This window comes from Spinacia oleracea, chromosome 1 (genome assembly GCF_020520425.1).
Source record: "Spinacia oleracea cultivar Varoflay chromosome 1, BTI_SOV_V1, whole genome shotgun sequence".
Classification (NCBI taxonomy): domain Eukaryota; kingdom Viridiplantae; phylum Streptophyta; class Magnoliopsida; order Caryophyllales; family Amaranthaceae; genus Spinacia; species Spinacia oleracea.
Genome location: NC_079487.1, coordinates 26,379,060 through 26,450,253, shown reverse-complemented (window position 1 = coordinate 26,450,253; position 71,194 = coordinate 26,379,060). Strand labels below are relative to the sequence as shown.

Genomic DNA, 71,194 nt, shown 5'->3' with positions numbered 1-71,194 from the left:
CTTAAGCTAAATATTAACTTTATGATAATATTCCTCCTATCAAAACTCCGATAAACTTGTGGCCCAATAAAGCCACTCATCGAATGAAGAACTCGAAATCATATAACAAACACAAGAAAGTGACTCAATCAAAGAAGTCACTCCACATTGACGACCTCCAACTTGGCGGCGTCACAAGTGACTAATTGAACGACGACATTAGAAGTGGCCTAAATTAATTAGCAATGTTAAAGACATGAAAACGCAAAAAAGACTCAACAAAGCAGTCATTCAATATGGACGCCCTCTCCTTTGATGGCGTCACAAAAGACTAATCGATTGACGACCTGAGGAGTGGCCTAGATTAGCTCCCCAAATTAGCTAGGCTGATCACCTAAAACACTGGGGTAACCGTCTACAATTGGGCAAGAAAGCATGTTCCTGAAAAAGTCAGTATGAAACTGAAATGGAATAAAAACATAAGTGCACAGAAGGCACAAAACATTCATACATGCGCACAAGGCGCAACAAACCCAAATAAAATAATGCCCAAAGGCATCAATGTTATTACAAGCGCCTACGGCGCCACAGAAATCAGCAGTAAAATACAGCAGCCTACGGATGAGGGGTCGTCGCGCTTCTGTCCTGGACGTCTTGATCTTCGGGAGAGTTTACCTCCTCTTCCTCCGCGTCCTCATCCCCCCCTTCACTAAAAAACTCAGGGGGGATCAAGCCCAAGGCGCTGGGCGGCCGAGACGGCCATCTGGTAAGAAATTTGACGTCTAAACTAGGAAAAGTCTTTCCCATCCATCGACTGATCCCAAGCCCGCCGAGCACTCTCCAAAATGGCCTCCTCCCCAAGCTTGAAGGAACTGGCGGCTTCCCCCCGAATAGTTTCAATCTCATATTGGGTGGCCTTGAGCTTCTTCTCCAGGGCGTCCACTTTGGAAGAGAAGTTGGTAACCTGCTTTGAGACGACAACATACCCGGTCCTAAGAGCAGTCAGCTTCTCCTCATGCTCCAACAGCTTCTCCTCATGCTCCAACAGCTTCTCCTCATGCTCCAACAGCTTCTTCTCATAATCCTGAGAATCTTCCTCAGCCTTTTTCAGAGCAGCCGTCTCCGACCTGACCGGGACATTCACGTCCTCATTGATCATTCTTGCCATTTTCTCAGCGTACTGCTCATGATTCTCAATCTGGTCCTTGTGGTTCAACATCTCTTGGTGCATGTAAAAGCGGTACTGTCTACCCTCGGCACAACGGATGAAGAGCTGCCAAGAACCAAAACAGGTTTAATTCACTCCAAAACATTAGGAGAGGAACTAAAGAGAGTGTGAAGACAAAATTAAGAAAATTCTCACGTCAAGTACGAGGGACTGCATGGCTTCAAAGTACCCCTGGTCAATTCCAGGCAGAGAGTTCATATACTCCTTGGGAATAACATCATAGACGGTAGAAAGGATCCTGTCCTTTTCCTCCGAGCTAAACCCGCCAGGTGGGGAAATATGCGCCACCTCGGCCCGCCTCATCCGCTCGAAGATATCACCCGAGCCAACATCCATACATCAATAAAAAAAACCAAACCACTGAGTTGTCAAGTCGTCCTAAGTATTAAGGAACTTACCAGTTGACGAAGCAGGCGGAGGCATCGACGCGTCCCCAGCCGCAGAAGGGTCCCTGGAATCCCTGCTCTTCCTCTCTCTAGACGAGGAAGCAGCAGCACGGCCAACATCTGCAGCTGCGCCAGATGCACCAGCCTCACCTGTAGCAGTCCCAGTAGCGGTCACCTTGGCTGCTGAACCACCCTCATCTACCACCTGGGGAGATGCCTCCTTTGGTACAGGAGGAAGATCTGCCACTTGTGGAACAGAAGCTCCCTCTCCCCCAGCCAGAGCGGCTGATGGCTTCAATGGTGACGGCTTCACCGCAACATCAGTACTGCTCAGCTTCTTGAAGAAGGGCCTCTTGGGCTTAGGGGCTACTAACGAAGGGGCAGGACGCTTCCTCGTAACTGATGAAGTAGGCCCCTGAAAATGAAAAGGTGAAAAGCCGGCATAGACTTTAAAGACTCTAGAAACGCGTCCAACTGAATAAAACGTACCTTGGGAGGGTCACCAGAAGCTGCCTCATCCGACTTCTTCGAGGATTCTTTCTTCTTGGCCTCCACGTCTTTGAAGACGTCGTCGGTGTACACTTGGGACAACCAAGTAGGCATCTCCACTAATCCCTTGTCTTCTGGGGACAGACGACTCATAGCAGAATCTACACAAGCCAAGGAGATCAGTGAAGAACAAGAAAAACAAGGTTATTAACGAAAAACAAACGCAATACTACCTCTATGTAAATAAGGGCAGAGACCAACGGCCGCAAAAGACCATGTTGGTGAACTGTCCCACATGGGGAGGCCAACTATTGGGCACCCACGTGTGACTCTTTGTTGACAGCCGATACATTTCGGCCTGAAATAAAGGCTTTATGAGCCTCTATTCCTTTGAGAGAAGGCGAGGATAGGCGTCAGTTTTAGACAAGAAGCGAGGCCGGTAATTCCAGCGAGAAAGACGCTCTGAGAGGGGAAGGTCCTCCATTCGGATAATTGACCACTTGGTCCTCCAACATACCCAGCTAGAAGACTTACCCACCATCGTCTTATAACCCCACCGACTATACAGGGTAAACCACCCCTGGGGAGAACGAGAAGAAGGAGAGATATCTACAAGTCTAATAAAAGAAGAAAAGGAAGGGGTGATGTCACTCAACGCACATTTGGAAATATAGCCAAAAACATTCACCCAAGAATTAGGGGCCAGGCCAATGTCAAAACCATCCAGAACGTCCATTACAAAAGGGTGCAAGGGAAACCTAAGGCCCAATCGGAAGGCGGCCGTATAGACAACAACCTCTCCCAAAGAAAGACGATCTACATTACAATGAGGACGAGGACACCTAAAACTAAAACCACGAGGCAAGAGCAAGAAACGCTCAAAGTCACAACCTTGTTCCTTTAGGTACCTCAACCATTTCCTGCTTGGGAGGATGTCATAAGGAAATAAGTCCACGTCCTCTTTCCCGCGAACCATGGGAGGAATATTTTTGGCAAACTCCTCGTCCGAAGAACTGGAAGAGTCATCTTCGAAATCCTCACGTGGGATACGAGGACGGCAAGCCACACTCTTTCTTCTCCTTGAAGAACGAGCCGCCCTAGAGCCCCCGTCTCCTGAATGATGTGAGGAACTAACTCCTCCCCTTTTCCATGGGACGGGTTCGAAAAAGGAACCCTGCTATCCCTCTCTCGTGGTGCTGCCCATGCACCCACATTGGCCGTTTGTTTAATACGTGCCATGCCGCCCTGCATAAGGAACATGACGCCCTACTTATGAAAAGAGGAAAAAGCAAAGAGCGGGTACGCCATCCAGATACAAGTGAAGCGGCGACTGACAGGACGTCTCCCCAAGTAATAGAAGCATCGAAAGAAAAATTTCAAATACATGCATAACTGAAGAAACAGGAAATTAACAAGAACTGCTGAAACTATCAGGCAAAATCGTCCAAACTCCAAGAACAACGAACGAAGAATCCAAGAACACCCAATGCAAAATCAAGAAGATCTTCGAAGGGAAATCGCTTTCTCTCTCTAAATATCTCTTTGAAATAACAAAAGGAAAATGAGAGAAAATAAACAATTTCTGGAGGTTTTAAAGGAGAAACCAGGCTCTGAAAAGCAACCACACGTGGCACTCCACCATGTCAAGAGGACTACCCTACATGGGCGAGGGGCACCCTCCTTGAGGGGCAAATGATGTGGCCTAAAGAGAGCCACATGGCTTTACTATGATAGCCCACACTAGTGGAAAAACAGTCATTTGCGTCGGTCATTTAAGCTCATTTGCGTCGCACATTGGTGCGACGCAACTGGCTGCGACGCAAATGAAAAAGTCATTTGCGTCGCACATTTGGGCGACGCAAATAAGAGTCATTTGCGTCGCACTTTAGCTAATCTGCGACGCAAATGACGTTTTTTTTAACATATTGAAAAGTCATTTGTGTCGCAGATTAGCTAAAGTGCGACACAAATGACTTTTTAATATGTTAAAAAAAACGTCATTTGTGTCGCAGATTAGCTAAAGTGCGATACAAATGAATTTTCATCATGTTAAAAAAAAGTCATTTGCGTCGTAGTTTTAGCTAATCTGCGACGCAAATGACTTTTGGATATTCTAAAAAAAATGAGCTGTTGATTTTATTTAATCCATAGATTAAATAAAATAAGCAGCTTTCGGTACTAGTATATTCAGAGCATAAAAATAAAAGTAAACTAGGTGAAAATTTCGACAATCTTTCCTTTGTAATTTGACCCTCCCCAATACCGGGAATGTTATAATTCATTAATATATACCTGTCAAAAAGTTTACAACCTAATAAAAGGCAAATTCACCATAGATCAACCAACAAGTTGATAACCTAACTACACTTTAAACATAAGTGTAAATATTACAATAAACTAGCTAAATATCGACATTGCTCATAAAGTAATCAGCCCAAATATCTTTAAAGAGCAATTGTTAACAAACTCGGTAACAATTACTAATTTGGAACAACAATCTTGCTCTTGATAAGAAACTGAGAATTGTCACCTTTGATCTTCAAACCATAGCAGAAAACGCCACAGCAGACGAACTCTCTTTTGTCAAAATGGTTTATGCAACCTGCTTTACCATATCAGAATAACCTAATGTTAGAAACACGTCTACAATTACACACTAACACTCAAGCATCTATACTTCTTCAATATCAGATGAGACAAAACTTTGCTTTATGGGGCTATCTTTTAGGGATGGAGGGAGTACAAAGTATAATTTTTCTCTAAACTTCAAGCTACTATTCTAAAAGTTCTCCATTGAGTGAAAAGAATACTATAGAACAAAGAAGGAAATAAATACCGCTGATTGTATTCACTAATCAGTATCAGAGTATCTTCATGATAATTTAGGCTCCATGGACACTAACATCCCGATTTTTAGGCTCCATGGACACTAATATCAACGATTATGATTGAGTGAGCCCAGCCAAGGGCGGAGCTACTGGGGCGGATAGGGGTAAACGCCCCCACAAGAGCATGAAAACCCTCTATATAATATTCAGTGCATAAAGAGTCATTAAACAAACTTTGTCCCCAACTCCCCATTGGTCCAGCGGTTTGTGGAAGTTTTGTGCTTGAGATGTTCACATCACTTTATTTCATCTAGTTTTCCTTTTTTATGCATTTTTTTTTTGTTACTCCACATCTTTAGAACACTTTTAAATTTTGTTGTTCTATCTTTAATCTTAAAACTTTTTTAAAAAATTGCCTAAAATCCATGTGTAACACATTCTTTTTGTAAAAAGTGTGTAATTACTATAACAAATATCAGATTTAGACTTTGTGTATTTATATACCGTACAAAATTAATATAATACTCCCCCCACCCCACCCCCACCCCCCCCCCCCCCCCCAAAATAACTAATTTCTGGTTCAGCCATTGAGCACAGCTCGGAAAATCAAAAAGGGCCTCATGTATCATAGATGTAGAATGCCTACTGCCTAGTAAGGTTTACTTAATAACATTGAAAGAAAGTTAACCTAGCCATCTTGATAAAATAATAACTTCGTACTTACTTTACCTTGCTGTTATCAGAAGAATGTTCCTCAGCAGAAAATTCTGAGGATGATACTTATACCAGAAATTTCCAATCAAGCGGTTGACCCCAGAGGCAATAAGGCCAATTCAACATCGTCATCTTCATGATCTGATAATCTTCTGGGTTTGAGAGGTTGGCGAATAAACCTTAAGAAGCGACTTAGTGGATCCTGCAGTCCTTCCATCTCATAGTGTCCAAATCGCCAATCTCGGTCAGCGTAAGGGCGCCATACAGGTTCATCAAGACCCCCTTTTAGAAATAAAAATAAGGAAATTAATGGCCAATATATAATGGGATATAAGGGAGGGGGGGGGGACTATCTCAATAGGAACACAATGCAGAGAGAAAATATATTTACTTGTGCATGATAAACCCATCCTATCAAGCACCAGCACAGTATGTCAACATACAAAAGACATGAGGCTCATTAAATGTTACCCAGTAGTCTACCACATCTGAAACACTGTCAACAACAACCCTGCAACAATAAACCACAGACCAAGTATTACTAAAAGGAATTCATATCAAGGGAATAAGTGATAGATGTATAGTATGATCCAAATGAAAGCCCGGCATGACAGCTCCCACAGGTAGAGTATCAGTACAAAAAAAAGCTGAAAGCAGTTTACCTTGATGCACATTGTATTAAACACAAACCTACTTTGTTACTTATTTGCCTTCACATAAATAATGAAAGCTGATAAATGACTTTCGATCAAGATCAACAAAATAGACACTCTCCAAAGCAAATTGAGTCACTTATTTTAGGCGAACTGAATCAAGCTTCCAGGATTTTATAAGGCAATTGCCCCCAATTTCCATAATTGTACAATGAAGTCTAGCAATCTAGAATTCTAGATGGCTACTACTAGAAACTAGAAAGTCCCCCCCCCCCCTCCAAAAAAAAGCATGCAAAATAAATCATGTTCATTGGGCCATATGTGAGGAAGGACTGGAAATATGAGGGAAGTGAGAACTTAATAAGATTTCAACAATACGATCCCCATGGTCAAAAAACTTTCCGAATGAAACAAATTCTAATTCTAACTGAGTCTCCGAACTTAATTGAGGTGAAGCTAATTTAACTTGGTCATAAGTTAGAGCTAACAGAAGCAACACAAATATTTGGTACAATTATGCTTTGGAAAATGGAGTGGGTAAGAGCATTGAGTTCTAGCAGGAAAATGGGCCAATGTCTATATCAGAAACCACTATTCTAAACATCTTTTTGGTGGAAGCAAAAATAAATAGATACACTAAAATCTAATAGAGAATCAAATGTTTAGATAATGATCATTTGATCTAGTCTGCCAGACTAATGTGACCGATGGCATGTATGAGCATAACAGCAATTTTATTTATGAACATCAAGCAGAGACTACAAAACAGAGGACAAGTTGTCCCATAATAGAAAAAACAGATTACAAATTGGAACAAGTGATAAGGAATGCAGGTACTGGTTAGAATTTGCTTAAGCATTATAGAACCGACTTGACTATTTTACTTCTACCACCTGATCAACAATATAGAAAACCTCTCCGCACTAATAGACCTGACATGTAAATAGTAGGACATGGTAAAACTAGCATAATCAGAGTACTGAACATGCCGAAACTTGGATGGATACAAGTCGAATATTTGATTAAACAAAGTTGATCAAGCAACTTAACAAAGTTGATCAGCAGCAGAAATGAAGTGTCTGTCCAAAATTAATAAATTCAAATTCAAATTCAAAAGTAGCAACTTACCACACAGACAAACTTCAATACGAGATTTTTGGTAATGTCATTGCATCATAAGCCATTATATTGGGCAAACCAAAGAGTGTTTCTAATAATATCCACCACATCCATTTCTATCCTAGGAGGCTAGGACAATGGCCTTAAACACCATCACAGTAAGACAAAAGCATTGTTATCAGGCTATACACTGTATATATTTAACCTACCAGTTTATCATAAACTTATCATGAACCTAGACCAAAAGATTTGGGTATAACGAACCTTGTTCTCTTTGCCACAGAAACAAAAAATCTTAAGACTACAAGTGGGATCCGTACAGGGGATTTAAAGTTATAATCCTTATAGGAACACTCATATAACCAAGAGACCAATATAAAGTGAAGCATCAAATCAAAACCCAAAAACACCGAACTATCAACCTAATGTCTCTAAAATGAGATAAGTAAACATAATCTCACCGTTTGAGAAAAGGGTTCCCAAAACAGAAGTTGTCACCAGTAAACAAAGCTTGTACAACTCCATCGTAACACCTCTATAAATGGATGGCAGACGATTATTAAAGAAATAACATAAATTGGATGTCTGGTATCTCATATCTCATAAGGTTGGACCTAAGCTCAAAATAACCCCTAGAAAAATCAATTTTTCCACAGAAACAGGAACACCAATCAAACTTCCACCATGTTTACATAAATCAAGCTATTTAGTCTTAAGAACGAAAATGGAGACACAATCGTCAACCATTCATCATTAATCCAGTTCAATTTCCATTCAAAGTCAAGTTCAATCACAATAAAACAGAATCAAGAACATTAATTTCAAAGCTGAAGAGAAAATGAGCAAACTCAATAGAATTCAATCGAAAATCCAAAATTACATAAACTGAAGTTCAAAACCCTAACTAAATGAAGAATGAAGGAGACAGATGGAAGCATTACAAAATTCTCACCTCCGACTAACCGTCCCGCCTCCTTCCTCCACCTCGCCGCCGTCAATCTAGTTTCTCCAGAAACCTCCGCCGTCAAGCTTCCCTTTCCAAGGATTTCGAAATAGATGCTTCGATTGCGACAGTAGCAAGGGTGCGACGCCGGCGGTTTCAATGACGCTTCCACCTCCGACACCCTCCTCCACCTCTTCTACGGCCCCGATTCTCCCTCTTTCGTTGTCGAAACCTATGATTTATCATAAAGAATTGAAGAATAAAAAACTTAAACAAAAGTGAAAGTTCTAAAACCTAAAAGAATTGAAGAAAGGAGGAAAGAGATGGAAGACTTACCTCATTTACAAACCGAATTTTTGTGCAAGAACCTTGCCGGAGGAAAATTTGAGCGGCGAGGTTGAGGAGAGAGAGGCAGAAACTGGATGGGGTTTGAGGAGAGAGGAAGAAGCAGGGAGTTTAGGAGAGAGAGAGAGTGTTTGAGGAGAGAGGTAGAATTAGGAGAGAGTGTGTTTGAGGAGAGAGGTAGAAACCCATTGACACGTCCGAATTTTTTTTACCTCATTTGCGTCGCAGAATTACTAATCTGCGACGCAAATGAGGTAATATTTTGCGTCGCATTATTACTAATCTGCGACGCAAATGACTCTGAGATCATCTTAGAGTCATCTGCGTCGCAGATTAGTAATTCTGCGACGCAAATGACTAATTTTAATGCTTAAATCTGTCAATTGCGTCACATGTTTAAATGTGCGAGGCAAATGTGGTGATGCAAATGATTGTTTTTCCACTAGTGCCAAAGAGGAGTCCCAGAGGCCCTCCAAGATGCATACCTCGAATCCATACAGAGCCAATACTCGCATCCAGGTCCAAGACCCATCACTTAGGCCCATGAGGCCTATTTTCTTGGTAGGATCCCTAATCAATCATGTCTAAAAGCCCAACGCTTGCAGGCAAGCCCAAAATTCAAAATGTCCAACAGGTCTAATCAGACCTCCTATCGGACACATGTCCCAATCCCAGGAAGCATCCAATCATGCAGCCAAGGCTTAGGGATCAATTCCCAAGAAACCCTAACACTATAAATAGTGTAGATCTCTAGGTAAAAGGGGGCATTCAATTCATTCCCACCTACCTAAAACTATCTTTGCTCTGCCTTCTTTCTACAAATTACTTCTCTCTCTAGCCTATACTTACTTAGGCATTGGAGGGAACATTCGTACGGGAATATTCTTGTTTTGCAGGTTGCTAGAAGATCGTGCCAGCGCATACTTGATACCTCCGAGGAACGTGTGACACGTCATCACCGTAAAAGATCCCACAACAATTGTCATTATTATTGTCATTATTATTGTCATTATTATTGTTATTATTATTATTATTATTATTATTATTATTATTATTATTATTATTATTATTATTATTATAATAATTATTATTATTATTATTATTATTATTATTGTTAGTAATAAGTATATTTACATTAAAAATTATTATTGTTATTAGTGTGCTTGCATATTTTTAAAAAATAAAAAGGACCCTAATTACTATTCTCAAAATTTTAGAAAACATTGATGATTATGATCTTAACCTTCACAACAATCAGCATCCTGGCTATAATTCTTATTCACGGGGTAATTCTTCCTCTAAAATTTTTTAACAATCTTTTTATACTAACACTATTGTTGACCATGAAGCTGTAGAGGAAAGTGTTATGGAGACACAAGAACCGATCATGACACATCCATTGCCCGTTAAACCAAATCAACCACTTAAGGTTGCATCTCAGTCTCGAAGTTGGTCGATTCCGGAGGATGAAGCTTTGGTTGATTCCTACATTAAAGTTTGCTCTAATAAGTTTGTAGGCACCGACATGAAAAAAAGTGAGATTTGGAGGCTAGCTGTTGTGCACTATAACAAAATTCAAGTGGGTAGACCATATGAACTTGCTGTAAGAGGCGCAAAATGTTCAGAGAGTCGTTGGGGATGGATGTCCCTAGACATCATTTTGTGGGCTGCTAGTTATGCAGAAGCTAGTAAGTTATTCGCAAGTTGGAATAGTGATGCAGACCAAATTTCTAACGCTCAAAGTTATTTCTCAATAAGATAACAAAAACAACTTCACATTGATGCATGCTTGGAAGATGCTTATTTATGATAACCCAAAGTGGAGGGTGATGATGAGGTGGGGTATGTCAAAGAAAGAGAGACAAGCATACGATGTCATTTTACCAGCTTCTACTGAAAATAGTGAAGAAAGTGGCAAGAGAACTAGACTTGATGATGATGGTGACACCGTCTTACCAAGTGGTGGGAGCTTCGTATCTGGAGATATATCTCGACCACATGGTGTAAAGAAATCTAAGGCCATAAGAAAAGGCAAAGGGGCAAGATCATCTGAGGCAGTTTCATCTTTTGGAAATCAGTTGCAAGCTAGCACTGAAATTATGACTCAAGAGCACCAACTAAATTTAAAGAAATTCGAGCGAGATGAAGCAAGGGAAATGAGGAGGATTCGACAGATTGAGATAGAGGAAAAGAGAATCCAGTTGGATGAGAAAAATATGAAACATGATTTCTTACATACATTGATGTCGAAGGAATATCTAACTCCTAATGAGGAAAAATCAAAGGATAGATTGATTATGGAGCTTTATTGTGGTGCTAATTATTTTAAAAGTGTTTAATGTTTAGATTATTTCACGTGTTTAAATTTTATGTCACAAACTAGTTTTAATTAGTTTTCAATAAGCTTGCATTAATTCGTGATGTACCTTTAAACTTGTATTAGTTCGTGTTATGTCTTTAACTTTTTATTACTTTGTGTTATATAATATGTTATTTTTCCTTGCCAAGTTGTATTTTACACATTGTTGTTATTATAATATAAGAAACTTTTTGTCTAAAAAATAATTGTACTATCTACAAAAATCCAATAACATCTTATCAATAAATTCATAAAATCTTATCAACCAATAGAAAATATAAGAAAATCTAATAACATCCAATAACATCTTATCAAGAAATCTTAATACTCTTATCAACAAATCGGAAATCTTAGAAATTCTAAGAATAAATAAATAAAATCTTATAATGTAATCCATAAAATCTTATCAACAAATCGGAAATCTAAGAAAATCTCAGAAAATCCAAAAAAATCTTATCACGTATTCCATATAATCTTATCAACAAATCAAGAATCTTGGAAAATCTTAGAAGATATAAGAAAATCCAGTAAAATCTTATCACGTAATCCATGTAATCTTATCCACATTACTATTTAAATACACACACATTATCAAACTCATTTCTCACACTCACTTCTCTTTATCACATTCTATTCTATCTCACAAAAAATGTTATTTGAAAAAGGTTCAAGCTCATAATCTTCTCATGAAAATACATACGGAGAAATTGATCGAATGGTTGACGATTTTATCATTGATCATTTACCAAACACATTCTTTTCACAAGGTCCTAGACTTCGAAATGTGAATGATGCCATTCCGATTCCAGCAGACAAAAACCGTGAAGAAGGGCATAACTGCTTGTTTAATGATTACTTTGCGAAAAATCCAGTATATTTAGACAAGCATTTTCGCCGAAGGTTTCGAATGAGAAGACCTTTGTTGTCTTATCATGAACAAAATGGTTGAAAATGATGTTTTCCTACAACAACGAAGAAATGTTTCCGGAAAACTAGGGTTATCAAGATTTGCAAAAAAATGCACTACAACTCTCAGAATGTTAGTGTATGGTTTGGCTATGGATGCAATTGATGAATATCTAAAAATGGGTGAAACAACTTCAAAAAACTCATTATTACATTTCACTCAAGGGGTAATCAAGCATTTTGAAGTGGATTACCTAAGAAGTCTACAAATGAAGACTTAAGGAGGATCCTTTATCAAAATGAAATGCGCGGATTTCCAGGCATGATCGGTAGTATTGATTGTATGCACTGGGAATGGAAGAACTGCCCTACCGCATGGAAAGGTCAATACCAAGGACGCGGCGGGAAAGCGACCCTAATTCTTTAAGTTGTTGCAGATCAAGATCTATGGATTTGACATTCATTTTTTGGTATTCGTGGTTCATGTAATGACCTTAATTTTTTGCAAGGTAAGACACCTCCTATAAATTTCCAGGTGAATGGGCATGAATACAACATGGGGTACTACCTCACAGATGGTATTTATCCAAATTGGGCTACGTTCATTCAAGGATTTTCTCGTCCCCAACTTGAAACGGTAATGTTGTTTGCTGATAGACAAGCGCATGTTCGTAAGGATGTTGAACGTGCGTTCGGAGTTTTGCAAGCAAGATTCACCATTGTACAACAACCATCTCTTGCTTACGATGAAGATGTATTAGGCGACATAATGAAGGCTTGTATCATTTTACACAACATGATAGTTGATGATGAATGAGATACGTATGTCCGAGTTGATGTGTTACGGAGGTACTACGAAGACCTTTCGAGCTTAACCGTAACAATGAATAATAGTGAACCTTTTGAGTTTCAGACTGTATAAGCCTTACTTGGGGAGAAGAACAACTTTGCGTAGCAGTCAAACTCATCACTCTTTGAAAGAGGATTAATTGAGCACAACTGGCAAAAATATGGAGGCAATAATCATTAAACTCATGCCTCGAATAAGAGTTGTCATTTTAGTGGTTGCGTTTGATTTATCGTATTTTAATTATTTTTTTATCATGTGTTGAACGTACTTTACTTTGGCTTTATGATGTTTTAGTACATAACATAGTGTTTTTAGTTGTTGTAATGTTCTAGTTATCCGAAACTTTTCTTATTTTTGTCAATATATTATGTATTTTATTTAATTACGTCCCTTTATGTTATTTACATTTATAAAATATTTTCAATTAAAGTTATAGTATTAAAAATATATAAATATCGAACTATATATAAAAATAACGTAAATTAAATAATTTATCTTAATTAATTGTTAGAATTCATTTAAGTTATTAATATAATTGAATAAATACAAAATAGATGGAGTATGCGATAGATAGAAAGTGTGGTGTGGTTTAGTGAATAGTCACTAGTAGAGAAAAGGCCAAGTGCTTGGGGGAAAATGCCCTCATGTGCTGGTGATTATGCCCCCATCACTTGGAGGTGAAGCACTTGATAAGATTTCAAGTGCTTGGGTGCTTGGGGTTTATGCAAAACCCCAAGCACTTGATATGTAAAATGCTTAGATTTTAAGGAAAACCCGAAGCACTTAATTTGTAAAGTGCTTGGGTTTTAAGGAAAACCCCAAGCACTTGTATCCGGGAAAAAAAAGAAAAAAAAATTATATTATTTTTGTAATAATAAAGCTTTAATGATAAAATAAACAATAAAATATAGATAAATGTACTCTTTCTTATTAAAATTATATTCATAATACAAATAAGACGAAATTTTTTTTCCTCAGTAACTGTCGCTGATGTTAAACAGAAGGGGGGAAATACTCAACCCCTTCGAAGCCTGGGGTTCTGGCTTTAATTGAGAAGGTATGAACGACCTATCATTTAAAACTTGGAGTGCAACAAAAATAATGACCATAACTAAACGCAAGTTGCAATAATTTCAGGCAACACCCACATTAGCAGCAGCATACTAAATCTCCACAGCGGTTACAATCCCAGTCATGTGCTCGTCGAGTTTAAGCGCCGTTACAAATCCTATGGCCATTACTGCAGGGGCTGCTGGTGTGGTATGTACTCTTCAGACTCTGGACTGTATCTTTAAAAATTACTTCACTTCTTAATAGATGACGTGTAGATGTAAGATTTTTCACATGATTAATCCATTTTCCACTTGAAAAATAGGGTGTTGGGTCTACAGTTAACAAGCTTAATGATGTAGTGGCGATGATTGTTGAGGTTCGAAGTCTTGCTGATGCGCTGGCCTCAACTCAGAAGCAAACAAATCTGGATCAAGAGATAACTCTAAGGTGTCTGTGATTTATAACACCACCTAGAATTCCATCAGCGACAGATAGAGAGAGAACAAAACCAATAATAAGCTTAGTAACTGCAGGCACAATCTGAGTACAGAGAGAAACAATTAGAAGCAAAGACTGAAGTATTATCGAAAATTGTCAACTTCAATATAAAAATTATTACTCCCTCCGTCCCGGAATACTCGACCCGGTTTGACCGGCACAGAGTTTAAGGGACTTGAATTGACTTATTTAATTTAATAGGTAGTAGTTGATAGTGGGGTATTATTTTAATGTAGTTAGTGGGAGGTGGGTTAAGAGGTGGGGTTGGGAGAGAGTAGGGGTTGAATTTTTAATTATTTTTTGTATAGAGTAGGGGGTAGGTGGGTTAATAGGGGTGGAGTGAGAAATAATATAATATTGTTAGAATATTTCCATTTTTAGAAACAGGTCAAGTATTAAGGGACGGCCCGATAAGGAAAACAGGTCAAGTATTCCGGGACGGAGGGAGTAATAACAAGGTCTTACTGGCATGACAAGATAAACAATCCTTGTATCGAAAATCAAGGAAGGGAGATCAGGTGGAGCAGTTCTTGGTCTTCCATATCCTTTAGCTCCACTACGATACATGGTAATGCTCATACTGTATTTTGATGCACCCCTATCATCCATACCTCTAGCACTCCACATCCCACCATTATCTAAATAATTTCTCGCAGATGAGATACTTTGCTGCAAAATGTTCATTCAAAACGTCAGACCTAGCTGATAAACTGAATCACAGAGTTAAACTGTCAAACAACAATTATAGATAAATGTATACAGTGTACCTCCGTCACTTTCTCTAACTGTCTGCGGACTGGATTATCCTCTGTCATTAACATGGTTATAAGACAATAAAACAAAAGCGAGACAACAAGAATAGAAACTTACATTTCCCATGGCAAGACACCCCTTGTCAAACAAGAAAACAACCCCCAAGATGGTAAAGAAATGCCAAATCCAGTCAATCCAAGTCCAATCTCTGTTACCTTTCACGTAGCAAGAATATACAATACTTAGCTTCTCCGGCAATATCTCATCAATCCTAAGAAGTAGATATGCAATACAGAAGGAGGAGAAATACAATTGCGAAATACAATTGCTCAATTATACATCAATTAAAATATAAGGCTGTGTATAAAAGACCACTAACCAAAACTAAGGGCAAGGCGAATCCTTATACCCAAGTGGACCCTTAAAAAAAATCAACATTCGACTTGCAGACACATAAATATGATTCACATTCTCCAAAATAGAGCCGAAAGTAGGCCAGACTCCCGCGAATGCACAACACATCACCAACTACTAGGATCTCCATTACACCCTTCCCATGAATCTGCCATTCTAAGATCTTAATTTAATCAAACAATCTGCATATTCATCACTAGGATAAGATAGTATTCCCCACATCCTGGATGTCGTCTTGAACTTAAACCTATACACTAGATTAAGACGGTTAACCATAATCGGGCAATAAATTAACAGGTTTGACTCTGACATCCGCAGTCTGTATCAAAATCAAATTATATCCCCCCCTAACATTACAAACAGCCAGTCACACATCATCCCTCTCTATATCCCTCAAAAACTCTCAATTATCTCTGATAAAAGGGATACTCAATTAAACACGCGAACCACAAGAAAATGACAACAACGTTATCCAATTCACAATCTCCGCGGCAACCCAAACAACATGATCATGAAATTGATCAACAACAACTGAAAATTAACTCAATTAACAGCAATTAGAGTGATCTCTTTGAAAACCGGAAAACCACCAATCTCAATTATGAACGATAAAGGAACTTAAGAAAGTGCAATAATCTTAACAAAAATCAACTAATAATGAAACATAAGTCAGCATACACTTACTTTTTCTATCATCCATCTCAAATGACGCCATTTTGTTGATTCCAAATGTCAAATAAGTGAATTTCGCGGATAATTCTACAAGAATTAGGTTTCCCAACAAAAACGAAGACCAAAACTGAACCTGACAACAATCTGGGTATCACCAATTTCACCAGTTCTTGTGAAATTTCTACTTTTCTCAGTGTTTAGTTGGAGAAGATAGAAATGGGTAATCAAGAAAATGATAATATGTACCAAAAATAAACCTCCAGCAATTGAGGGTTCTCAACATTTGTACAAACAAAAGCTATCAACCCATTAACATACCTACAAATCGAAAACTTATAACCAGACTAACGAATCATTAAAATCAATTTCTAGGTGCTTTTTTTTTCATTGAATTTGAACTTGTGAATTTTGCAGAATGAGAGAGAGGAACAATAATCATTACCAAATTATTGTCGTTTTTTGACAAGAACAATTCCGGTATAACCAGGTCCGATTAACAAGAGAAGTTGAGATACGCCTAATCTAGCTTGCATCGCCATTGAAGCTGACGAGTTTCGAGATTCACGAAGAACCCTAATTCGTATATATAAGAAACGAACATTATCAGTTTATAAGAAACAAAAGTTGCAAAATTATTAACAAAATTAATGGTGGTTAATACAATTAACTGGTGGTTAATCCACTAATGGATATTTTTGAGGGATAAAAATCAAATTTGCAGAACAAAATTAACAAAACTGGCGAGAAATAACAAAATTGCAGAACATAGACCTTGAGGTGGCCAGTGGAAGGAGAGCCAGAGACGGCGGAAGTGCGCACAGGAGAGGGGAGGAGATGAGGCGGTTGCTTTTGCTTATGGAAAGGAGGAGGAAACGCAGGTGGCGGTGTTGGGGCAGCAAAGCAGCGAGAACCGAGAAAGAAAGGGTGTGTGAACAAAAGGCGGGATATGAAATTGGAATGGGTTGGAAATTTTTGCAAATTAACCTATGTGATGTTGTGAAAAGGGAGGTCTAAGTGCTTGGGGTGAATGGTAAACCCCAAGCACTTGTAAAATTTTCAATTTTGTGCTTGGTGAATAAATAACCCCAAGCACTTACTCGATTATTTTTTAGCTTCAATCAAGTGCTTGGGGTTTCTCTAAAATCCAAGCACTTGGCTCAAAGCACTTGAGGTTTTTTCTACTAGTGAGTAAAAGTAAAAGTGGTGAGAAATTTTTTTAGTTCATTGGTGGGATGAATTTGTTGTAGAATTTTTTTTTGTGAGGAAGGTGATGTGGAGTAGTAAGAAAGTGGTAAAGAGATAGTGGTGATAATTTTTCCCCCCATTGGTGAGAGTGGTCTAAAAGCGCAAATAACATCTTTCCCACCTCGCTCCTATAATACCCCTTTATTATAATGACTAGATTTTAGCCCATGCGATGCACGATTTTATTAAATTGTTAATTTATATATATATATATATATATATATATATATATATATATAATTATATTAGTTTTTGATTTTAAATTGAATTTCATTTTAGATTTTTTTTAATTATTAGAGTATTTGATTTTGGCTGAAATTATATATGCACAATATTAATAATTAATTAATAAAAATATCTACATGGCACCTAATTATTTATCTACGTGGCACTCGACTTTTTTCATTCAAAATTAATTTTGAAATCTTATGATTAGAATTTTTAATTTATCTAATTTATCTAATAGGAGTAGTACGTAACAAAAAGTAACAAAGTAATTTTCAATTTATCTTATAGGATTAGTAATCTGATTATTGTGTTATAATTATATTTGTATGTATTTGTATCTAATAGGAGTATATATAGGAAAGCAATAGTAATTAATTTGCTAATGAGTCTAGTTTCCTAGCTACGTACCGCCTAATTCATTATATGATAAAATTTAGGTTAGATCTAAATCAAAACTTGTGTTGTGATTTCAACGCGTGAGTCTATAACTTTTTTGTTTGCATTTAAATATATCCACGTGTCATCTAATTAATTATCTATGTGGCACTCAGTTTTTTTAATTCAAAAATAAAATAGAAATCTTAGTTTTCATTGGCGGAAATCATAGTAATCCTACGTGGCGCTCTAATATTTCAGCAAAAATGCCTCTAATATATATATATATATATATATATATATATATATATATATATATATATATATATATATATATATATATATATAAGAACCTCCTTATAATGAGAACCTCTAATAACCATTGGATTAAAAGAAAATGAATGGATGAGATTAGATCACGTGAGTTCCTTCCTCCCTTTCGATTGAACTGGCATTTTATCTCTCTTCGACACTCACGTCGATCTCTCTCTCCTCGCCCAATTTCAATCAAACGCACTCACCTCTCTCTCCTCAACCAATTTACTTCAAAATACACTTGAAAAATCGAAAGTAATGTTGTAAATCCACGAAGAACGCAGAGATTTTGAGGTAATTTACATTCTTTCGATTTTGTTCCTTTTATTGTTTTTTTAGGTTGAATTCCTGCGAATTTTGCTCAACTATCTGCGATTTTTGCTCATTTTTTTGAAAATTACACCACATCATTTTAATCCTACTTCTTTGAAGCATTTGCAGCTTGAAATTGCATTTTATGGTGCCGGAGCTTCGTTTTCCCGGCGACTGAACTTCTAAGGTAATTTAAACTAATTTTGTTTACTTTTGAAGATAGTTTGTTTACTACTTCTCATTATATTAAGTGTAATTTGAAGCAATTAATGTTTTTTTTACTTTTGAATTTGATTGTGAGTTGATAGTCAGATTTGGTTATGGAATTAGCTGATTTAGAAACTGTTTTAAAGAAAAAATTTGTGAAAAACTGGAATTAGCTACTTTATAAGCTGTTGTAAAGAATATTTGTTGGTGTTGTTCAGTTAAGGTCAGTTGGTGGGAGTTATTCTGCTATAATTTTGCTGCACTTAGTGATTATCTAGCTCAAAAGTAAAGCAAAAACTGAAAAAATTAAATAGAAATGATCTAAAAGTAAACAAAATATGGCCAGGTTCTGGTTCGTATGCATTGTAGGTCATGTAAGTGTGGTGCTGGAGTTCCTGAGAATGCATCAAGAAATGGATGTGTGACTACTCCTTACCAAGGACTAGGGTAGGGTTAATCGAAATCCGGTACACACATCGTTGGGCATATCGTTAAATGTATTACGGAGTACTTATTCCTTCTTTGTGTTTCTGAGATTGAACTAGATGATAAGAAAGATTGGTGATGTTTTATCAATATAATCTGTAAACAGATGAGAATGTTTATGGTATAGATATACAGATTGCCAGCAAATGGATGTCAACTGCAAGGGACTCAGCTGAATATTGGATCTTCTGTAGGGTTGTAGGCTTGTAGCCAAAGCTTATTTATCAGTCATACAAAAGTAATCCACCTGGTTTGATTTAGTTTGTTAGATAGCAGTGGCAACTGATCTTTCCCAATCTTATTCCATGCTCCTTCCTTTTTGGTATATTGTCCATCATTTCCTGTCTCTGTAGTTTGATTTAGTTTGTTAATAACCTCAGAGTAAGGTTTTTCAGCTTGATTTATTTCAAACTTGTGTTGTTCTTCATCACCCAATCTCCTGTTTCGTAAGGTCTCTTTCCTCTTCCTCTTGGAATGTCTCCTTCTAACTCTCGATCCAATTCCAAACCCAGTCATAGATGCTGATTCTTCATCTGGCTTTCTCAACTTCATGTCTGCTTCATTCTCTTGCAATTTCTGTTTCTCCTCTTCTTCGGGACTAGTAGTGATGTTGTCCTTTGTATCTTGTTCAACTTGAAAATCTGTTGTTTCATTTTTAGAATACTGTCTCTTCAAATCAACTCCACCATCTTTCACATCATTAAACTCGCTAAAAGTATAATCATCACTGTTAAGTTCTGAATAATCCCAGCCGTCATATTCACTATCCTCTTGTTGTTCTAGCTGGAGTTTCAGATCTTCAATCTCTGCACCTTTCATCTTTATAATGTCTTTCAAAGCAGTAACTTGAGGGGCATCTGAATCCATTCCTGCTGTTAGAAGTTGAATGTTGTTCTCTCCTCAACTGTCAACTCTATCACCTTCCTTCCGTCCTTGAGAGATGAAATTGTCGATTTCACCTTTCTATCCAACTCCAACTTCTGGGTTCCCAGGGAATTGTTAGGTTATGATACATATGACAATTCATAAATCATGCGGAAAAACCATAAAGCCAGGAAAGCATATTATTTACACATAATCATTTAGCATAGTTTAGATGCATACACTTTGTTGCGTGCCTTCCCTAGCTGCGCCCGAACCGAACAAGTCTTTAGGACTCCAAGTGTCGTCCCTCCGTAGATAGTCCACAGCACGTCCGGATCCGCCTTAAGCTTGACCAACTAGGATCGCCCTTAAGGTACTTAGAATTTTCGGCACATATAGGCAATTGTATGACTGAATTTTTGCTCTCAAAAATCACTTTGAATACTTAAAATCTCTATACAAAATAATGACCCTAGGCCTTTATTTATAGAGGCATGGAAAGGGAATCGTAATCCTATTAGGATACGAATTAATTAAATTAGAATCCTAATAGAATTCTTATTTAATTAATTCATCCTTTTAGGTTTAGGAATTTAATCATTAGTCGAAACCTGATAGCTTTAGGATTCGTATAGCACACCAACACACACGCACGCACAGCAGCCCACGAGGGGCGCCATGCGCGCGCGCCCAGCCCGCGAGCTCGCAGCCCATTGCTGCGAGGCCCACACGCTGCCGCAGCGTTGGCGCGCGCTGGGCCTGCCTTGCGGTGGGCCTGGCGCAGCCTTGGCTGGTGCGTTGTGGCGCGCTGGCTTGCTGGGCGATGGCCCGGCTTCGTGTTGGGCCTTCGTCTGGCAGGCCTCGTCCGATGCTAATTCGTACGATACGCTTCCGATTAATTTCCCGATTCCGGAATTCATTTCCGATACGAACAATATTTAATATTTCCGATTCCGGAATTAATTTCCGTTTCGAACAAATATTTAATATTTCCGTTTCCGGAATTATTTTCCGATTCCGGCAATATTTCCGATTCTGACAATATTTCCGTTTCCGGCAATATTTCCGATTCCGGCAATATTTCCATTTCCGATAATATTTTCCGATACGTACCATGTTTCCGTTTTCGGCAACATCTACGACTTGGATAATATTTATATTTCCGATACGATCCATATTTCCGTTTCCGGCAATATCATCGTTTCCGGAGCATTCATTTCTTGCATGTGACGATCTCAGCTCCCACTGAAACCAAGATCCGTCGATTCCGAATATCCATAGATGGAGTATTTAATGCCATTAAATACTTGATCCGTTTACGTACTATTTGTGTGACCCTACGGGTTCAGTCAAGAGTAAGCTGTGGATTAATATCATTAATTCCACTTGAACTGAAGCGGCCTCTAGCTAGGCATTCAGCTCACTTGATCTCACTGAATTATTAACTTGTTAATTAATACTGAACCGCACTTATTAGACTTAACATAGAATGCATACTTGGACCAAGGGCATTATTTCCTTCAGGAATAGTCTTTGTTCTTCATCTCTTCTACTTTCTTTCGAGCTTCTTCATTGAACTCTTTCTCTCTCTACAATAAAAGCATATGTATGTCATATATATATATATATATATATATATATATGAATGTTGTCATGGGGAAGTTTACTTGTGTTTTACTATCAGCTTATTGTTCGAGTTAACCCTGGCAACTGTTAATCATCAGTACACTTTTCATCATGACTGTCTTTTTGTTCCAACTGTTGGAACTTTCCACTTGTTGATCTTGTTAATCTTGTTGAGAAGTTATCACTCTCCTGATCTATTATGCCATTATTGAATTACTTATCAGCAATAAAGACATCGAACTCTCCATCCTCTGATTTCTTCACAAGAGTCTACGAAACATATCAAGACTTCCCCACAAGAGTCTTGTCTTGCCAGTAGTTTATGTCATCTATGATTTAAATTTACTTTTAAATTAGTTCCATTTACTTTTCTGAGTTATTTATCTACTTTTGAAAATGTGATGCAACTTGAGATTCCGTTTATGAGGTTTACTTTTAATTAGTTTTATTTACTTTTGTTAGTTATTTATCTACTTTTGAAAAGTGATGCAACTTGAGATTTTGTTCTTTATCTTGCTGCAGATTTGCTTCTATTAGGCCTTTTTTTCCTGTTGGTCTTTTATGTCTGTTTTGTGCTTGGACCGTAGAGCTGAATGTTGAGGTTGTTTGCACTGAGTGTTCATTGTTGTTTTGTTGTTCAATTGCATTTGTTTTCTGAAACGCTTGTTAACGCCTATTAGCTGAAATGGTAGAGCAATGTGCATTGCACATAAGTGTAGGTTCAAATCCTACATAGGCTAGAATAAATACAAGGACTTTTATATTTTACTTGCAAAATAGAGAGTTAAAGATAAAGTAAATAAAATTTTTGTAAAAGTAAATTAAAACAAATCAAAATTAAATATTTATTTGAATTATATTAGTATATTTACTAGCTTGAAGACTGCACTTTAGGCTTTGATTTTTATTGCTTTTTTGGTTGGGTTGAATACAATTTATAATGTTAGATGTTGGACCAGTTTGGTGTGTTGGTCTGGTATGAGCCTGCAAACAGTCATCTATTAATGGCTGGTTGTTTAAGTCGCATTCAGTCATTTGGGAGGTCTTTTGGAGGCCTGACTCGTTGGTTGCAAGTGATGCTCGTTTACTAAGTGAGGGGGCGGGTTTGCAGTTGGTTTTTGCAAGTGCTCTAATGCACCCTGCTTCTTCTATTTGCTGGCTATTGGTTTTAGTATGCTAGTTATCAATCAAAAAATAAGGATAAAGTATTATTTTCTCTTATTTTAAAAGTAGATCAAAACTTTGTAAAAGTAAATTAATTAGGCTCAAAAGTAAATTCATTTGTGGAGCTTGATATGAACTCTTACGAGCCTTTGCCATAAATAAGGTGCCTCAATAACATTCCTTTACATACCTCGTCTGTGATGCTGTCTACCTCAAAAAAAAAGTAGAAGTAAAAAATAAGAAAGAATTATACGAGGTCAAACGGTCAAAGTAAAGGTCTTTAAACTAAAAGTAGGCTAGTGTTATTTAAAGATAGAGTAAAAGTTACAAGAATACATTATGTTTTACCTTTTGTACAATTTAGAGTAGATACGAAACCCATAATAGTAAATAGAATCAATTCAAAAGTAAAGATCATCATATAGGCAATAACACAGAGATAGGACCTTTGTCATTTCACTGAACAACACCTATGCCAACTCCAAAAGAACCAAACATCCATTTAACTAGCTTCGAGGAGAATGAAATATTCTAAGTAATTCGGAAAATCTAAGAAACAAACAATATAAACTCAAAAGTAAACAATATAGACTCAAAATTAAATAAAGGAAACTCAAAAGTAAACGAACCTACGTGGGATTCGAACCCACATCTTTTGTGTATTTGTACAATGCTCTACCAATTAAGCTAGTATATAGGCTAGTGTTTTTAAATAGAATGAATAAAAGTAAAGCAAAGCAAAAACCAAAACACTGCCTCGACTTCTTCCAATGCCTATTTATAAGTAGACTAAATCTTTATAAAAGTACACTAAATTTCTATAAAAGTAAACTAAATTCTTTAAGGTGCGTTGGCTTTTGAGAACAGAAAAGCAGAAGCTAACTTCCCACAATGGAAACAAAAATTCTTACAGAAAATTTCTCTAAAAAAAAATATAGTTACACTTGGGTAAACTAATATTTCTTTTTGTACAATCAAAGAATAAGATATGGTCAGTATTTGTTAAAATCGCTCACAATCTAGCAACTCGATGGTCTCTCCGATAAGCAACACCCTAAACGTATGTAGCATTTCTTCGAAAATGATAAAATGGGAATAATTGAGAAATATCTTCAACATCACATCATGTTACTTCATTGAATCATCCCATGCAGTTGATTTACTATAAGGAATCAGCTCGAGGAGTGTCAAACAACGCGTTTCTCAAAGCGTTTCCTATCTCTCTTCACTTCTTCAGTATCCAACTCTCGAACAGTCTGACTTTCCCCTTCTCTACTTGAATCAAATGCGTACAATCCATACTCACTAGTCGTTCCATCATACTCACTGCTAACATGTTCTCTGGTTGTGTAATGTTATGATCGAGTTCCTCCTTCCCCAACTTCGGACACCACCCTGTCAAAACTACTTACGTTTCACTATGAATTGATCAACATATCGTCATATTCCCATAAATAACAAATTATCAAACTATCAATGTAATTCAGGCTTATGTCAATGCAAAACACTTTGACATAAGAATTATGATATCCGCAATTGTGTTTCAGCTTAAAATTTGTAACAAGATCGATATAGGCGCATCACATGACATTTTCTGGATATAATCAATAGTGTTATATGTACTTATGGTCGTGTTACTCCTGAGCATTAGAGTGTTGATCAGCAATATCCTACTTGAGACGCCCAGCAGAATTGCAGGACCAACAACGCAACAACAAAATAAATTACAGTAGAAAACAGGTTGCAGACTTACCTTATTACTAGACTAATCTACTGAACAATAACCCTGAAGCCTATCAAACCTTTAACAGCGGCAAAAGATGAAATCTGAACAATACTGTAATCCCCAACATAACTAAGCAGGCCAGCAGCACCAAACGAAAACAAATCAGACCATATAATTGAGAAGTCAAGCGAAAATAACAGCATCACACTAGAAATATACTGCAAGCCTAACAGGAACAAAAAACACCTAGTTTAATGAAGTCAACGCAAGTCAACTCTTGTCATCATGGCTGCCAATCTTCCATTCCCTCATGTGATAACCTGAAAGGGCGGTGGTTATTTTGCAGTAGAGACATCAGATGGTGGTTATTCTACAAGCTCGGATATTGTATGAAAATATGGATCATTGTAGTCATCTAGGGGCATATAAGGCAGGCTTTCATCTCCATTCACAATATCCTTTCCTCAAAAACTGACATTGTTAATACTAAAATGGTCATGAGCCTCTTGATCCCAAATTTCAGACATACATTGTTAGTACTCAAAATACAATCTGCATAGCATCAAACCAGGAAAATAAAGAACTAGGAGCAAAACTACTGGAGTTTATATTATTTCGAGAATTTAAATCTAGAAATAGCAAGAGTCACCGTTGTAACCAAACGTAGCACCTGTATACCGCATATTTCATGAAAGGAAAAACACACAAATTCAATGAGATCAACTCAGCTCGAGTAAATTTGTCCAATTCGAGGATATCTATTGCAAAACCCTCATTCAAGAAAATAAGAATGAAAATCAAGTAAAACGCACATAAAATCCAATTAAAGTAAATAAAACATTAGCATCAGAATAGACTCACCTACGAGAACGCAATTGCAAGAACCACGAACATTGAATCCCCAAAATTGCAAATTCCTAATTCTAGTAAAATTAGAACGAAAAATCAAATGGTAAAAAGTTCAATTTAAAACCTAACTAAAGAAAATGACAAATAAGTAGAATCAAATTCACTTACACGAACAAAATTTGCGAGAACAAGAACCGAAAATCAACGAGCAAGAGCGATGAACTTCAGGAAGGAAATGAGAGAGAAAGTCCAGAAAGAGAAACGCAGGAGGAGAGAGAAACTCTCAAGAAGGGTCATAGGTCATTCAGTAGGCAAAGTTACGAAAAATACCCTTAATAATTGATTTGAGCGGGTGAAACGTGAGCGGTACGATTGAATGGATCGACGGCTAGGATTAGTTCTCAGTTCTCATCTTAAGGGGTGGTTCTCACCAGATCCCGATTATATATATATATATATATATATATATATATAGAGAGAGAGAGAGATATTATTTTAACAAATTAATAACCTCGCTCCTATAATGGTCAAGCTTACCAAAAAAGATGGTTAGATTAATCAATTTTTTATAGAAATACTCCCCCCGTCCTGAAACTAACTCCCTTTTTTATTTCGGGCTTCTTAAATTTATAATCATGTTTTCTTATTTGGACATTAATTTTTCCACTTTCATTCTCATACAATATATACCATTTTCCCATATACTTTTTTTACTTTCCCATACATTATATTCCACTATTCTTAAAACCAAGACTGTAAAAGTAGGACGGAGAAAGTACGTAGATATATAAAGTGGGTTAGCCACTTAGCCGTGAGTGTACTTTCTCATTTCATTTCTCAAAAAGTCAAAAGATGCTTCATACTTGTACAGTTGTACTGATACAACTACAACCTTCAGCCTTGTACTCATTGGAATAACAATTATGCATGCAAAGAGTATTGACACAATGACACGTTAATGCTCCAACCCTTCATCCACCGAAATTATCAACAATGAAGGCAGACTTTGTCTTTGATCTTTATGTCTTTCAACTCCTAACAGCTCAAAAACAACGGTGCAAAATTGATCAAGTCGATTTTATGTCTTTCAAACTCTAACGCCTTAAAAACAACACTACTACAAAAATGGGCAAAGAGACCCGTCCAAAATAGCCTAAGAGACCCCATGTTAGGGGATCTCTAGATGGGGGGGTCTCTTTTTAAAAGAGACCCCCTCATCTAGAGGGGTCTGTTTGTTAAAAACAAGAGACCCCTTATTTAAGAAAAGGGGTCTCTTACATTAGTCTGTTTTAAAAAAAAATCAGACCCCATATTTAACATAGGAGGTCTCTTTGAATTTTTTAATATTATTTATTCCAACAAACTCAGACCCCTTAGGTAAGATAAGGGGTCTCTTTGAGTTTTTTAATATTTTTGTAATTAACAAACTCAGACCCCATATGTTAGATAAGAGGTCTCTTTAAATATTTTAATATTATACTCGAGAAACCCCTTTTTATACCTAACGGGTCTCTTCTCATTAATTTTTATTAAAAAAAAAATCAGCATACACCAATAATCGGCCTAAAAATCAGCATTTTACCAATTTGGTAATTCCAAAATAGTTCTTACAATTACTAAAATAAATATTACACTTTACATCAATTATCTCCAAACATTTAAAAATAACAAAATAAAATAAGGGTCAAAAGTATACATAATTGTGACAATATTAAACAAATTGACAATAACAACTATTCACAATGCAGGCACAAGCATGTGTCTTAAAACGTTGTTAATACTAGCATCTTGTCCTTCGGTATCAGAGAAGGACTCAGAACTCACGACTACTCACAGTGACCAACGCGGGTTCGAACACCTTCTCATACTTTGATGGTAGAAAGGAGCACATTTTCCCTTGGTATCCTGGTAGTGATCAACACCTGTCACGACTAATATACAGTAAGACCAACACGGGCACGAGCACCCAGGAGCTGTAGACAGAGATTCATCAAGATCACCCGAGTTTTCCATACATGGTGTGTACTGCAACCATAACCAACAATGTTAAAGCCTTGTTGATCCAAGTATATTTCATCCGACCGTTATATAAAACACAAACCAAAAAGATAAATAATCCATTTAACAAGCATTTTGATAACATTAATCGAAAGCAGCAAAATAATCTGCCAAGTAGAATCGAAAAGAAATTCCAAACCAAAAAATATGATAACATCAACACACACAAACACACATACACACCTCGAGAGGAAACTGAATGAGCCTCATTAATTTGAATAATAACAAGTTCCGGCAGAAAAACCAGAGAAGATACACATGCAACAAAAAAAAAAAGGTTTTGGCACAAAATAAAGTAGGTTAATATACTACTACTGTCAATCACATCACAAGAAGCAGAAGCTCGAGCTATCCTCTTTAGAATGAGGTATGCATTTGACGCAGGTTACAGGAAGATAGAATTGGAGAGTGACTACAGTACGTTGGTGGACCAGTTGGCAGGGAGAAGGAAGGAGAACTCAGACTCGTAGCTGTTTGTTAATGATATTATTGCTCTTACTAGTTTATTTGATTTTTGTACCTTTAATTTTGCCAAGCGAACCTGTACTAAGGAAGCATATTCTATAGCTAAGTCTTCCCTATGCTGGGATGAGGTCTTGATATGGATGGAAGAATTCCCCTCTGAAACTGTTCCGTATGTTCTTAAGGACAACACCTTAATTGAATGAGATAAGCCTATTGTTTCCCGTAAAAAAAAATATACTACTACTAACCATCATTAGTCATTCATTTTGAAAAATTAATGTGATAAAATATAGACACCAATAAGAAAACATCAAACACAAACCTCTCTCTACTTAGGCCCTCTTATATGTTTAATTACTTTAAACTATGAAATGTCGTCGTGCATAGGATGTGGTTTGTATTAATCAATTGAACACACACATAAAAGCTCAAATTCAGACCTTGGTAATACATAAATCTATGCTAGAACCACAAATCCTATTCACATCAGTAGTAATCCAATTGTTTTACAAGATTAAAATTAGTTTTTGAAATAAAATAAGTATCTCTTAAATGACCTATGCAATAACCCAAGGAACCTGAGAGTAAGAAGTAAAACATCATCTTAAGAGTCGAACCTACGACCTTTAAACCCTGTTGACAGTTAAAGATGGAAAACGATACGGACTATATGGAAATTAAAGTATGTGAGAATCTGAGATAGATTCCACAGAGGAACGCGCGAACTCAACATAAGTTGTATTCTTTCATACACCAACACTAGATTGCTTATCTTAGTATACTAGATCAGTTAATCAGATACACTAGATTGCTTAGCTTAGTGTACTAGATCAGTTAATCAGATACACCAACAGAGCTATTGCTTTTCATCTCAGAATCTCAGATTCTGATTCCCTTAAACAACCACACATACAATCAATTGCAACTGACAGTGGAAATTTAGTCCTGGTTGATGTACAAGAATGAATAAAGTGGCAAACATTCAATTTCCCAACAAACATCTTACTAATGGGGCAGAGACTAAGTGTAGCTACTCACCTGACCGCATTTCCTACTAACAACTACTCCACCTCATTCTTTTCATTTGAGATTCACCATGACAAGGTTGCTCTCTACTTGAATTCAGGTAGAAACAATGACAACTACTACAAGTACTCATACTGGGAATTCTATTCTTCCCAGACCAGAAATATCACCTACATCGAGCTAGCTTCCAAGGGTTTGGAGTTTTTTTATGACAAATACGAAAACTTCACACAAATTTTGTCGCCATACCAAGAACCAGTACGTTTTTTATCCCTAGATAATAACACAGGAAACCTCGGTCTGTACGACTACTCTCCCTACAAGGATAAGTTCAAGGCATCATTTCAAGTCCTAAATACTACTTGTGATCTTCCTCTAGCTTGTTCTTCTTGTACAAAAATAAAGATTTGAGTGCAAACAATAATTACTGTAAGCAATGTAAGTTAATATCAGGAATTCAGGACCTCCATTTATATTACAATGCTGGTGCATACTTACATCAATGAATGAGCAAGGCTTAAAATTTTTGATAGAAGAATTCATACATTTATAACTGCTCAACTAAATTTGTTCCGAATTTGAGTCTATTGCTTTTCATCTCAGATTCTGATTCCCTTATACAACCACACATACAATCAATTTTCATTTCTTCTCTTATCATGCTACACAGGCCTATATATTATATAATTCAAAACAAACATTTTTTACCTTGCTTTTGTCCGTAATTTCTTGTTATCCTCTGTGGTTGCATCAACATCTTTCACCTGCTCAAGCATTACTAAGTCTATGATCTACCAAAAATTTCTCCTACTATAAGAGACTAAGAGGCCTAGAGGCTAAAACACATAAAACTACAACATTATCAACTAAAAGTATATTCAGTTTTCGAGTGTCATTCAGCCCAAAGTTCTGGTCTTTCCGGATATCCGACCAACTTCTATATCCGCATACTTAAAGAACAAAACAAAAAGTGTAATAAACACAAACTCGTACTTGTATAATCATACTTAGCATCCAAAATGAAAAATTCCATCAATATGAAACAAAGAACCCAAACCTTCCCAAGTTATGATGGAATTTGTCTATGTTTGGGTTCTTTTGTTTCATATTGATGGAATTTGTCATTTCAGAAATTGCAAGTTTGCAAACATGACAAGGAAATTGAAACTCATTCATAACAAAAATTAATGGATATTGAAACTCATTCGAAACAAAACATGACATGAAACTGGAAAACCTAACCCGAAATTGCAAATTGAAATTTCAGAAATTCATGGTGGGAATACTAACTTCTTAGAAATTGAAGTTGAAAGATTAGGGGAAAAAAACCCTAACTTGTAGAAGAAATTACAAATTGAAATCGAAAATCAAATAAACCCACAAGAAATTCAGATGTTCGAAACAAAAATTAAAGAGAAGAAGAATGAAAAGAGTGTTGCTAGGAAAAAAAAAACCTAGATTTGAAGTTAGCTAGCGATGATGGTGAGGTTGCGGGTGGTAGTGAAGTCACCGATGGTAGTGTAGTTCTCTGGTGATGGTGCAATTCTCCGGTGGTGGTGAGTTCGCCAATGAGTTCGCCTTTCCCGGAAAAAAAAATCTGGTTCACCTTGAATGTGAGTCAAGGGAAGAAGAAAGGGCAAAGAAACCTTGAATCTGAGTCGAGGGAAGAAGAAAGGGCAAAGAAAATTCTGGTTTCGCAAAGGTGACAAATGATGAAAAGTAGAGACCCGTTAGGTAAAACAACGGGTCTTGCTTTATTTTAATTTATTTTGTACGAAGGAGTGGTGGGTCCTACGATACCTAAGAGACCCGTGTAGTTAAATATAGGATCTCATGTTTCTCCTATTTTATTTTCCACGGGAAAAAAATAGCCCTATTCATACACTGGAGACCCGTTAAATAAGATAACGGGTCTCTTATTTTTCTCTGTCTAATTTTAAGTGGGCCCTTTGACTTATAAGAGACCCTTTATCTATAATATTAGATCTCTTATGTTAAAGAGACCCGTTATGTCGACTAAAGGGTCTTTTCTTAAGGGTCTCTTTGCCCATTTTTGTAGTAGTGCAACGTTATTGTGAGTTGTTTTTTTACTATAAATTTATCATATTATTTCACAAATTTTCTCACCTCAATTTCGAATATCAGTCCCACTCTCAAACTCTCAAGTCTCAACGTATTCATATACTACTCCCAAATTCTTAAATTATAATTAATATATGTTTAACTCCTTTTTTGTTGTAGTAATTTAAAAAAACAATGAGTTAGTAATTTCGTGTTGGAGATTCGAAGGCGTGGAGCATTGGAGGGAGGCTAAGCAGTGCAAGTGCAAGTGCAAGCTAGAGGAATTCTCCGAAATCGATCATTATGTTGTTAAGTAAGATCTAACACATCTTGTTTAGTAGCTTTTTAACTATTAAAATTAAGTAATAGTAATTTGTTTAGTACGTAGTTGTTTATTGTTAAACATAAACTTTCTAAGACATGATGTTGTTGTTTGTTAATTATATTAAGTGACTTTGTGTACGTGAATTTTTGTTGTTAATTTCTTGTTTGTTAATCTCTACTACAAAAAATAAAAAAATATTTTAATAGTCTCTTGTTCATTATTAGTTAATTATAATTATAATGGCAGGTGGTTCAAAGCCTTCTAAGAAATCTAAAGTTAATAGTAAAAAGCAACCTCCCGAGTCAAGTCAAACTCCAAGTCAAATGATGCCCCCATCATGGATCCTGAATCCTCAATATACTAACTCGCAAAATCAACAAGATTATCCATGACAACCTTATCCATCGGGTTTTAATCCAACCCCAATTATGGCAACTATAATTTTCCTATTCCACCACCTTTCAGTACTACAATGGATGCAGGTGGAAGTGGTACTCCCCCCCCACCCAATTGCACCTTCCTACACAATGTCCACATCCTCTGTCGATAATCATTCGCCGGCTCTAGTTAGATTCCACAAAATTTACCTCAAAATGTCAACCAACTGGAATTATGGCTTACTGATGAATATATGACTAGAGAAACTAGGAAGAGTCTTGTTTGGCCATATTTCGAACTTAGTAATTGTCGGACAAAAGCTAAATGTAAGGCATGTGGAAAAATATTAACAGGGAAATCTAGTAATGGAACTGGACACTTAGGGAGACATATAAAAATATGTTCCAGTAGAGATCCCAACGATACTCAACCTAAACTAATTCAATTCCACTTGTCTGGATTAAGGCATTTTCACTATAACTATGAGAGGGATAAGGATGCTTTGTCAAAATTTCTTATTCAAGCTGAAAAACCATTTCTCTTTGTTGAGAATGATAATTTTAATGAGTATATTAATTCTGCACTCCAACAGCAACACCGTAGAGTGACTAGAAAACAAACAAAAGCAAGTGTTATGCGACAATATTCTTCAAACATGAACGTATTTCTAAGCTGTCTAACTTCGATGGTAAAGTTTCCATTACCGCCGATCTCTGGGATTTTAGAGTAGTGCTTTGCATTATTTGTGTGTGACTGTGAATTGGATAAATCATGATTGGATGATGCAAAAACGTATTATCGGTTTTAGAGCATTAGAATATCCTCAAAATGCAGTTAACGTAGCTCATTTGATCATGAGTCGTATTGAAGAGTATGGTCTCAAAAATAAGATTTTATCTATGACTTTTGATAATGCTTCCACTATGACTGCATATGCCAAGATGATTTCCCAAAATATTTTAGACGTAGTTTTGGATGGAACTACTTTACATGTTCGATGTGCATGTCATGTTTTAAACTTATGTATACAAGATGCTCTTAAAGAAAATAATCCGTATTATAACAAGGTAAGCGAAGCATGTAATTTCATTAACATGTTTGGTATGAGAAAGAAAGAATGGAAGCATCATCTCAAAGGTCGACGGCTACCGATAAGAAGAATTCCAGTTGATATTATGCATAGGTGGAATTCATCATATGAATTGCTTAAGTTTGCAGTGGAATATAAGCAACCAATTATCGAGTTTTTTTTAATTCTCGATGTCCTAGTTTAGTATTATTGGAGTTGAATGGGAGCAATGTGAAAGACTTATAGAATTTTTATATTTTTTTATGATTCAACATAATTATTTTCTACGGTTTATACTCCAATCGCTCATACATTTAATGTTAATGGGGCTTTAATTACACAACTTTTAGAAAATTTCGTGATGATGAACAATGTCAAAATTATCTTCCAAAAATGGAAAACAAATTTTAAAAGTATTACGATACTATTTATATTTGCGTCATTTTTGGATCCAAGGCAAAAACTTGAAACAACTTGTTCATACATTGGACTTTATTTCCAATTTTTAGGCCATCCTAATGACTTTGAGAGTTCCAAATTGAATTTAAGTGATTATTTATTTCAACTTTATAGTTGTTATGATAATTGTTTTGGTGAAACTCGCAATGTTGCTATTAAAACAAGTAAGGACTCCGGTAGTGGTACATTAATGTCTAATGTTTTTTCAAAAGGATCTACTTTACTTGTTCTTAGCAAAGGTAAGTCTAAGAAAGTACGTACTACTACTTCATCTGATATGTCTGAATTTCAAATATTATTAAATTATGATTTCATGCGAGGTGAAAGTGAAGAAACTGTGAATGATCTAGACTTGCTTGATTGGTGGGTGTGAGGGGGTCGAAAAAGCGCGAGGCTAATGCGTGACCTTTTCCCTCGTGGGTGTGACGATTCTTTTATTCAATCAAGTACGTGTAATTGGATTTCCTGTGAGTATACACCCAATTGACTAGTAATATAGGAGTCGCCATTCAGTTTTTAACGACAATGAGAAAAACTGACAAAACCCGGTTATCGTGACATAAAGGGAGTGCAATTATGTTTGACCACGACAGCCGTAGGTTCCCTTGTGATCCCTGGTGTGGGGATCTCTCAATATACACCCGCAAGGTAGAGATTAAGGGTTCGTGGGACTGTAACTACCGAGAGGAGTACTTCGCTCGTCGATAACTCCAGAGGCAGGATATCCTTACTAGCTCAGCATAAATAATTGAAGGGACATGCGTTAACTATTAAACTAATCTGAGTTGATTTTAGCAATATGCAACATATAATACTAATTCGATCGTGATTATCTAATTTAAATAGTATTAAGGGACCTAGCATGATAATCCGATTTCCCAAAAATAATATATTTGTTAGGCGCGATAGAACAATCAGATTAGGTTAGTTTAACAGTTCGTAAAAAGGGCGAGGAAAGCAGTTAAATCATCGAAAAGGGACACATTACGACGCACCCTTGATAGGTGCGTCACGGTTCTCAGAAAACTAACCACTTTGACTTTGCTATTTCTCCTTTTTATTTAACGAATCTCAATTATGGGACAGGATACGTTTTGTTCGATTTATGGATCGATTGCGACAGAACGCGTGAACAGTTTCGCAGCGAGAGGCTTAGGCTAAGGGTTGGAGTCAATACTCAGAATATAATTATGTGTTGTTGTGTGTTCTTTCACGTCGAATCTAGGGGCCTATTTATATGGAAGAGTTCGTGGAAAGATAGAATTGCAGAGTTCTAATTCACAAAGAATTAGGAAAAAACACGTACCCAGGTATTTTCAGCGCCCAGGCCTGGGCGCCGAAGATTTCGGCGCCCAGAGCCAGGCGTTGAAAATAGGGTCTGGGCAGTTTTGTTTAGTCAGATTCGGATTCCTAAACTCCATAGAGTTTGAGATTAATTCGAGTCTTTTAGCGCGTATCAATTTTATGACGGAATGCGTCTGGGCCCGTTACGAACTCTAGGTTCGTTAGGATTTTAATTAATACGTAACTCCTATTTCGGAATCCTATTAGGAATAGGATTCTCGCGGTTTTCTATCTCATTTAGGATTTATGTTGGAGTGCAACACCTAATTCTGACAGGTTTCTATCTTTCATGATTAGCCACTTTTAGAAGCTACCTTTTACGGCAATTACTATTTTTAGCAGGTTTCCATAAATAGCAGGTTTCGGGTGAAATGAAATGGGGAATCGAGATTCGTTTATTTTATAGGAGACGCGTTGGCAAGTGGAGTTTTTATGCTTTCATCATCGAACCTTTCCCTTGCGGGAACGGTGACAAAAGTAGGTGTCTACAGTTAGCCCCCACTTTGACTAAGTCTTGGAGTAAGACGATGGTCAAAGTATTAGACGGAGTGCGTCACACAAGCCATGGTGTATGTGACCTGCTTTGCGAGGGTCTCACGAGCCCCCGAGTGATAACATTTGACTTAAGGGTCATCACTTGAAGCGTCGACATATCCCTCACGTGTCATTGGGATTTGTCAACTGATAGTATAGAAACTTCCTCACTTTGTCATTGGAAGGATCTAAAGGTGCGTAGAAACTCCCTCACTTTGTCATTGGAAGGATCTAAAGGTGCTTAGAAACTCCCTCACTTTGTCATTGGGATTAGCTACAGATGTTTTCGAAATCAAAGCTGTAAAGTGTAATTGGGCCTGGCCAAGCCCAATCACGAGGTAAAACGTTTTTAAAGATTCTCATTTTCAGGGCTAGCTAAACGAGAAAACCCCCTTGTTTTTATAGGACGTAAAACGAAGGAAAATCCAGCACATCGTTCTTTTTTGGAAAAACGGAAAACCAATCCTTTAATTTTTGGAAAAAGGGAAAACCGAAAAAGTTATCGCTGCAGCGACTAAGGACCTGCGCGGTTAGTGATGCAGACCCCGCCGGCTGAAGATGGCGAGCCTGTCCGCTGAGGGTGGACGCCCCGTCCGATAGAAGTGGACGAATCTGTTTTGATGTTTTGAAAATAAGGACCTACGCGGTTTGTGACGTAGGCCCCGCCGGCTGAAGATGGCGAACCTGTCCGCTGAGGGTGGACGCCCCGTCCGATAGAAGTGGACGAATCTGTTTTGAAATTTATTTTGCTTTTTTGAAAATAAGGACCTACGTGGTTTGCGCCGTAGACCCCGCCGGCTGAAGATGACGAGCCTATTTTAAATTTGAAGATTTTATTTCTTTAGAAAACTGAGGACCTGCGCGGCTAGTGACGCAGACCCCGCCCGCTGAGGGTGGGCGAGCCCATTTTGAATTTCTTATTTTGCCTATGTAGAAGGGCTTTTATGATTACAACCTGCTGGTGGGTCGTAATATTTCCTGATTAGATGTGTCCTATAAGTGGGTCCACACTGTGTGTATTTTTGTTTAACAATATTTTTTTTTGAGATATCCAAACATGATATGGTGTGTGGCGCAGTCTGGGAATGTGATTTTGATTGCGCGCTCCTTGTTGGAGTCCATTTTTTTGCGAGCCCCCAAGCGTTGGGGCTCGTCGGTTGTTTTTTGCATCTTGTAATCATGTTTGGGGTCACGCTCGTATGTGCGAGCGACCTCCTATAGTAGTGTGCTATTTTAGCGAAGCCGTGGAGTGCGACTTTAGTTTTCAGGCGACATCCGGTTTTAGCTTGGCCCGGATTATCCCTTTGACAGACAGACATTTTCTATTTGGAAAACCAATGACTTGACGACACATATTTTTGTTGTTTTGAAGAATGACCATGATATTTAACTTGCTTTTTTTTTGAAAAGTGTACATGAGCATTTTCTGAGACGAGTCTAAGTTTCGACCAAGTTTTAATGTTATTATTTCTTGCTTATTTGGGAGCTAAAGGTGCTTTGGGCTTGATCCTTCTTGCAATAGGGCCTCGTTTTTTAGCAACACGGTCTTAAGTCCTTTCCTATTCCGTGTTTTGTGAAATGTGGGCCTTGGGCTGCATTTTCAGCGCCCAAGTTCAGGCGTCAAACATTTCGGCGCCCAGGCGTGGGCGCTGAAAGTCCTTTCCTGGTAACATTTGACTTTCGGATTTCCTAACACGTTTCCGAATGGGATCAGGATGTCATGGGGTGCGTTCAGCTATATATAGGGGCTAGATACGTCTTTATTTTCCACCACTCTCAAATTCTTTCTCTCTTCTTGCTGTGCTCTAATTATTTACTGCTTTTGCCATGTCGATCCCTACTTTCTCACTCCAACGGACTGTTAGGCGTTGGCTACGGGCCCTTACTCCCACAGAAAAAGCTTTGTTAAAAGAATACCACTTAGAGGCACTTTTAGGCTTACAACAAATTAATATTGATTATAATTTTCTGCATGCTGCCCTAAGCTTTTGGGACTCCGATCATCATGTTTTTTCCTTTCGGGGCAATGAAATATGTCCTTTGCCCGATGAATTTGCTACGATCCTTGGTTATCCTACTAATGCTACTCCTGTTACCCCTGGCACTGTTGAAGAGGGTAAAACAACCATAAGGGCTTTCCTAGGGCTAGATGATAACATGTTTGCTGAGATTGTTGTAGATGATAAGGTTAATTTGGATAAACTTGTAAAAGATCACTTTAGGCCTAGTAAAAATATGACCGAACAAAAATTGAACATTCGAGCCCTTGTATTTTGCTTGTTGAATCATTATTTGCTGTCGAATAATAATGGTGAGTTCGGTGACATAAGGTTGATCCCCTTGATTAGCCAGATGGAAAGTTGCTATTCTATTATGCCGTTGGTTGTTGCTGAGACTTTGCTGAGTGCGGATGAACTGAAGAAGGATGCCAAATCCGAACATTTTAAGGGAAGCCCCCTATTACTGCAGGTAATCGATCTTTTCCTTGCGCACATGTATGTTTTTTTTTGCATATATTTCTTTTTGCCTGGGGCTGAGTTTCAGCGCCCAGGGCTGGGCGCTGGAATATTCGGCGCCTGGTCCTGGGCGTTGAAACTGCGCCCCAGGAACCCTTTTTTTTCTTTCTTTTCATTCTTTTGATTCGATCGTACCTGTTTTTGCAGATTTGGCTTGCGGAACGGCTTAGACTTTTGGAAGCTCCTGCCGATCCTAAACATTATCGCCCTATAGCTTTGGGTAACCGAAAATACTTGCACCAAGGCCAGGACGAGGCCGAATGGACCTCCTTTTTTACTTATGGCATTTGTTCTATTAAGTGGGTGGTACCATGGTGGGGTTTGACTACTATGACAGGGGGGTCTGATGTATCGGTTTATGTTTCTTTGTTGGGCTATCTCGTCCCATTTATATTTTCCCTTACCGAGTCATGCGTCAATATGGTTTAAGGCAGACTATCCCCTTTTCTGATACGGTACCACCTAAGGTAGCGGCCTTCGCACAAACACGGGTCCTAGCGTGGGCCAAGTATTATGATGGTCTCCCGCGTTGGGCCGTAGCTACAAATGGCTTTGTGGGTCTTTCTGAAAACTACAAGTTGTGGATGAGCTCCGATGACAAAGATGTGAGGACCGAGGCTCGAAATGGGGAGCCGGCTGAGCTTTTGAAACCTCGTATTCGTGTTAAGTATGAGGGTCCTGATTCTGCCAGACCTCGTACCTATAGTATTAAGACTGTGAAAGCTCGTCCTGATCGAAAGCGAAAGGAAGTTCCTCCCCGTTCCAGTTTCAGGCCTAAAAAGATGCCTAACATGAAGGGACCTGCTGTTGTTAAAAGAAATGCAAGCTCTCGCGAAGATCGTCGCCGGAACAATGTATGGGTTAGGAAGGCTCAGCCGCCTGTAGAAACAGTGGCTAGTCCAGTTGATGATAGTACTCATTCTCCCACCATTGCCTGTGCCTTCGAGGCTGAGTGGGCTATAATCGAGAATGTTTCTGAAGCCTTGACATCTTTGGAAGTTAGTGTCCAGGAGCCGGTTCTTATGGAGACTGATATTGGGGCAGCGCAGAAGACTGTGGGGGTGGATCCTGCGAACATTGCTCTCTACAAGACTTTATTTGATGATCCGGAAGAACTAGAGTGGTGTAGTTCTTGCTAGGGTGTAGGTGCCCTTTATTTATTTCAGTTGTGTTTGTTTTTTATTTTTAGCACTCTGTTTTCCTTCTTATTATATTTTAATAAAGGCGTATTTTTAGTTTTCATTTAATTTTGTTTCTCCTCTTTTATATGTGTAACACTTTTTTACACAAAGAATATATTTTTTTTATTTATTATTTGGACCGAATCCTTGGTAGATATGTCCTGAAGTGGAAACATATTACTTAATTGGTCAAATGAGTAAAGTATTTATCATTATTTTCATCTACCGTTTTTTTTTTGCCATAGGTTGCGTAAAATTCGACTAATGTATAGCTGTATTCTTGGTGAACCTATATGGATACGTACTGTACCCCCCAAGTGTTCGTTATTTTTCCGTTGTGTGCGGATAAAATGACGAGCACTTTCGAAAAAGAAAACTTTTGGCAGGCAGAGAGTTTCAACGCCCAGGCTGGGGCGTCAGAAATTTCGGCGCCCAGCCCTGGGCGCTGAAAATGACTTGGGCGGTCAGTTTTTGACGCTTTGCTTTACATGTTCCTGTGTTTATTTCTATTTCTTTTTTTTGTGCCTTGATATTTTGCTTTTAAAGTTAAATTTGAGGTTATTTTGGAGGCTTTTTTGACTGTTAGCGTGAAACACATTTTTGTCCAGATTAATTTTTTCTATTGGCGACTCAAAACAGTTTTGAAAATGGAGTTAGGGTGTGGAATTTATGAAGATATTTGTGTAGGCTTTGGAGGTGGGTTGTTAGTGAAGGGTATGATGGAATCTATGTTTTATGAATCTGTTTTTTTTTTTGGTAACATTTGCATTGTTTTAAATTTTTGATTTCCTTTGATTTTGGGTTGCATGGATTGGTTCTGACACTGGTTGGCTTTTTAGGTTTTGGGAATATGAATGGGATAATGTGGTTTATTTTGTGGGTTTCGGGAATTGGTTCCCATGGCACTATTTCAAAACCGAGTGGGCTTTGTTTGTTGGGCCTAGAGTGGGCCACCTCTTTATTTTTGTATTTTGCAAGTACATTTGGTGTTTATTTAGTGTTAGAATAAAAATTTTAGGAGAAATATTACGCCTTTATTGATTCGGAAAGTAAGGAAAACACACTGAAATAAAACTGACCCATATTCTAAAGGGCCTTAGGGCCATCTAAAGTCTCTATTATTTTTTTCTATCAATCTAAAGAACTACTAGGCGCTTTTTACTAAGGGTGCTCTATGTGGCTCAAGCCTGGGGTTTAGTCTCATAAAACTTCGGTCCTTCACCGGTACTCATCTTGAATTCCATTCCTTTTGCGTTGACCCACTGATATGTCTTCACACATCCGTTCTCGACCTCTTCTAGTGTTGATGCAGGAGAGATTAACCGGGTTGGATCGAAACCTTCATCTTGTAAAGCTAGGGTAGTCATCACAGTCTCGTCCTCCATAGGCCTCGATTCGTTAAACAATGTCCACAGAGCCTGGTTGTCCAATATTTCAGCTGTTTTAGTCTTGGTGAGGTGGGGTGCCTCATCCAAGGTGTGGCAGTCATGGAAAATTTCAAATCCGGGTTTTAGCAAGCCATCCTGAACGAAGGGTTCATGGAAATTACAGCATGGGTGTTCTTCTCCCTCCTGAATGAACATCCCGTTAAGGGTCCTTTGATATGGGGGAAGGAGGGTGGTTTGTTTGGTTTTGTTAAGGCATAGCCTAGATAGGCGGTCAGCAATATCTTCCTCCGTTGGTTCATAACCTAAGACAAAGGGAGTAGATTTGTCGGGAAAAGGATGGAATGTGCATTCCTTCTTCCTTATGCCCAATGGGGTTCCTGGAAAATAGCCTTGAGCTAACAGCATTCTAGGGATGACTCGGGATGCATGCGGGTCTAAGAATGCTGGATCATAATCTTCGATGAACTGGATTGTTTCTTCCATTTGAAACCCATAAAGGTCGTCTGCAGTTTCGGCCGTTCCAACCATAGTACAACTGAAGTCGAGAGGAGGGGCGCGGATTTCTAGTATTACCCCGTTATGGTTAAGTTTAACCATTTGGTGCAAGGTAGAAGCCACACCTCCCAAGTCATGGAGCCAAGGTCGCCCCAAGAGGAGGTTGAAAGTGGGCTTGATGTCGATTATTTGAAACTCCGTGGTGCGTGCCACAGGCCCGGTTTGTATGGTAAGGTTGATTTTTCCCAATACAGGCCTTCGGGAGTTATCATAAGCTCGTACCCCTTGCGTGGAGGTTTGGAAATCATCGTTTCCTAGCCCCAAGCAATGGGCGGTTTGCAATGGGCAGACATTAACCGCCGAACCATTATCTACGAGCGCTAGGGGGATGTTTTGTCCTTTGCATCCAACCACTAGGTAAAGGGCTTTATTGTGAGCACCCCCCTCTTTGGGTAAGTCTTTATCAGTGAAAACTATTGCCTTTTCTCCGGCATCTCTCGTGACATGGCTAACCAATGAGTCAGGTGTGATATCTGTAGGCACTGAGATGAGGCCAAGTGAGCGAATAAGCTTTTCGCGATGTTCCTTTGAAGTACACATAAGATCGCAGATGGTAATCTCAGCCTTGGTTCTTTTTAGTTGTTTCAGGAGAGGATTTTCAATGACTTCCGCGACGGTGGCGTGCCGTCCGTTCTCAGGAGTTTGCCTGACCGGGATGTCGTCCATAGGAGGTGGGTGAATATCCGGTTGGTATATCCTTCCAGATCGGGTGAGGTTGTCGACCTCGGACTCCTGAGGGGTGGTGTCAATGAGAGCATACCCGGGCCAAGTTTCAGTCCTGGCCCGAGACTTGAGATAGGTAAATATCTTCAGCATCATCGTTCCACACACCGCACACTTCCCTCTCGATTCGATCCATAGGGACCACAACGAGTGGTGCACCTTGAGGTGTAATATACACCGTGGGGTCGAAATTCTCTGGTTGGTCCAGATGAAGGAAATAATGCCCTTGGTCCAAGTATGCATTCAATGTTAAGTCTAATAAATGCGGTTCAGTATTAATTAACAAGTTAATAATTCAGTGAGATCAAGTGAGCTGAATGCCTAGCTAGAGGCCGCTTCAGTTCAAGTGGAATTAATGATATTAATCCATAGCTTACTCTTGACTGAACCTGTAGGGTCACACAAATAGTACGTAAACGGATCAAGTATTTAATGGCATTAAATACTCCATCTATGGATATTCGGAATCGACGGATCTTGGTTCCAGTGGGAGCTGAGATCGTCACAGGCAAGAAATGAATACTCCGGAAACGATGATATTGCCGGAAACGGAAATATGGATCGTATCGGAAATATAAATATTTTTCAAGTCGTAGATGTTGCCGGAAACGGAAACATGGTACGTATCGGAAAATATTATCGGAAATGGAAATATTGCCAGAATCGGAAATATTGCCGGAAACGGAAATATTGTCAGAATCGGAAATATTATCGGAATCGGAAAATAATTCCGGAAACGGAAATATTAAATATTTGTTCGAAACGGAAATTGATTCCGGAATCGGAAATATTAAATATTGTTCGTATCGGAAATGAATTCCGGAATCGGGAATTTAATCGGAAGCGTATCGTACGAATTAGCATCGGACGAGGCCCGCTAGACGAAGGCCCAGCACGAAGCCAGGCCGTCGCCCAGCGAGCCAAAGCACACCAGCGCACGCCAAGCCTCGACCAGGCCCAGCGCAAGGCCAGGCCCAGCCAAGGCCTTGGGCGCGCGCGCGCAGAGCGCAACAATGGGCCGAGCGCTGTGCGCCTAGCGTGGGCCGCAAGGCTTGCGCAGGTGTACGGTGCTCGTGCATTGCTTGTGCGGGAATCCTGAAGCAATCAGGATTCGAAGTGTGATTAAATCCTAAAACTATTAGATAATGATTATTTAATTAGAGTCCTAGTAGAGTTATAATTAAATAAATTAGTATCCTAATAGGATTCCAAAACCCTTTCCATAACTCTATAAATACGTGCCTAGGGTCACATATTTTAACAGATTATTCAAGTATTCAAAGTGAGTTTTTGAGAGAAAATTCAGACACATTTCTTATCTAAGAGTGCTGAAAATCTTTAGTACCTTAAGGGCGATTCTAGTTGGTCAATCTTAAGGCGGATCCGGACGTGCTGTGGACTATCTACGGAGGGACGACACTTGGAGTCCTAAAGACTTGTTCTTGTTCGGTTCGGGCGCAGCTAGGGAAGGCACGCAACAAAGAGTATGCATCTAAACTATGCTATATGATTATGTGTAAATAATATGTATTCCTGGCTAAATGGTTTTTCCGCATGATTTATGAATTGTCATATGTATCATAACCTAACAGTGGTATCACGAGCCCCTTATTATTTTCATAATCTAAATTGCATGAACATGGTTAAATATTACAAATTTGCATGAATTAAAAGGGGTGATTAATTTTCGTAATTGTTAATTAATTGCAAATTGCGTTTATTTAATTATACGTACGCAGTTTTTCGGCAGTTTCTTCGTTACTCATCCAAATCGAGTGATTTTTGTGTCAATTCCGCCGAACCCAGAATTCTCAAATTCGAAGCCTAACTATGACTTTTCGAAGGTTTTAGTTTTTCGAATGCAAAATTTCGTAAATTTAAGATGTTAAATTAAATATTTGCGATTCTTGTTGATAAATCTTGAATTTTTGATTGACCTACTGTATATGTTTAACAAGTTTGAATGCCTAGCCTTGTTAATTATGCAATCTAATTTGTAATTATGATTAATTTGTTGAAAATTAGAATAATTTAGAATTGATTTGATTTTCATAATTAATTATAATTTAATTAGAAACCTATGATTAAAAACCACCATAAAAATTGTAAATTTTAAATTTTTATGACCTAGGCTTGAATCCATAATAATCGGAAATCAATTGAATAATAAATTTTCGATTTTTCGCCCTAAAATTATGAAATTAATATTATTTATTAATTTGTCATTAATTTTAAATATAAATTTTAAATTTTTTATGCGATTCGTTCATATAACTTGCACGCACAAAGCAATGGACGCTTCGTGTTACCCTTAAGGGGTGTTGTATAGTGCGGGCATGCGACGACGAGCAAGGGAGCTCGTCGCCCGTGCGGCACGAATGCAATGAGCAGGGGCATGGTGCACGAGCACAAGGCAGTAGCCCTGCCTTGTGTCGTGGGCCACGAGCTATGGACGAATGGGCATGGGCGAAGGCAAGGCACGGCAGTCGCGTGTGGGCAGCAAGCGAGCTGCGCCACAACGCGCACTGCCTCGCGCAAGCGCGCGCAGCCTCGCGCGCAGCGAGCGCAAGCTCGCGTGCCACGAGCGCTGCGCCCAGCGTCGATCGCGCGCAGCGAGCAATTGCTCGCGCACAGCGAGCGATGGCTCGCGCACAGCGAGCGATGGCTCGCGCACAGCGAGCGATGGCTCGCGCACAGCGAGCGATGGCTCGCGTGCATCGAGCGCTGGAGCGCGCGCAGCAAGTGCTGGCGAGCGCGCACAGCGAGCGATGGCTCGCGTGCATCGAGCGCTGGCGCGCGCGCAGCGAGCACCACTTGTGCGATGGCTTGCGATGGAAGATGCAGCAGCTATGCGACGAGCGCATGGGCTGCGCGCACATGGCCAGCGATGGCTGTGTGCGTGTGGCCCATGGGCGTGCGATGCGTAGGGTGTTTGCGTTGCGATTAGATAGTTTTGAATGTTTAATTTGAAATTTTTCAGTTTACGTAATTTTAATTAATTTTAAAATTAATAATTTAAATTATTTTCTTGGATTTTAATTTTGAATATTGTAATTATAATAAATTTTATTTATTCTAATTATTTTACTAAAATTAAAATCATGAATTAATTTAAATACGACTGAAATTAAATTAAACTTTTTGGATTCAATTATAAATTCATATGAGCTTTAAATTTTAATTAAATTTGTATGTTTCCGGTTAGACTAGAAATACATTTTTATGTTTAAAATTAGTAAAGCATATAAATTTATTGGTTTAAGTCGGAGCGCTTTTTAGTCATAAACTCTTGATTAGGTCTACGAATCCTTAAGGTTAAAACAACTTGATTAGAATTAATAAGGACTGAATAATTGGTAGATTATTGGTGCCCTTGATTAATTGCTGCAAATGTTTACGTGATGCATAATGTGTTTTACTAACCAGCTATGTGGGCCATTCATGATAATGAATGGGTGAATGGTATATATTGTTTATGTACTGTTTTGCAGGTTATGAAGTGACTAGTATGGCCCAAATAGGATAGTAAATATGGTCTGCGTACCATTAATTTGAATGTAATTGGTCTAAAGTACCAAAGTTGTTTTTCAATTCAAATATGGTCTGCGTACCATCAAATAGTTGTAATTAGTTTTAATTATAGCTTATCCTATTTGAAGAAAATGGTGCCTCCCACGGAGATTTTCAAGACGGACTTTGAAGTTAAAGCTTCAAGATGAAGTCGGGCCATACTAGATCACATTTATCTTATGCATGCTTTAAGTTATTTATTGTTTTAAATATGTCTTAATTATGCATGAGATCGCGGCTTGATTATGTTGCATGATTAAGGATTTTAGTTCACTTAAAATCTAACCAACATAGTAAGAGCCTTAAGTTCCAAACTTAAAAATTGAGTTAAAAGGTGCCATGCCAAAATATACACTTGCTTGGATATCCTTTACATCAATCTAGTAATAGTTTTCGCTCAGCGAGGTGTTACTTATTGGTCCTAAAGGGGCAAGGTACACAAATAATTGTGAGTACATGTTAGTTTTGGTGAAACTCAACGATATAAGTAAGGAGTCCTTTTATGTCGTGGCAAAATCGATAGGTTTTCCTAATAAGTTCTTAGACGTACCTATCAACCAAGAGTAGTTTCTAGACTATTAGCAAAAGGCTTTTGCTTACCTAAAATGTTTTAGAATTGAGTCGACAAACTGTGCTTAATTCTTCAATGGTTTTAGGGTCTTGGAATCATTTTATTCACACCTGCCGGAACAATAAATTCGAATAAAATGCTAATAACTTGTTGAAATTGCATGATTGCTTTAATTTTCAAGTTATTACTCATGATAAATGTTTAGACTTTGCATGCTTCAATGTATGTTTTAATTATTGTTTATAATTAAATATCTTGCACTGCAGTAAATCCTTTTAGAAAGGTAACAGTAAATTTCCTCGATTGGTAGTGAATCCAAGAACGATTCACGGAAATGAGAGAAAGTGAGCAATTTAAAATGTACGTTTCTTTTAGCGACTTTTATGGTTGTTTTCGAATATCAAAATCGAATGGCAAACCAATTGGTGCTTGTGAATTCAAAATACAATGTAGTTTTGAGATCATAAAGCATTGAGTTTAATACGCTCAGCTTTACCAATGGTTAAACAACCTAATATCTTTGTCCATTTAATTCTCGAATGAGTCTAGTCCCTAGACATTCGAACAGATAGATGCTTAGAGAACTTTAGAAGCTTCTGGTAAGATCATCCAGTTGAAATATAATGTTCAACATAAATTAAAATGGTAAGAACTTTGTTGTAGTGACATTGGACATGTCTAAACAAATTATAAAAGTCAACACTAAAGAATTCAATTCTTAAGACTATAAGAAAGGGTACAAGAAATAGGAAAACAAAGGAACAAATGAAAGGAATTTACGATTCCGTTTCTACCTATAAGTTTATGTTTAAAGAGAAGTGACCTAGCAATCAAACTTCCTTGGTATCATATACCGCTTGAGGTTCTTACTTCGGTAATAACTCAAACAATGGAAGCTAGGATACACTAATGACCTACAAGTGGGAAATGAAGCATGGCATTGCTACATTAATTGTAGGGTCATCTAGTTTGTTTTAAGTCCTTTCAAAGGCTGGAACTTAATGGCTATTTTGTTCCATAATCAGCATACCTAAATTTCTGCTTCAAACACAGAAAGACTCACATTCAGAAGAACAAAAACAATGCTTGTTTGTTTGTTTATTTGAATGAAATGGTCAATTACAGGTTGAGTCAATATGCTTGATTAAAACAAACAACTCTTTGAAGAACTTTACTAGGTTCAAATCAAACCCTTTATTTGAGTTCCATTAATCTTTGGCATTGTTGCTTAGACCATATCAACAAGTTAACATTCATAAGCTCTATTTTGATGGACTTTTTGAAAGTTGGTTGATTTCTAGATCAACTTAAGACAAGCTAGTCTTACTTGTTGAAAGTAACAAAAGATATGAACTATTGTTAGAACGCCTAGACAATAGAGTTCAAAGCTAAAGAAAGGTTTTATGACTTTATTATTTCACACAGATTTGAGTGAATATAGGTTTATTTACTCAATGTGATATAAGTTTGAATCTGTTTGGCTAGTTCAAAGATTCAGAAGTATAAATCCCACTTGGTAAGAAATCATAAAGATCTAGGTTAGATCATGTTGATGATTACTTAAGACCAAATATGATCATCAATGATTGTGTGTTGTAATTTCACAATCTAGGTCCATAAGATATGGCATATCTACGTTGGAATAATCGAAGTCAATTAGTACTTGATTCGATTAATGATGAATCATAAAAACTTTTCCTATAATTTCTAAAACAAAATGCTCAACTACCACCAAACTAAACCAGATTCGTCAAAGCTATTGAAAAGTAATTTCAGAATAACTTTTCATAAAATATATCTAGAGAGTTGCAAAACTCAGTGGGAGCTTAGTGTTTGTCATTCGACAAACTAAGGCTCAAGTATAGATATATGTTTCATTATGATTTATTCAAATGAAACACAAGGGTATTGTTTCTACCACGAATTTTTGAGAACATAATGTTTGTTTGCTCGAAATAATGTCCTTTTGGAGATTCGTTTCCAAAATGACAAGTGGGAGAAAATAGACCTCGAAAGTTTTCGAGGCGAACAACAAACATAAACGGACATTCCGGAGGCATTTCGAAGTGCTTCAGAAAATCCGAACTTATTCTTTAAGGACTTTAGAAGTGGCTTTAAAGAATAGACATCTCTTAGAAGACTTTACAAGTGCTTCAAAGAGAATAGAATATTCAAAGGACTCTCAAAAGTGCCTGTTGATATTCTATTGTTTGATGTTCTATACCCAAGTAGGCATAGAATTCAAGTCACTGAAACTATGAGATTCTTCTATTAGATAGTGAAGAAACATAGAGATAAGGTCAATGAAACTATGAGATTCTTCTATTAAATAGTGAAGAAACCTATAACTTGCAGTCAAACTATTATCATGTAGATTAATGAGTTTGTGACGTGTAAGAAAGCTATGACGAAACCCAGATTCCCTAAAATGGTTAGAGGCCATATATAGACTCAAATGTTTTAAATGGTTAGAGGCCATAAAACATACTCAATGTTTTGATGACAAAATTGAAATTTTGTTGATTTGCAAGAATAGTTTCACACCTATTGGTTGCAAGTTTGTTTTAAGGATAAAAACCATCAAAACATGAAATTGTGTTCACACACAAAGCGAGATTAGTTGCTAAAGGTTACAAGCAAATTCATGGTGTGAATTGTGTTGAAACCTCATGCATAATCGTAATGCTCAAGTCTATAATTCAAGCAATGATTGCATATTGATACATATGGCAATTGGATGACAAAATATCTTCCTCAGTCAAATGTTGGAAGAAACTATGTACATGGTATGTCATAGGATTTGTGGATCCAAATAAATGCTTGAAAAGAAAAGCTAGTTTATAAAATCTAAGTACAGATTTAAGCAAGCAATTGGGAATTGGAACTGTATTTTAAGTGAAGCTAATAAGCATTTTAGTTTCATAAAATATACATGATTCTTATAGATATATAAGAAGTTTAGTGGGAGTACTTAAAAGTTAATTGGTTCTATGTGTATTACACACATATCTCTCTATTGTGAAATAACATTCAAATACTAATGACTTAGATTTGAGATTATTCATCAAAGATGGACCATGGCGAAACTTAGTACATACTGGGTATTAAGATCTATTTACAAAGGTCTTATATTAATGTTTTGGATTAAGTAATGGCATTTACTAAATCAAACACGAAATACTCCATTGGAGATATTCGACCCATGTGAATAAATCTAAGTAAAAGAATGTTTGAACTATGTATAAGCATTTACTAAGTTAAAACATCAAAGGATCTAAGTGAGATTCTTAACCTATATTATATGTCAAAGAATTTAGCTGGATTCAGTATCTACTGAAACTAGATAAGCTAAAGTTACATGAATAGAATTCAATTGGGAATTATTCTACAAAAGAATTTATCATGTATGATATAATATGAGGATCGCCGAAAACGCATCGTATGATTTTAGCCATGACGAACATATACCAATCTCTATTGATCTAAGTAAAGATCAACTAGATTGAGATCAAGAATACTTATGGTACATGAAAAGGTACATAGGAATAGTTCTTGATTCAAGGAAATAAAGATATGCTAAATATTGATGCTACACGCATAAACACTGGCAAAGGATCAAGCAAGACCCTTTGGAGTTAACCATTGATAAGGACGAGCTATAGAGCATCGTGCTTTGAAAATGGCAACATGGGTTGGAGACCATGAGTTGTTGCGTGGGAAATTAAAATAATAATTTCTATGTTCTAAGATATAGTTGGAGAATCTTCCACATATCTATGAACTGCCTGGATAGGTAAATCCAAACAAAGCATCACTAGCAACCTATACAGTTGAAGTAAAAGTAATTATTGCCTAAGAAGCAATAAAACAGGGTTGTTTAAAGTTCTTCACTGAACTTGGGTAGATCACCTATCTGCTGGCTTGATGGTTCTTCATTGAAAAATGTGTAGAACCACTCTTGAAGCAAGAAAAACGTCTGCTAACTTGATGGTTCTTCATTGCAAAATAAGTAAAAACCACCATCGAAGTAAGAAAGACTAGATCACATAATAAACAAACTCGAAAAGATCTTATCATCATATCTCGAAGAACATTCGATGAAAAAGGATATTAAGATTGGCAAAGCATGATAACTAAACCTATGCAACAAGTGAGAAGCAACACTCACATTGTCGCACTGGAAATCAAGCATAGCTCTGAATTCCATGAATTATTTTAGAAGATGGGTTTGAGGCCCATGGTTATAAAACATTGGGGTTGAACATTTATCATATATGAAATGTATTTTCATATTCCATTTAATCTTGGTTTAGTATTAAATGATGAGTCCCTTCAAATTTGACTATATATTCAAGATAGACTGCCAGGACCAGTCCTGTGACTAAGAAATGTCTATCAAGTGAACTTGAATGTCAAAGGTTGAAAAAGGTCCCTGGTCGGAGTTTTCTATAAAATTGGACGCATAGAAAACGTTAGACGATTAGAATGCAAGATGACTAGTAGTTCTGTTTCTTGAACTATGTGGACATGGCAATGTCATAATCATTTGCATAGATACTTACTTTGGGAAGACTAGTATCGGACAAGACCTATGAAACTTTACTGTAAGAGATGAAAATCTGTCATAAGTAAATTTCATTAAAATTATTAGACACTAAATCCTCAATACCTGAGTGATTTGAGATTACTTGTTTGAGAACTGGTTGCTTTGACGTTGACCAACCGTCGCACCGTAAAAGGAGGCTATAAAGGCAACGCTCAGGTAATCACCTATCAAACGAAGTCTAATCTCAAGATCGCAAGATTGGGATTGTCCTCCCATAAATCGGGATGAGATGCTTAAAAGTTGTACAAGGCCACTCGGAGAGCTAGAAACTGTGAAATGCATGGCCGTGCTCGGATGAATCATAGGCTATGATTATCTGTTTACTTGATCAGTTGAACTCTGAAACCGAGGAACACCTCTGGACATAATAAGGATGACAACTCTTACCTTATGTTCAAGAGCAAGCATCGAGCGACAAAGGAATTAGGAAATGCACACTTGTCCCTAAGGACAAGTGGGAGACTGAAGGAAATAATGCCCTTGGTCCAAGTATGCATTCAATGTTAAGTCTAATAAATGCGGTTCAGTATTAATTAACAAGTTAATAATTCAGTGAGATCAAGTGAGCTGAATGCCTAGCTAGAGGCCGCTTCAGTTCAAGTGGAATTAATGATATTAATCCACAGCTTACTCTTGACTGAACCCGTAGGGTCACACAAATAGTACGTAAACGGATCAAGTATTTAATGGCATTAAATACTCCATCTATGGATATTCGGAATCGACGGATCTTGGTTCCAGTGGGAGCTGAGATCGTCACAGGCAAGAAATGAATACTCCGGAAACGATGATATTGTCGGAAACGGAAATATGGATCGTATCGGAAATATAAATATTATCCAAGTCGTAGATGTTGCCGGAAACGGAAACATGGTACGTATCGGAAAATATTATCGGAAATGGAAATATTGCCAGAATCGGAAATATTGCCGGAAACGGAAATATTGTCAGAATCGGAAATATTGTCAGAATCGGAAATATTATCGGAATCGGAAAATAATTCCGGAAACGGAAATATTAAATATTTGTTCGAAACGGAAATTGATTCCGGAATCGGAAATATTAAATATTGTTCGTATCGGAAATGAATTCCAGAATCGGGAATTTAATCGGAAGCGTATCGTACGAATTAGCATCGGACGAGGCCCGCTAGACGAAGGCCCAGCACGAAGCCAGGCCGTCGCCCAACGAGCCAACGCACACCAGCGCACGCCAAGCCTCGACCAGGCCCAGCGCAAGGCCAGGCCCAGCCAAGGCCTTGGGCGCGCGCGCGCAGAGCGCAACAATGGGCCGAGCGCTGTGCGCCTAGCGTGGGCCGCAAGGCTGTCCCAGGTGTACGGTGCTCGTGCATTGCTTGTGCGGGAATCCTGAAGCAATCAGGATTCGAAGTGTGATTAAATCCTAAAACTATTAGATAATGATTATTTAATTAGATTCCTAGTAGGGTTATAATTAAATAAATTAGTATCCTAATAGGATTCCAAAACCCTTTCCATAACTCTATAAATACGTGCCTAGGGTCACATATTTTAACAGATTATTCAAGTATTCAAAGTGAGTTTTTGAGAGAAAATTCAGACACATTTCTTATCTAAGAGTGCCGAAAATCTTTAGTACCTTAAGGGCGATTCTAGTTGGTCAATCTTAAGGCGGATCCGGACGTGCTGTGGACTATCTACGGAGGGACGACACTTGGAGTCCTAAAGACTTGTTCTTGTTCGGTTCGGGCGCAGCTAGGGAAGGCACGCAACAAAGAGTATGCATCTAAACTATGCTATATGATTATGTATAAATAATATGTATTCCTGGCTAAATGGTTTTTTCGCATGATTTATGAATTGTCATATGTATCATAACCTAACACGAGAGAGATGTGACAAGAGCCGAGTGGGCTCTTGTTGTTGTTGGGTTTGCCAACGTTAGGGAGAGGTATTACTTCATCCTCTATCATGTCCTGGATCGTATGTTTTAAAGTCCAGCAGTTTTCAGTGTCATGCCCATTTCCTTGATGGAATTTGCAGTAAGTACCTTCGACCCAATATTTGTTTTTGACAGGAGGGTCACGGGTGGGGCCTATAGGTCTCAACTTTCCTTGATTGGTTAGTCTTTCAAAGGCTTGTACCAAAGTTGACCCGAGTGGGGCAAACTTTCGGTCTCGGACCCATCTTACAGGGTTTCTTCGGGCGGGAGCCTCTTCTACAGCATGGACTTCTTGGGCTTGGGATGTGTTACCCCGATTATAGGTGTTGGTCTTATATGAGGGTTTGCTCTGTATGGTTTTGGCGAGGTCGTCCTCGATCTTTATTCCTACATCATAAACTCTTTTGAAAGTGTCGAGTCCCAGGTACCTAAGGTGTTGTCTGTAAGCCGGGTCCAGGTTGTCAATGAATTTTTGGACCAATTCTGTTTCGGGAGGCCTATTGATTAGCTGGGCCGCCTGGTCCCTCCATCTAGCAAAGTAGGTTGTGAAACCCTCATTTTTCTTTTGGAAGAGAACTTCCAGCTCGCGCATGGTGACTTGGAAATCCATGTTCGACGAGTATTGCTTGATGAAGACATTGACAAAGTCTTCCACTAGTAGAAAAAACCCTTATTGCAGCGGGCTTTTAGACCCCTGTTACAGCGTACATCGTATGCTGCAACTGGGGGGCCTGCAACAAGTCTAAACGTGTTGCAGCGTACATTGTTCGCTGCAAAAAGTGCTTTTTTGCAGCGTACATATATTTGTACGCTGCAACAAGTGTGAAAAATTTGCCAAAATCATGACTTGTTGCAACGTACAAATTGGTGTACGCTGCAAAAGGTCATAATTTTTGCCAAATTTTACAGCCTTGTTGCACCGTACATATACATATGTACGCTGCAACAAATCACTTTTGGCGGAAAAAATTTAATTTTATTTAGGGATAGCTAGAGTGCCTTGCACCAAATATAGAAACCTGTAACAACAATAATAATATCTCAAATTGTATAACAAATATAAAAACAATAACTGGTGTTCTGTATATATCATAAAACCAAAATACACGTACTACATTTAAATATATGTACGTCCCAATTTCAAAATACGCATACATTTTAATATAAAATATTGTTCTATAACATCTAAACCAACTCGATCAAGCGCGCTCAGGCCAATAATAAGGCGCATTCCTCGGAGTATAGACCATTGCTCACGAACCACATCAATTTCCTCATTAGCATAAGGCGCATTCCTCGGAGTATAGACCTTTACATAAACAAAAATTTGTAGGGAGCATTAGATTAAATGCAAATGAAATGTCACATTTTAACATTCAAGCAACTAAGAAAGAAATATCCCTAAAACTCTTGTAAATAGGATAAAACACGATGTAAAATATAGAGTTATTAGGCCAAACTAAAATTTTAAAGACCTATCTTCAAATATTGAGAAGTTATCAGATCTTATCTGATGAATTTGTGAGCAGTAGCCAGGTCACACAGGAAATCTATTACAAGCAGGGTTGAGGGGAAGAAAGAGAGAGAAGAGGGGTATTAGCTCGTCGACTGAGTCCAGACTCTATTCTGAAATAACAGTGTTGTTTTCTCCCGTGCTCTTATTTGTTTCTATAGGTCATATTTAGGTTGTTCATGGGTGTTGTATATAACGGCAGTACACTTTGACTCCTGTTTAAAGGGTTTTACTAGCTTTAAACTGGTTTATCTCAGGATAATGGCCTGATAAATGAGACCAGCTTTGAGGAGAGCTAACATGACCCTAGGTTTTATTGGCTTTAAACTCATTTAGGCGTTGTCTATTAACTGGTTTTTTCCAGGAGAAGGCTGCTTTGTTAGCAGGTTAGAACTTAGAAATTACGCGGGAAACTGGACTAAAAATGTTTCAGGAAAGAAGACAAACCTCGTATAACTTCTTACTTCTTCCTTTAGATTCAATTGGGAACTGTCTCAGCATTACAAACAATCTGGAGTCGTTCATAGAAAACATGACAAGTAAATACAGATACGAAGTATACTGGTATACCAAATTTGCATTGTTGTTCGGTTATAGACGATCAAACTACTCAAACATTCAAAAACTGACCTTCATCCGTAAAACAAGAAACTGATCGCAGCAACAAATGAGACAGCTGACAGAATATAAAGAAGTTTAGACAGTCTGAAAATAGTGGTCCCATAACAAAAAAAATCATCATCAATAACAGAAACAAACCTGCAATAAAGATCCGTCCTACGGTTTCCAATGCTTCATTGTTATACAACCAGAGAAAAATCCAGATACAAACCTAAAGCATAAAATATAACTATCATGGGTTCAAACCCTTTGAAAATAAACTGGTAACAAATCACTAACATGAAAGATAAAGTAAACATGAGATGTAATAAACCTGTATGAAGTAAATTCCAGCGTTTAGCAATATGTAAACAAGCCTCAGCTTATCAGTTGGTAGATATCTAGCCTGAAAAAGTAGGCACTTGTTAGGCGGAAAAGGAGCTAAGATGAAATGAATGTTGTCATTTTCAAATGTAAGCAAGGCAACATCAGATTAATTACACTCTACCTGATGATCGATCTCTGCCCAAAAGAGGACAAGGAGAGTATATGTGGAGAAAAACAGAAGTCCAGGAAGATCCAGTAACACCAATGTTAGAACCTGTCAGAAGCAGAATATCAATGCTATTTTAATTTTCAGAACTTGCTGCGGTTTGCATCTAAAGCATAAACCTTCAAATGAAACAATAACATAAACAACTAGTTACAATTTCCACCCTATTTCCCTAAATAATCATTTTGGATATGAACCCGAATTCCTGAAACACCCAGTTCGTAATGCTAAAACAAAAGCTAGTAAACAAAACATATTAGATAAACTGCATACCTTGGTCTAGCACTCAATTTATCATGCTTCACTAAAATGAAAAGGATGCTAGCCTGCCTCAATGGCACAACATGAAATGCCTCAAAAAGCTCATACATGCTTGACACATTCTCCAGGGATATGTCCTTCATACATCATAAAAATAATAATTAAACAAAAAACACTAAAAAGAACCATAAATAAATGTCATCATCTAACATACGATGAATGATGTATACTACCTTTAGAACTTATTGAGCATAGTATCATGGTAGTGATTTTGTCCATATTGACCAGAGTATAATATTGGAGTAGTGGAATGATTCATGATCAACAGAATAAGCACACCAAAAACCTCAAAGTGCTGTAGAATGTTAGAGTATTAAAATATTACCTTAAGATGTCATTGAGGGTTGTTTTCTCAGAGCCATTTCCGCGAAAGTACTGATCTTCATCCTCAATAGGAGGACGACTAAATTTTCCTTTTCCGAAAAGCGGCTATTGGAACTTGAAACATACCAACAAACAAGCTATCCTTAACCTTGACATGAACATACAATGGTGAACCGAATAGAAAGGCTGCGATTGAAAGTACCATAAGACATGCAGGCACACCGTACCCAATTGGCCAACCTTTATCTTGAATGAACACAATAACTGTCAAAGCAATTATAGTTGCTAATCTTGTTGAGGCATAATACCAGTTGAAGAAACTATCTATAACCCTTTTATTGTTGGGATTCTCTTTATCGAGATTAGGCAAAAAGAACCAAATAGAAATAATACTGAATTGGAGTAGCTGAGGCACAACTCTCACCACTAGACTAAGCACAAGGTGATGGTTTCAGTGAAGGGATCATGGATGTCAACCAAAGCAAAGTTGTTCCTTGTTGAAAACAATCATCATCAATTAATTAACTCTTAGTTTACTGACAAGAACAGCAAAATTAGTCTTGAATTAATCTAAAAACTAACTTACTCGATGAATGCAAAGAGTCCCAAAAGCAATAACACTGAAATGGAACATATATTATAATATAAATTGGCATTTCCCTCAAACATACTTATAGCTCATAACAACATTTTAGTTCCTAAAAATAACATAAGTTCAGCAACATCATTTTACGTTCTGTAAATATCAAGCGAAGATAACTGAAAGCAAATTTCAGGTTCCATTCTTCTTCATCTGCAACACAATCCAATCTGAAGTTTAAGCTCGGTTGAACAATTGATGGTTGGCAAAATATATTGAATCTCCTAGGAGTCCAGAACATATTGAATCCCTTTCTACCAATGTTCGACACCATTTTCATGTGACCCGCTCCTAACCAATTTTTAGTTCATATACATATCAATGAAAGGATAACTACTAGAAATACACACACTTTAGAGGCAATAATTCTCAAGTTAGAAATCAACTGCATAAGACACATGGAATGATGAAATCTACTACACAGTTCTTAAGGGAGTTACCAATACACAGGGAATCTTACAAGGCAATGTTACCACCACCATCACCAAGCAGGCAACTACAACCTTGTGCAACATGACGGGTATGAATGTCCTGGCAGCTATGATCCTTCAGCAGAATCAATCTTGCTCTGGAACCTGACAAGTAATGAAGAGAAAATCAATCAGCATCTTGCATACAGAAGTTTGAATATTAATACAAAAGATTAAGAACAAGAACAAGCACCACTGGAGATCTGTAGCAGAAATTACAAGCTAAAAAGAGGCAAGATGTACTCAACTTAAGACAGCATAAATACAATAAAAGAAATATAGAATTATGGAGTTTGGTGGGTTTTGTCAGAGATTTCGGGTACACTGTCATACATAATTCAAGTGCGTAGTGAAAATACAACCGTCAACTCCACCTCCCTTGCTCCACCCCACCACCACCACCCCACCACCATTCTCTAATTCCAACACCACCACATCTTTATCTATGACCAAACCCTAAAAAAGAATTGAACTCTAAAAACGAATTGAACAAACTCACACAACCCTAAAAATGAAATGAACAAACCCTAATTCTTAAAACGAAAATCAGATAAGCGACTTGAACAAACCTAAAATAAGGGACATGGAAGAGGTTGACGGAAAGCAGGACTCGAGCAACTTTCTTTCTTGGAACCACCGGCGCGAGCCAGCTAAGTTTTTCCTTGAAACCACCGGCCGAGCAAGCTAACAGGTTGCGACTGGAGAGGAGGCGAAAAAGAGACCCACCAGCGACTGGCAAGGAGGCCAGTACGATCGACGAGGAAGCTTTTTGGGCGATGCAGGGAATGGTATTTTTTTTGAGGGGACGACGCAGGGAATCTAAGGGAAGAAGAAGAGAGTTAAGTGCGAGAACCCAAATTTTCAGATGCTTTGATTTGTTTTGAATTATTCAACTAATACTGCAGCGAATTTTTTTTTACCCGGGCTATTGCAGGGGGCTTTTAAATTGTACGCTGCAATAAGAACAAGCTATTGCAGGGGGCTTTTAAAATGTACGCTGCAACAAACTTTTTTGCAGGGAACAATTAAATTGTACGCTGCAATAACCCTTTAAAGGGTTTGACCCGCGTTGACCGACTGGTTGTTGAAGCGTATTAATACCTGTACGCTGCAACAAGGGGGCTGAAACAGGGGTTTTTTCTACTAGTATTCCCAAGTGGGGAAGAGCTTAGGGTCCTGGTGATAGTACCATTTGAGTGGCACAGGTTCCAAGGACAAAGGAAAGGCAGGTAAGTACATGGACTTGTCCACGCCTTTCAAGTTCATGGTATTCACAAAGCTCAGTAGATGATCACGGGGGTTGTCCGTGGCCTTGAACTTTGGTAAGTCAGATGAACTGAACTTTTCTGGTAATTTGCAAGGAAAAGGTTCAGGCTCGAGGGAGAAGTATTTGCTCCCCATGGTTTGCTGTAGGACCATTTTTTCAATCCTCTTCTCGTTTTCGAGGTCATTTTTGGCTTGCGCAGCCGCTAAGGCTTCGTTTTCCATTTTCAGTTGGCCCATAAGTTGGGTCATTTGGACCATCTGGTCTCGCAAATCTTCGAAGGACATGTTTGGAGGTGCGAATCGAGGTTGGGGAAGCGGAGATCCTTGAAATGAGGGACGACGGACGGAGCTTGGAGTTACTAAACCTGGTGTTGGCGATGTATCTTCGAGACGCACTAGCCGTTGATTCCCTGTTCGGCACCAAGTGGCAGGACCAGTCCTAGGCATAAGATAAGCTAAAGTTTAGGTTCCCAAAGTTTCAATCATTACTTAGTCTAGACTTCGACTCTCTAAATTGGTTTTTTTTTCGCTCTTTCTTCTGTCGGTACACTTTTTGGTTTTTTTTATTTTGGTCATTCTTTGGATTTTCGAAACACTTGCCCGTGTGACATTCATAGTTGTTAGCATGTTCGGTTTTGATGCCGAGCATTGCCGTCGTAGGAGGCCCAACAAAGACACAAAGAGTTATTAATTTTTCACGAGTCGCTTTTTGAAATCGAGTGCTTTTCTTACGACCTCGTAGCAATTCTTTTGATGAACATTTTTTTTTTGCGCTACGTATTTTCCTTTCGCTCGGGCACCGAGGCTGCTGCGCCTGACCAGAAGGCCAAGCAGCAACTTCAGCGCCCAGCTAGGGGCGTGAGAAATTCTGGCGCCCAGCCAGGGGCGTTGAAAATGCGTCCCTGGCTGGTTCTCGTTTTCTGTCTTCTGTTTATGCGACTTCGACTTGCGTGCTTGCCTAATAACGTCCTTTACGCGTAACAGCGTTTGTGAGATTCGTTACAGGCCATCCCGAGCGTCGCTTATTTTGTGGCGATCATTCGGGTTTGCGGAACACGTGTTTCGGTATAACTCTTTGGCAAATTAGTCTATGAATGTTTGGGCAGTTTTTAAGGTCGTTGGTTTTCTAGGATAGTTTGTCACACACAATCACATATTTCGCTACACATAACTACATTACAAACATGGATTTGAAAATTAAATATGCCATGTAGTTTCTGATAGGCTTCTATGGGTAGTTTATTTGCGCCTGGCTTGGTACCGCTTCTATCATAGATCCAACACATGCCCCGGTCGAGGTAGTGTCTTCAACAGACGAATTTCGCTCAAGAGGTCAACCCGTAAGTGCAAGCCAAGGGGGCATGCAGGCGAGAGGCACCTAATGGGCGAGCGATTGGGTTCGGGATAGGTGTACTACCTGCACAAGTACCGAGTGGGAAACATGCGCGGCGTATGCACCCCCCCTATTGGCGAAAAAAGGTATCCTTAGTCCCAACTCCCGAGGGAGCCGAGATTCGTTATGATGTTCTGCCCGTTCACATTAATATGCTGATTTTCAGGTCGTCCCAACTTGATGGGGAAATAAACGCGGGGTAGGATCGTTTCACCCTTCGGCTATTTTGATTACCTACAAGCACGAGTATTTCCTTCACTTTCCCCAGTGGAGTCGCCACTGTGAGGGGGTCGAAAAAGCGCGAGGCTAATGCGTGACCTTGTCCCTCGTGGGTGTGACGATTCTTTTATTCAATCAAGGTTAATTGGATTTCCTGTGAGTATACACCCAATTGACTAGTAATATAGGAGTCGCCATTCAGTTTTTAACGACAATGAGAAAAACTGACAAAACCCGGTTATCGTGACATAAAGGGAGTGCAATTATGTTTGACCACGACGGCCGTAGGTTCCCTTGTGATCCCTGGTGTGGGGATCTCTCAATATACACCCGCAAGGTAGAGATTGAGGGTTCGGGGGACTGTAACTACCGAGAGGAGTACTTCGCTCGTCGATAACTCCAGAGGCAGGATATCCTTACTAGGTCAGCATAAATAATTGAAGGGACATGCGTTAACTATTAAACTAATCTGAGTTGATTTTAGGAATATGCAACATATAATATTAATTCGATCGTGATTATCTGATTTAAATAGTATTAAGGGACCTAGCATGATAATCCCATTTCCCAAAAATATTATATTTGTTAGGCGCGATAGAACAATCAGATTAGGTTAGTTTAAGAGTTCATAAAAAGAGCGAGGAAAGCAGTTAAATCATCGAAAAGGGACACATTACGACGCACCCTTGAGAGGTGCGTCACGGTTCTCAGAAAACTAACCACTTTGACTGTGCTATTTCTCCTTTTTATTTAACGAATCTCAATTATGGGACAGGATACGTTATGTTCGATTTATGGATCGATTGCGACAGAACGCGTGAACAGTTTCGCAGCGAGAGGCTTAGGCTAAGGGTTGGAGTCAATACTCAGAATATAATTATGTGTTGTTGTGTGTTCTTTCACGTCGAATCTAGGGGCCTATTTATAGGGAAGAGTTCGTGGAAAGATAGAATTGCAGAGTTCTAATTCACAAAGAATTAGGAAAAAACACGTACCCAGGTATTTTCAGCGCCCGGGCCTGGGCGCCGAAGATTTCGGCGCCCAGAGCCAGGCGTTGAAAATAGGGTCTGGGCTGTTTTCTTTAGTCAGATTCGGATTCCTGAAATTCGTAGAGTTTGAGATTTAATCGAGTCTTTTATTGCGTATCAATTTTATGACGGAATGCGTCTGGGCCCGTTACGAACTCTAGGCTCGTTAGGATTTTAATTAATACGTAACTTTTATTTCCGAATCATATTAGGAATAGGATTCTCGCAGTTTCTATCTCACTTAGGATTTATGTTGGAGTGCAACACCTAATTCTGACAGGTTTCTATCTTTTATGACTTGCCACTTTTAACAACTACCCATTACGGCAGTTACTATTTTTAGCAGGTTTCCATAAATAGCAGGTTTCGGGTGAAATGAAATGGAGAATCGAGATTCGTTTATTTTATGGAGACGCGTTGGCAAGTGGAGTTTTTATGCTTTCATCATCGAACCTTTCCCTTGCGGGAATGGGGACAAAAGTAGGTGTCTACAGTGGGAAAAGCAATACAAACAGTTCCCTATTTTATCAGGCATAGCACGCAATAATTTTGATGTCAAAATTCATCTGTTGCTTCTGAACGAGCTTTTAGTGAATTTGGTCGTGTTTTGGATGACAGAAGAACTAGATTAAGACCAGACACTCTTGAGATGTGTGTTTGCTTCAAGTATTAGTTAGACGCCAATAAACGAATGCAAGATCGTGAAGAATGTGATGCTGATTCAGATGATGCAACTGCAACGACCATATCGGTCCAATCACTGGCATCTGAATTAGAAAGCGACGAAGAACAAGATGACAAAGATGGTGAAGATGATCAGGAATATGAATATGAATATGAATAAGTGATGGACATCAATAATAAGTGTTTGAGTCATGAAGAACTATGAATATAATTCTCGATTAATGTATGCATGATATAATGTGATGTATCTCCTCCTAATAATTACTGCTAAATTTAGAACTTTAGATGGTGTACCACGAATATTCGAAATATTTAATAAAAAAATATGAGGTATTATTCAATAGTAAAAAGTATTTAATAAACTTTGGATCGTTGAGCATATCAAAAATATCCTTCTTCAAGTTCAGAAAAATGAACAATTCAGTATATGCATATCTAGTATATTTAGTTTTCTAAAACAATAATTTTAACATATTGCAAAAGATATATTCTACGGTCAAATTATTCAATTCAGCAACTAAAAAATATTGGGTGGAATTGAAGTTCAAATAAAATCCCATATAACTCAACCAAACAAAGTAAGTACGAATTGAATCACCGAAAATGAAGAGCATTTCAACACAGAATCTCACCTAGGAAAATGATTGACAGGGCGAAATAAGTGTAGTATTACAAAATATTAAAATTACTCGACACGACATGAATTAAGCACGTGGTCCTAAGCACGAGATAAGCCTATGGGCCTAGGCACGAGACATGCACGAAGTAGGCACGTGGGCTTAGGCACAAAGCAGGCACGTGGGCTTAGGCACAAAGTAGGCACGTGGGCTTAGGCATGATGAAGGCACGTGGGCTTAGGCACGAGCCAGGCCTGGCCCGCTAGGCACGCGAGCTCGTGCCGTTCCTGGGCGTAGATTTATCTTTTCTTGGCCCGGCCTAGCCCAACCTGTTTAACTCGTGTCGTGTTGTGGGTCGTGCCTGACATGCCTCTAGGCCCGCAGACTCGGCACCAAGCCCAACTCGTCCCACAACCATCTTTAACTACCCATCTAGGAAGAGCTCTCTCTCTCTCTCTCTCTCTCTCTCTCTCACTCGCTCACTCCCTCACTACTCACTTCACTCTCTCTCTTACTCCTCCATGGATATAAGATTTTGAGTGGAGTTTGTTGATTTTTCGATTCTGAAAAGCATTGATTTTGGGTGGAGTTCGGCTTTCCGGTTGATTCTCGGGCGGATTTCAGTTTCCGGCTGATTTTCGGGTCGATTTCAGTTTAAGCGTTTCAAAGCTTAAACCCTAGTCGCTCCAAAACCTCTCTCTTTCTCTCTCCCCAGTTCCTATTTTAAGGTATTTCTATTCTCCATTTCTTGGGTTTTCTCTCGGATTTCTCACCTTGTAGCAGTATTTCGTTTGATTTTTTCAAATGTTTGATTTTAGGATGCTGAATTTCAGGCTAGTATGCGCTTTTACTACTGGTTGCAAGACCAATTATGAGAGATACACAGTATTAATTTTTGTAGTAGTATGGAAGATACGAAGTTTCAAGTCTAAATTGTTCAATAGCATGGAAGATCCAATTTTGAATGATTGCTTGGTTTCGTTTCTAGAGAGATACGAAGTATAAATTTGTTTTGGAATGTAAGCATTGATAATCCCGTAGAAGGACAACAAAGTGTTAATATTTGTAATTTCATATTCATCCGAGCTCTATGTTACCAGGCACAATCAGATTATATAAGGTATTACCATAAAACTTCACTATGTCAAGTGTTAACATGCGTAATACCCCGAAATTTTTAAACTTGATTTATTAAAATTAAATATATTTATTAGCTTGTTTTCATTTTAAATAATTATGAATAATCGAATTTTGTTATTTTAAACGTTTTTACAATTTATTTTAAACGATAAATTTATAAACGAAAATTTATTTCTTTTTCATCAACGATATTTTATAAAGAATTATTTTAGTTAAACATTTATATTTTTATTATTTTCCAAAATAGCAATGAATTTCAGAAATTTTGCCCTAATCTTGTGAAATTACGAAATTTCCCTTAGAAGAGCCAAAACCCCCCTTTCTCTTTTTCTACTTGCTCTCCACGTACAAATGAATGAAGAATTTTTCTTCCTTCTCTTCTTCCTTAAAAACCAGTTCCCATTCATTGCAAAGTTCAAATTGGATTCTTTCTCTTCTTCCTTTACAAATCCAACGACCAGAGACCAAATTTCTCAACCAAAAATCAAAATCAAAACCGAACCAATTTCACTCTCTTTTGTTTTTCCCTAATTCGAAACACCACACAAACACCGCCTGCCACCACCATCCGCCACCACCTCAACCACCGACCACCACCGTCTACCACATCTAACTACCACCCCAACCACCGTCGCACCCCAGCACCACCACACACACCACTGTCTTCTCTCTCCTTCCCCTTGTCACACTCCCCTGCCCCTCCCCTGTCTCTCCCCTTTCCCGGCCTCGCTGCACCACCAACACCACGCACCACCACTCCCGACCACCATTACCACCTTTCTAACCAACCTCCGTCTCTAAAACCTCGGCGAGCCGCTCAGAACCGCCCCAACCTCCCCTGTTTTTCGGCCACTTTGCGCCCCTTTCTCCCTCTCTCCCTTCGTTCTGCCACCACAAAACCCCACCACCCTCACCTCCCTCCGGCATCGAGCCACCTAAGCCCATCCGCCACCTTTCCCTTCCTCCCTCCTCTCTTTCCTCCTCCTCGTGCGCCTCCTCTCCCCTCCCCTGCTCGTGCCCCCTTTCCCAGAAACCCAAAACAACCAAAAATTAAATTCTAAAGCTTTGATTTTTTTTTCTCCAACCCATATTTAAGTTCGGCCAACCTAACCATTTGGGCTTTGGGTAAGACCAATCTGAATTTTCAGATTTTCAATTTAACAATATTTATGTTTTAATAATTTTTATGATATAATTATTCACTAATAAATTGTTTAATATTTTCAAGTTTAATTATTGAGTTTAATAAAATAAATTACTAGCTTTATTTAGCAAAAAAATCGACTTTATATAATATTTTCATGTAAACCGATTTATGAAATATATAAATATATTTCGATTAAAATTTCGTTTAATAATATTTTCATTAAATTATGAAATTATATTTATTTATAAAACCATTATTTATGAAATATTGATTTAAATTATTTATCGATTTAGTACTAATTCAATGATTTAATGTTTTGAAAGAAATTGGACTCGGAGCTTAGGATGAACGAACCGGAAAATCCTTAGCAAATAGCGGATCTGAGGTTACAGTTATTGCTAGTACCCACAGTTCCCTTGTAAATGTGATTATGAAATTATGACGTTATGATTGAATTTATGAACTAAATATTTTGACATGTTTTATGAATTGCGGGAAATTAAACACTTCCTCCGTTCCGGAAATATCGCACCATGGTTGACTTTTACTCCTCTAACCATTACGTTGACTCTTAATATCTCATATCGTGTGCAAGTAAAAATTATAAAAAAATTATATTTAAAAAATATATATCGATAAGAATCTAACATGACCACACATGACTAAAATTTCCTTACGTACGAATCACAAAAAATGGCCAAAGTCGTAGTGTGAATAGTGTAAAAACAAATGATGCGATATTTCCGGAACAGAGGAAGTATGATTTGATTGAATTTCTTATAAAATGATGTTTATAAGAAACCATGAAAGAAATGATGCATGTTTATGTGATGCCATGAAAGGTATGATATTTTATTGATCCAAGGATCTAAATGATGTTTTATTTTGATCATGTGATCTAAAGGAATTATGTTATTTCAAATGAAGTAAAAAGGCTAAAATATAAAATTAAACGAAACATGATAAAGGAAAGTGAAATACCTAGTCCGTTTGGCAGTATATGTTCACAGGTTATGATTCTCGGTCATGCATGTACCCATGGGGCATTCGCCCACTGAGCCAAGGCTCTCATGTTTTCGGGTCAAGGCCCTATGTTTTACGGACATCAGTCCTTCGTGGAAGACATTCCACCATGTCATACTTGCCACAGCTAGCATGTGAACCCAAAAGTTATGAATGAATTAAATATATGGCTTTATAAAATGTTTTACATTATTCTATTCTCCCCGTGTTATTAAATAAAATGGATTGAAATGAATTTACGTTGCTAGAATAGTTCGTTACTGAGTCTTCGGCTCACCGTTTTGTTTTCTGTTTTAGGTACTGCGGGGAACTATGGAAACGAGTAGTGGCGAGGAATTTCACTTTAATATTATTCACCTAGTTTATGCTTAAAGTTTTAATAGTTTAATTAAAGAGTTTTAGTAAGTTATGTACTTTTATTTGGGAAATATAAGGGATTTTTATATTAATTTGGAGTTTTAATAGTTTATGATTGATGGTTGCCTTGTAATTCCCAAGAGGGAGTTACGGCAGTAATGTCCCGACCGAATTAGGTAAATTCCGCTGCTAAGTATGCTTTAATACTTGAATTAGAGGTCGGGGCGTTACAACATGTATTGTGATCCTTATACATGTACCAGTCAGTTAATAAATCATGTTTTTCTTCTATTAATTTGTTTCTCCGTATGAGATATCGTTTGTTATTACTCAGTTTATGATAATGTAAATTCTGAAATCAACTACAAAATCGGGTAAATAATTAGGGATGGATGGGGTAGACATGTCAAACGAGTGATTAGCTAATCTTCCATCAATAGTTTCTTATTTAATTATTTTATTCATGTTTGGTTTTATATTTAATTATTAATTTTTGTTTATTTTGTAGTCATGGAAATACATCCAACTTCTGAAACCCTGCTACTTCCAAGTCTCCAACCATGGAATCTAAAACGGTGGTGGAGGGACATGCGGACCAAGTAACGTCTTTGCCTTTAGTAAGTGGGGTAAAATGTAAACGAACATCTGAAGTTTGAAACATTATACATTTTTTAAGAATTTGGTAGGTGGTGTTAGGTTATGATACATATGAATAAACATAAATCATGCGGAAAAACCATAAAGCCAGGAAACATATTATTTACACATAATCATTTAGCATAATTCAGATGCATACACTTTGTAGCGTGCCCTCCCTAGCTGCGCCCGAACCGAACAAGAACAAGTCTTTAGGACTCCAAGTGTCGTCCCTCCGTAGATAGTCCACAGCACGTCCGGATCCGCCTTAAGATTGACCAACTAGAATCGCCCTTAAGGTTACTAGGATTTTCGGCTATTTGGGTTGCAAGTGTTTGGCTGATTTTTGCTTGAAAATCTTACCTTTTGAATACTTCAAATCTCGATGTAAATATGTGACCCTAGGCACCGATTTATAGAGTTTATGGAAAGGAATTATAATCCTACTAGGATATGGATATATTAATTAGAATCCTATTAGAACTCTAAATAATAAATTTAATCTTTTAGGATTAGAATTTAATCAATGAACGAATTCCGATAGGATTAGGATTCGTTACGAACACGAGCACACCCACACGCATGCACTCCCGCATGCAGGCCTTACGGCCCACGCCGAGCGCACAGCGCATGCGGCCTCGCAGCCCATGGGCTTCGTGCGCGCCCGCCATTGCTTTGCTGAGCCTGGCCTTGCGCTGGGCCTGGTCGAGCACTTGGCGTGCGGCTTGCTGGGCGTTGGCCTGGCCTCGTGCTGGGCCTTCGTCTAGCAAGCCTCGTTCGATGCTAATTCGTACGATACGCTTTCCGATTAAATTCCCGACTCCGGAATTCATTTCCGATACGAACAATATTTAATATTTCCGATTCCGGAATTAATTTCCGTTTCGAACAAATATTTAATATTTCCGTTTCCGAAATTATTTTCCGATTCCAATAATATTTCCGTTTCAGACAATATTTCCGTTAATTGCAATATTTCCGATTCCGGCAATATTTCCATTTCCATTAATATTTTCCGATACGTACCATGTTTCCGTTTCCGGCAACATCTACGACTTGGATAATATTTATATTTCCGATACGATCCATATTTCCGTTTACGTCAATATCATCGTTTCCGGAGTATTCATTTCTTGCTTATGACGATCTCAGCTCCCACTGAAACCAAGATCCGTCGATTCCGAATATCCATAGATGGAGTATTTAATGCCATTAAATACTTGATCCGTTTACGTACTATTTGTGTGACCCTACGGGTTCAGTCAAGAGTAAGTTGTGGATTAATATAATTAATTCCACTTGAATTGAAGCGGCCTCTAGCTAGGCATTCAGCTCACTTGATCTCACTGAATTATTAACTTGTTAATTAATACTGAACCGCATTTCTTAGACTTAATATTATATGCATACTTGGACCAAGGGCACTATTTCCTTCAGTCTCCCACTTGTCCTTAGGGACAAGTGTGCATTTCCTAATTCCTTTGTCGCTCGATGCTTGCTCTTTGAACATAAGGTAAGAGTTGTCATCCTTATTATGTCCAGAGGTGTTTCTCGGTTTCAGAGTTCAACTGATCAAATAAACAGATAATCATAGCCTATGATTCATCCGAGCACGGCCATGCATTTTACAGTTTCTAGCTCTCCGAGTGGCCTTGTACAACTTTTAAGCATCTCATCCCGATTTATGGGAGGACAATCCCAATCTTGCGATCTTGAGATTAGACTTCGTTTGATAGGTGATTACCTGAGCGTTTCCTTTATAGCCTCCTTTTACGGTGCGACGGTTGGTCAACGTCAAAGTAACCAGTTCTCAAACAAGTAATCTCAAATCACTCAGGTATTGAGGATTTAGTGTCTATTAATTTTAATGAAATTTACTTATGACAGATTTTCATCTCTTACAGTAAAGTTTCATAGGTCTGTCCGATACTAGTCTTCCCAAAGTAAGTATCTATGCAAATGATTATGACATTGGCATGTCCAAATAGTTCAAGAAACAGAACTACTAGTCATCTTGCATTCTAGTCGTCTAACGTTTTCTATGCGTCCAATTTTATAGAAAACTCCGACCAGGGACCATTTTCAACTTTTGACATTCAAGTTTACTTGATAGACATTTCTTAGTCACAGGACTGGTCCTGACAGTCTATCTTGAATATTTCGTCGAATTGAAAGGACTCATCATTTAATAAACCACATATTAAATGGAAAATGAATTCTATTCATTTATTGTGAATGATTAACCAATAATGTTTTACAAAGTATTAAACTCTAAAACTTTAAAACATTAAATAAGGACATCAACGCCATTCTCCAATATGCTTGATTCCCATAGCTGCAGTGTGCGAGTTGTGCTTCGCCTGCGGCAGAGGTTTAGTCAATGGATCTTATATGTTGTCATCAGTTCCAATCTTGCTTATCTCGACTTCTTGTCTTTCAACGAACTCTCGTAGAAGGTGAAATCTACGAAGTACATGCTTGACTCTTTGGTGGTGTCTAGGCTCCTTTGCCTGTGCAATAGCTCCGTTATTATCACAATACAGGGCTATTGGTCCTTTAATGGAGGGGACTACACCAAGTTCACCTATGAACTTCCTTAGCCATATAGCTTCCTTTGCTGCTTCATGTGTAGCAATGTACTCCGCTTCAGTTGTAGAATCCGCAATGGTGCTTTGCTTAGCACTTTTCCAGCTTACTGCTCCTCTGTTGAGGCAGAAGACAAACCCAGACTGTGATCTGAAATCATCTTTGTCGGTTTGGAAACTTGCGTCCGTATAGCCTTTAACAATTAATTCATCATCTGCACCATAGACCAGGAAGTCATCTTTGTGCCTTTTCAGGTACTTCAGAATATTCTTGGCAGCAGTCCAATGTGCCTCCCCTGGGTCTGACTGGTATCTGCTCGTAGCACTGAGTGCGTACGCAACATCCGGGCGTGTACATATCATAGCATACATTATTGAACCAATCAATGATGCATATGGAATCCCATTCATTCGTCTACGCTCATCAAGTGTTTTTGGGCACTGAGTCTTGCTTAGAGTCATTCCATGAGACATGGGTAGGTAGCCTCGCTTGGAGTCTGCCATCTTGAACCTATCAAGCACCTTATTGATATAAGTGCTTTGACTAAGTCCAATCATCCTTTTAGATCTATCTCTGTAAATCTTGATGCCCAATATGTACTGTGCTTCTCCTAGATCCTTCATCGAAAAACATTTCCCAAGCCAAATCTTGACAGAGTTCAACATAGGAATGTCATTTCCGATAAGTAATATGTCGTCGACATATAATACTAGAAAAGCAATTTTTCTCCCACTGACCTTCTTGTATACACAATATTCGTCTGCGTTCTTGATGAAACCAAAGTCACTGATTGCTTCATCAAAACGTATATTCCAGCTCCTGGATACCTGCTTCAATCCGTAGATTGATTTCTTTAGCTTGCATACCTTTTTAGCATTCTTTGGATCCTCAAAACCCTCAGGCTGTGTCATAAACACAGTTTCTGTTAAGACGCCGTTTAAGAAAGCGGTTTTGACATCCATCTGCCATATTTCGTAATCGTAATATGCAGCGATTGCTAACATTATCCGAATAGACTTTAGCATTGCAACTGGTGAAAAGGTTTCATCTTAAACACACCGTGGACTTGCCTGTAACCTTTTGCAACCAATCTAGCTTTGAAAACTTCTAGTTTCTCATCCTTGTCCTTTTTCAGTTTGAAAACCCATTTGCTTCCAATGGCTTGGTAGCCATCTGGCAAATCGACCAAATCCAAAACTTGGTTTTCAGACATGGAGTCTAATTCAGACTGCATGGCTTCTTGCCATTGCTTGGAGCTAGGGCTCGTCATAGCTTGTTTGTAAGTCGCAGGTTCATCACTTTCAAGTAATAGAACGTCATAGCTCTCGTTCGTCAAAATACCTAAGTACCTTTCCGGTTGAGATCTATATCTCTGCGATCTACGCGGGGTTAAATCTCTAGATTGTCCATGATTCTCATCAGAAACTTCTGAAGATCTCTGAGTTTCATCCTGAATGTCATCTTGAGAATTCTCTAGAGTTTGTTGTTCGACTCGAATTTCTTCGAGGTCTACTTTTCTCCCACTTGTCATTTTGGAAATGTGATTCTTTTCCGAAAAGATACCATCTCGAGCAACAAACACCTTGTTCTCAGATGTATTGTAGAAGTAATACCCCTTTGTTTCCTTTGGATAGCCCACAAGGATACATTTGTCAGATTTTGGATGAAGTTTGTCTGAATTTAATCGTTTGACGTATACTTCACATCCCCAAATCTTAAGAAAAGACACTTTTGGAGGCTTTCCAAACCATAACTTATATGGAGTCTTTTCAACAACTTTAGACGAAGCTCTATTTATAGTGAGTGCGGCTGTATTTAGTGCATGTCCCCAAAATTCTATTGGAAGTTCGGCCTGACCCATCATTGATATAACCATGTCTAGCAAGGTTCTGTTCCTCCATTCCGACACACCGTTCCATTGTGGTGTTCCAGGAGGAGTCAATTCTGATAGAATTCCACATTCTTTCAGATGGTCATCAAATTCATAGCTCAGATATTCACCGCCTCTATCAGACCGCAGTGCCTTAATCTTCTTGCCTAATTGATTCTCTACTTCACTCTGAAATTCCTTGAATTTGTCAAAGGATTCAGACTTATGCTTCATTAGGTAGACATAACCATATCTACTGAAGTCATCAGTGAAAGTGATAAAGTAGCTAAAACCACCCCTAGCATTTATACTCATTGGTCCACATACATCTGTATGGATTAAACCCAATAGTTCAGTTGCTCTTTCTCCAACTTTAGAGAAAGGTTGCTTTGTCATTTCGCCAAGTAAACATGATTCGCACTTACCATAATCCTCTAAGTCAAATGGTTCTAGAATTCCTTCCTTTTAAAGT

At 38.2% G+C, this 71,194-nt stretch overlaps 1 protein-coding gene and 3 long non-coding RNA genes across 12 annotated transcripts; 1 reads left to right on the top strand and 3 right to left on the bottom strand.

Moving 5' to 3' along the window:
- Nucleotides 1-6,014: 6,014 nt before the first annotated feature.
- Nucleotides 6,015-8,856, bottom strand: LOC130465778 (uncharacterized). The gene is made up of 3 exons (XR_008925794.1): nucleotides 8,676-8,856; nucleotides 8,349-8,571; nucleotides 6,015-6,135 (listed from the first exon to the last, which is right to left on the bottom strand). It is a non-coding gene; the product is annotated as an uncharacterized lncRNA (long non-coding RNA).
- A 4,851-nt stretch (nucleotides 8,857-13,707) lies between these two features.
- LOC110777120 (ATP-dependent Clp protease proteolytic subunit-related protein 1, chloroplastic-like) lies at nucleotides 13,708-17,236 on the bottom strand. 9 transcript variants are annotated; one of them, XR_002530333.2, is made up of 5 exons: nucleotides 16,961-17,236; nucleotides 16,202-16,762; nucleotides 15,221-15,318; nucleotides 15,118-15,158; nucleotides 13,708-15,019 (listed from the first exon to the last, which is right to left on the bottom strand). XR_002530333.2 is itself a non-coding variant. In XM_056835189.1 (5 exons), the coding sequence occupies exons 2-5, from the start codon at nucleotides 16,230-16,232 to the stop codon at nucleotides 14,282-14,284; spliced, it is 444 nt and encodes a 147-aa protein (XP_056691167.1). In that variant the 5' UTR covers nucleotides 16,233-16,762; nucleotides 16,961-17,236; the 3' UTR covers nucleotides 13,708-14,281. The 9 variants fall into 9 exon arrangements, 5 of the variants coding, with proteins under 5 accessions (XP_056691167.1, XP_056691171.1, XP_056691170.1 ...); XR_008926417.1 differs by having other exon boundaries at nucleotides 16,632-16,762; nucleotides 16,961-17,235; XR_008926418.1 differs by having other exon boundaries at nucleotides 15,221-15,311; nucleotides 16,632-16,762; nucleotides 16,961-17,235.
- A 14,027-nt stretch (nucleotides 17,237-31,263) lies between these two features.
- Nucleotides 31,264-61,630, top strand: LOC130466317 (uncharacterized). The gene is made up of 2 exons (XR_008926414.1): nucleotides 31,264-31,509; nucleotides 61,281-61,630. It is a non-coding gene; the product is annotated as an uncharacterized lncRNA (long non-coding RNA).
- Nucleotides 54,614-55,046, bottom strand: LOC130466318 (uncharacterized). The gene is made up of 3 exons (XR_008926415.1): nucleotides 54,957-55,046; nucleotides 54,783-54,854; nucleotides 54,614-54,680 (listed from the first exon to the last, which is right to left on the bottom strand). It is a non-coding gene; the product is annotated as an uncharacterized lncRNA (long non-coding RNA).
- Nucleotides 61,631-71,194: the final 9,564 nt, after the last annotated feature.

Bases quoted from the DNA above. Each gene is read 5' to 3' on its own strand.
- LOC110777120 (XM_056835189.1), bottom strand. From the start codon at position 16,232: ATGGCGTCATTTGAGATGGATGATAGAAAAA. The intron at 15,319-16,201 runs GTAAGTGTATGC...GCTACGTGAAAG, and splicing joins TGAGATGGATGATAGAAAAA to GTAACAGAGATTGGACTTGG. The intron at 14,393-14,815 runs GTAAGACCTTGT...CTCTGTACTCAG, and splicing joins TTGTTTATCTTGTCATGCCA to ATTGTGCCTGCAGTTACTAA.